General features: G+C 35.4%; 6 protein-coding genes across 8 annotated transcripts; 5 read left to right on the top strand and 1 right to left on the bottom strand.

Annotated features, from left to right (window-relative positions):
• The first annotated feature begins 12856 nt into the window (after positions 1–12856).
• Positions 12857–17807, top strand: LOC110750526 (cyclin-A1-4-like). Of its 3 annotated transcripts, XM_021950864.2 has the most exons (12): positions 12857–12998; positions 13112–13346; positions 14279–14708; positions 14925–15061; positions 15517–15609; positions 15786–15919; positions 16034–16109; positions 16201–16277; positions 16368–16401; positions 16692–16841; positions 16931–17065; positions 17507–17807. In XM_021950864.2, exons 2-12 carry the CDS (start codon positions 13140–13142, stop codon positions 17576–17578), a joined length of 1545 nt encoding a protein of 514 aa, XP_021806556.1. In that variant the 5' UTR covers positions 12857–12998; positions 13112–13139; the 3' UTR covers positions 17579–17807. The 3 variants fall into 3 exon arrangements, 2 of the variants coding, with proteins under 2 accessions (XP_021806556.1, XP_021806555.1); XR_002525756.2 differs by lacking the exon at positions 12857–12998 and having other exon boundaries at positions 13025–13346; positions 16692–16810; XM_021950863.2 differs by lacking the exon at positions 12857–12998 and having other exon boundaries at positions 13027–13346.
• An 804-nt stretch (positions 17808–18611) lies between these two features.
• On the top strand, positions 18612–22248 carry LOC110750524 (cyclin-A1-1-like). The gene is made up of 11 exons (XM_021950860.2): positions 18612–18991; positions 19559–19937; positions 20047–20183; positions 20382–20474; positions 20586–20719; positions 20846–20921; positions 21020–21096; positions 21181–21214; positions 21520–21669; positions 21778–21912; positions 22021–22248. The coding sequence occupies exons 1-11, from the start codon at positions 18770–18772 to the stop codon at positions 22078–22080; spliced, it is 1497 nt and encodes a 498-aa protein (XP_021806552.1). The 5' UTR covers positions 18612–18769; the 3' UTR covers positions 22081–22248.
• Positions 22249–23418: 1170 nt separating this feature from the next.
• LOC110750555 (putative leucine-rich repeat receptor-like serine/threonine-protein kinase At2g19230) lies at positions 23419–29168 on the top strand. The gene is made up of 11 exons (XM_021950891.2): positions 23419–24341; positions 24461–24930; positions 25138–25264; positions 25702–25773; positions 25844–25924; positions 26012–26163; positions 26439–26644; positions 26761–26890; positions 27026–27088; positions 27171–27360; positions 27482–29168. Coding segments are annotated over exons 1-11 (1962 nt in total). The 5' UTR covers positions 23419–23871; the 3' UTR covers positions 27483–29168.
• LOC110750554 (DPP6 N-terminal domain-like protein) lies at positions 28033–30474 on the bottom strand. The gene has a single exon (XM_021950890.2). It carries the CDS (start codon positions 30310–30312, stop codon positions 28216–28218), a length of 2097 nt encoding a protein of 698 aa, XP_021806582.2. The 5' UTR covers positions 30313–30474; the 3' UTR covers positions 28033–28215.
• A 752-nt stretch (positions 30475–31226) lies between these two features.
• LOC110750535 (chloroplast processing peptidase-like) lies at positions 31227–34239 on the top strand. The gene is made up of 6 exons (XM_088244841.1): positions 31227–31713; positions 32960–33022; positions 33126–33194; positions 33348–33434; positions 33695–33762; positions 33884–34239. Exons 1-6 carry the CDS (start codon positions 31486–31488, stop codon positions 33948–33950), a joined length of 582 nt encoding a protein of 193 aa, XP_088100967.1. The 5' UTR covers positions 31227–31485; the 3' UTR covers positions 33951–34239.
• A 14213-nt stretch (positions 34240–48452) lies between these two features.
• Positions 48453–50870, top strand: LOC110750587 (amino acid permease 3). Its single transcript, XM_021950934.2, has 5 exons — positions 48453–48892; positions 49019–49252; positions 49359–49452; positions 49563–49777; positions 49907–50870. Exons 1-5 carry the CDS (start codon positions 48775–48777, stop codon positions 50698–50700), a joined length of 1455 nt encoding a protein of 484 aa, XP_021806626.1. The 5' UTR covers positions 48453–48774; the 3' UTR covers positions 50701–50870.
• The last annotated feature ends 16128 nt before the right edge of the window (positions 50871–66998 follow it).

Here is a 66998-nt window from a genome sequence, read left to right as displayed (position 1 = left end):
TAAGCAGCATAATATGTATTTCTCTTTTTTAATTACTTTGAAGTTAATTAAAATATTTAATACTAATTATTCACAACGTAAATAATAACTAAAACATAATTACTAATTTAACTAATTAAATCAGCCAAATATATTATTTAATTACTAAAAATAAAACTTTGAAAAATTAATTAACCTAAACATCCTAAGTTTATATTTATTTTTGTATAAAAAGACCTCTCCCGACGAATTTCGTCGGCACAAGTCTATTACACCTCTCCCGACAAAATTTTGTTGGCAAAGGTTCTTTTGTCGGGAGAAACCTAATCCGACGAATATTTGCCGGCATAGACCTATTCCGACGAAATTTTGTCGGGAGAAGTGTTTATGTTATTTTTTTTAAAATAAAATAAAATTAGTTTCTTCACTTTTGTTTTTTCGCCAACTTCTTTAATTTAATTAATATCTTATCCTTTTTAATTTAAATTCTTCTGTGCAAAAAAAAAAAAATATTACTTATTTTCGTTTGGGTGTCTTAATTAAACTTCCCCAAAGCCCAAGAGCGGCTATAGTCTTTTATGTATAAGTATATATGTATGTACGTATTTTTCAATAATACATTCGTATTCTATACACATCTACCATTTTTTAAAAATCAAATGTACAATAGTTGTATTGTACATGTACATACACATTTCTAACGCTTAATACCCATATTTTTTTACAAAATTTTCAGTAATTCACACAAAGTTCACGTATTATACAAATAATTCTCACATATTATCGAATACGAATAATATATGTTCTAAAATATTACATAGTGGCTTATTAATATCTACTTTGGATATGTTGAAACTAGCAAATTAATATCTATAAAGTACAAACTAATGAAAATTGGAGGGTCCTTTTGTTTTTTTTAAAACAATTTATATATTAAATAGTATAGATACACCTTTTACAATCGTATAGCCGTGCAGCTATACAACGATTTTTTTTTTTCAAAAATAGTATAGTGAGACGTGACGTCTGATCGCTGGAGGGTCTTCCTTTTTTATAAAAAAAAATATTTAGTACAGCCGCGCGGCTATACGCTGCGTTTTTAATTTTTTTTAAAACGAAGACCAGTCTTGACACGTGGCGCCCAATGACTGGGGTCCTCTTATTTTATATGTAAAAATAGTACAGCCGCACGGCATACTCAGTTTTTTTTTACAAGTATAGCCGCACGGCCATACTATTTTAAAAACCCTTTAAGTAGCATAATATGTATTTCTCTTTTTTAATTACTTTGAAGTTAATTAAAATATTTAATTCTAATTATTCACTACGTAAATAATAACTAATTTAACTAATTAAATCAGTCAAATATATTATTTAATTACTAAAAATAAAATTTTACAAAATTAATTAACCTAAACATCCTAAGTTTACATATATATATATATATATATATATATATATATATATATATATATATTTTTTTTTAAAAAACCTCTCCCGACGAAATTTCGTCGGCAAAGGTTCTTTTGTCTTTAGGATTAGAAACCTAATCCGACGAATTTTGCCGACATAGACCTATGCCGACGAAATTTCGTCGGGAGAAGTGTTTATGTTATTTTTTCTTTAAAAAATATAAAATTAGTTTCTTCACTTTTGTTTTTTCGCCTACTTCTTTAATTTAATTAATATCTTATCCTTTTTAATTTAAATTCTTCTGTGCAAAAAAAAAAAAAAAAAATTACTTATTTTCGTTTGGGTGTCTTAATTAAACTTCCCCAAAGCCCAAGAGCGGCTATAGTCTTTTGTGTATATGTATATATACGTACGTATTTTTCAATAATACATCCGTATTCTATACATGTCTACTGTTTTTAAAAAATCAAATGTACAATAGTCGTATTGTACATGTACATACGCATTTCTAATGCTTAATACCCATATTTTTTTCACAAAATTTTCAGTAATTCACACAAAGTTCACATATTATACAAATAATTCTCACATATTACCGAATACGAATAATATATGTTATAAAATATTATATAGTGGCTTATTAATATCTACTTTGGATATGTTGAAACTAGCAAATTAATATCTATAAAGTACAAACTAATGAAACTTGGAGGGTCTTCTTTTCTTTTTTTAATTTATATATTAAATAGTATAGATACACGTTTTAGAATAGTCTAGCCATGCGGCTATACTACGAAATTTTTTTTTTTTTCCAAAAATAGTACAGTGAGACGTGGCGTCTGATCGCTGAAGAGTCCACCTTTGTTTTTAAAAAAAATTTAGTACCGGCGACCGGCTATACTCTGCGTTTTTAATTTTTTTCAAAACGTAGGGTTGTCTTGACACGTGGCGCCTAATGATTGGGGCCCTCTTATTTTATACGTAGAAATAGTACAGCCGCACGGCTATACTCAGTTTGTCCTTAATTTTTAAAACGTATTTCTCTTTTTTAATTACTTTGAAGTTAATTAAAATATTTATTCCAATTATTCACTACGTAAATAATAACTAATTTAACTAATTAAATCAGTCAAATATATTATTTCATTACTAAAAATAAAATTTTAAAAAACTAATTAACCTAAACATCCTAAGTTTTTATATATATATTTTTAAAAAGAGCTCTCCCGACAAAATTTCGTCGGCAAAGCTTCTTTTGTCAGGAGAAACCTAATCCGACGAATATTTGCCGGCATAGACCTATGCCGACGAAATTACGTCGGGAGAAGTGTTTATGTTATTTTTTCTATAAAAAACAAATCAAATTAATTTCTTCACTTTTGTTTTTTCGCCAACTTCTTTAATTTAATTAATATCTTATCCTTTTAAATTTAAATTCTTCTGTGAAAAAATAAAAAAAATAAAATACTTATTTTCGTTTAGGTGTCTTAATTAAACTTCGCCAAAGCCCAAGAGCGGCTATAGTCTTTTATGTATATGTATATATACGTACGTATTTTTAAATAATACATTCGTATTCTATACACGTCTACTGTTTTTTAAAAATCAAATGTACAATAGTCGTATTGTACATGTACATACGCATTTCTAATGCTTAATACCCATATTTTTTCACAAAATTTTCAGTAATTCACACAAAGTTCACGTATTATACAAATAATTCTCAAATATTATCGAATACGAATAATATATGTTATAAAATATTATGTAGTGGCTTATTAATATCTACTTTGGATATGTTGAAACTAGCAAATTAATATCTATAAAGTACAAACTAATGAAACTTGGAGGGTCCTCTTTTCTTTTTTTAATTTATATATTAAATAGTATTGATAGTCCTTTTAGACATAACTACTAATTTTCACAATTAAAAACAAAAATAAAAACAAAACATCTCTCCCGACGAAATTTCGTCGGGACAAGTCTATGCCGACAAAAATTTGTCGGATTAGACATCTCCCGACGAAAGTTACTTATGCCGACGAAATTTAGTCGGGAGAGATGTTTAAAAAAAAAATGAATATAAACTTAGTACGTTTAGGTTAATTAATCTTTAAGAAATGTATTTTTAGTAATTAAATAATACCATGACTTATCAAATTAGTTAAATTAGTAATTCAATTTTAATTATTATTTCTTTCGTAAGTAATTAGTATCAAATACTGTCATTAACTTCGTGAATTATATTACTTAATAAATAGTAATTCAATTTTTCTATATTTTTTTTCCATTAATATTCACTAAGTAAATAATAACTCAAAACATAACTACTAATCCAAGTAATTAAAAAAGAGAGATCCATATTGTGCTACTTAAAAGGGCTAAACTTTAAAATACTATAATTTTGAGTACGGCCGCACGGCTATACTATTTTGAGTACGGCCGCACGGCTATACTATAATACGTGAAATTTAGTCGGGAGAGATGTTTTGTTTTTATTTTTATTTTTAATTGTGAAAATATAAAATTAGTTTCTTTACTTTTGTTTTTTGGCCAACTTCTTTAGTTTAATATATGTCATTAAGTAATATCTTAGCCTTTTTCATTTCGGTATGTATTATTTGATTTTTTTTTTTTTTTTTAATAGTATCGCCGTGCGGCTATACTAATTTTGACACGTGGCGCCTAATCCCAAGGAGGGTCATCCTTACATTTATACATGCTTGGTTTTTTATTTTCTTTTTTCTTAAAATAGTATAGCCGCCCGGCCATACTCTGTGTTATTGGTGTTTCTTCCAAAATCGTATAGCCGTGCGGCTGTACTCAAAATTATAGTATTTTAAAGTTTAGCCCTTTTAAGTAGCACAATATGGATCTCTCTTTTTTAATTACTTGGATTAGTAGTTATGTTTTGAGCTATTATTTACTTAGTGAATATTAATGGAAAAAAAATATAGAAAAATTGAATTACTATTTATTAAGTAATATAATTCACGAAGTTAATGACAGTATTTGATACTAATTACTTACGAAAGAAATAATAATTAAAATTTAATTACTAATTTAACTAATTTGATCAGTCATGGTATTATTTAATTACTAAAAATACATTTCTTAAAGATTAATTAACCTAAACGTACTAAGTCTATATTCATTTTTTTTTAAAACATCTCTCCCGACTAAATTTCGTCGGCATAAGTAACTTTCGTCGGGAGATGTCTAATCCGACAAATTTTTGTCGGCATAGACTTGTCCCGACGAAATTTCGTCGGGAGAGATGTTTTGTTTTTATTTTTGTTTTTAATTGTGAAAATATAAAATTAGTTTCTTTACTTTTGTTTTTTGGCCAACTTCTTTAGTTTAATATATGTCATTAAGTAATATCTTAGCCTTTTTCATTTCGGTATGTATTATTTGATTTTTTTTTCTTCTTAAAAATAGTATAGCCGTGCGGCTATACTAATTTTGACACGTGGCGCCTAATCCCAAGGAGGGTCATCCTTACATTTACACATGCTTGGTTTTTTATTTTCTTTTTTGTTAAAATAGTATAGCCGCCCGGCCATACTCTTTGTTATTGGTGTTTCTTCCAAAATAGTATAGCCGGCCGGCTGTACTCAAAATTATAGTATTTTAAAGTTTAGCCCTTTTAAGTAGCACAATATGGATCTCTCTTTTTTAATTACTTGGATTAGTAGTTATGTTTTGAGCTATTATTTACTTAGTGAATATTAATGGAAAAAAAATATAGAAAAATTGAATTACTATTTATTAAGTAATATAATTCACGAAGTTAATGACAGTATTTGATACTAATTACTTACGAAAGAAATAATAATTAAAATTTAATTACTAATTTAACTAATTTGATCAGTCATGGTATTATTTAATTACTAAAAATACATTTCTTAAAGATTAATTAACCTAAACGTACTAAGTTTATATTCATTTTTTTTTAAAACATCTCTCCCGACTAAATTTCGTCGGCATAAGTAACTTTCGTCGGGAGATGTCTAATCCGACAAATTTTTGTCGGCATAGACTTGTCCCGACGAAATTTCGTCGGGAGAGATGTTTTGTTTTTATTTTTGTTTTTAATTGTGAAAATATAAAATTAGTTTCTTTACTTTTGTTTTTTGGCCAACTTCTTTAGTTTAATATATGTCATTAAGTAATATCTTAGCCTTTTTCATTTCGGTATGTATTATTTGATTTTTTTTTTTTCTTAAAAATAGTACAGCCGTGCGGCTATACTAATTTTGACACGTGGCGCCTAATCCCAAGGAGGGTCACCCTTACATTTATACATGCTTGGTTTTTTATTTTCTTTTTTGTTAAAATAGTATAGCCGCCCGGCCATACTCTTTGTTATTGGTGTTTCTTCCAAAATAGTATAGCCGTGCGGCTGTACTCAAAATTATAGTATTTTAAAGTTTAGCCCTTTTAAGTAGCACAATATGGATCTCTCTTTTTTAATTACTTGGATTAGTAGTTATGTTTTGAGCTATTATTTACTTAGTGAATATTAATGGAAAAAAATATAGAAAAATTGAATTACTATTTATTAAGTAATATAATTCACGAAGTTAATGACAGTATTTGATACTAATTACTTACGAAAGAAATAATAATTAAAATTGAATTACTAATTTAACTAATTTGATCAGTCATGGTATTATTTAATTACTAAAAATACATTTCTTAAAGATTAATTAACCTAAACGTACTAAGTTTATATTCATTTTTTTTTTAAACATCTCTCCCGACTAAATTTCGTCGGCATAAGTAACTTTCGTCGGGAGATGTCTAATCCGACAAATGTTTGTCGGCATAGACTTGTCCCGACGAAATTTCGTCGGGAGAGATGTTTTGTTTTTATTTTTGTTTTTAATTGTGAAAATATAAAATTAGTTTCTTTACTTTTGTTTTTTGGCCAACTTCTTTAGTTTAATATATGTCATTAAGTAATATCTTAGCCTTTTTCATTTCGGTATGTATTATTTGATTTTTTTTTTTCTTAAAAACAGTATAGCCGTGCGGCTATACTAATTTTGACACGTGGCGCCTAATCCCAAGGAGGGTCATCCTTACATTTATACATGCTTGGTTTTTTATTTTCTTTTTTGTTAAAATAGAATAGCCGCCCGGCCATACTCTGTGTTATTGGTGTTTCTTCCAAAATAGTATAGCCGTGCGGCTGTACTCAAAATTATAGTATTTTAAAGTTTAGCCCTTTTAAGTAGCACAATATGGATCTCTCTTTTTTAATTACTTGGATTAGTAGTTATGTTTTGAGCTATTATTTACTTAGTGAATATTAATGGAAAAAATATATAGAAAAATTGAATTACTATTTATTAAGTAATATAATTCACGAAGTTAATGACAGTATTTGATACTAATTACTTACGAAAGAAATAATAATTAAAATTGAATTACTAATTTAACTAATTTGATCAGTCATGGTATTATTTAATTACTAAAAATACATTTCTTAAAGATTAATTAACCTAAACGTACTAAGTCTATATTCATTTTTTTTTAAAACATCTCTCCCGACTAAATTTCGTCGGCATAAGTAACTTTCGTCGGGAGATGTCTAATCCGACAAATTTTTGTCGGCATAGACTTGTCCCGACGAAATTTCGTCGGGAGAGATGTTTTGTTTTTATTTTTGTTTTTAATTGTGAAAATATAAAATTAGTTTCTTTACTTTTGTTTTTTGGCCAACTTCTTTAGTTTAATATATGTCATTAAGTAATATCTTAGCCTTTTTCATTTCGGTATGTATTATTTGATTTTTTTTTCTTCTTAAAAATAGTATAGCCGTGCGGCTATACTAATTTTGACACGTGGCGCCTAATCCCAAGGAGGGTCATCCTTACATTTATACATGCTTGGTTTTTTATTTTCTTTTTTGTTAAAATAGTATAGCCGCCCGGCCATACTCTTTGTTATTGGTGTTTCTTCCAAAATAGTATAGCCGGCCGGCTGTACTCAAAATTATAGTATTTTAAAGTTTAGCCCTTTTAAGTAGCACAATATGGATCTCTCTTTTTTAATTACTTGGATTAGTAGTTATGTTTTGAGCTATTATTTACTTAGTGAATATTAATGGAAAAAAAATATAGAAAAATTGAATTACTATTTATTAAGTAATATAATTCACGAAGTTAATGACAGTATTTGATACTAATTACTTACGAAAGAAATAATAATTAAAATTGAATTACTAATTTAACTAATTTGATCAGTCATGGTATTATTTAATTACTAAAAATACATTTCTTAAAGATTAATTAACCTAAACGTACTAAGTTTATATTCATTTTTTTTTTAAAACATCTCTCCCGACTAAATTTCGTCGGCATAAGTAACTTTCGTCGGGAGATGTCTAATCCGACAAATTTTTGTCGGCATAGACTTGTCCCGACGAAATTTCGTCGGGAGAGATGTTTTGTTTTTATTTTTGTTTTTAATTGTGAAAATATAAAATTAGTTTCTTTACTTTTGTTTTTTGGCCAACTTCTTTAGTTTAATATATGTCATTAAGTAATATCTTAGCCTTTTTCATTTCGGTATGTATTATTTGAATTTTTTTTTTTCTTAAAAATAGTACAGCCGTGCGGCTATACTAATTTTGACACGTGGCGCCTAATCCCAAGGAGGGTCACCCTTACATTTATACATGCTTGGTTTTTTATTTTCTTTTTTGTTAAAATAGTATAGCCGCCCGGCCATACTCTTTGTTATTGGTGTTTCTTCCAAAATAGTATAGCCGTGCGGCTGTACTCAAAATTATAGTATTTTAAAGTTTAGCCCTTTTAAGTAGCACAATATGGATCTCTCTTTTTTAATTACTTGGATTAGTAGTTATGTTTTGAGCTATTATTTACTTAGTGAATATTAATGGAAAAAAATATAGAAAAATTGAATTACTATTTATTAAGTAATATAATTCACGAAGTTAATGACAGTATTTGATACTAATTACTTACGAAAGAAATAATAATTAAAATTGAATTACTAATTTAACTAATTTGATCAGTCATGGTATTATTTAATTACTAAAAATACATTTCTTAAAGATTAATTAACCTAAACGTACTAAGTTTATATTCATTTTTTTTTAAAACATCTCTCCCGACTAAATTTCGTCGGCATAAGTAACTTTCGTCGGGAGATGTCTAATCCGACAAATTTTTGTCGGCATAGACTTGTCCCGACGAAATTTCGTCGGGAGAGATGTTTTGTTTTTATTTTTGTTTTTAATTGTGAAAATATAAAATTAGTTTCTTTACTTTTGTTTTTTGGCCAACTTCTTTAGTTTAATATATGTCATTAAGTAATATCTTAGCCTTTTTCATTTCGGTATGTATTATTTGATTTTTTTTTTCTTCTTAAAAATAGTATAGCCGTGCGGCTATACTAATTTTGACACGTGGCGCCTAATCCCAAGGAGGGTCATCCTTACATTTATACATGCTTGGTTTTTTATTTTCTTTTTTGTTAAAATAGTATAGCCGCCCGGCCATACTCTGTGTTATTGGTGTTTCTTCCAAAATAGTATAGCCGGGCGGCTGTACTCAAAATTATAGTATTTTAAAGTATAGCCCTTTTAAGTAGCACAATATGGATCTCTCTTTTTTAATTACTTGGATTAGTAGTTATGTTTTGAGCTATTATTTACTTAGTGAATATTAATGGAAAAAAAATATAGAAAAATTGAATTACTATTTATTAAGTAATATAATTCACGAAGTTAATGACAGTATTTGATACTAATTACTTACGAAAGAAATAATAATTAAAATTGAATTACTAATTTAACTAATTTGATCAGTCATGGTATTATTTAATTACTAAAAATACATTTCTTAAAGATTGATTAACCTAAACGTACTAAGTTTATATTCATTTTTTTTAAAAACATCTCTCCCGACTAAATTTCGTCGGCATAAGTAACTTTCGTCGGGAGATGTCTAATCCGACAAATTTTTGTCGGCATAGACTTGTCCCGACGAAATTTCATCGGGAGAGATGTTTTGTTTTTATTTTTGTTTTTAATTGTGAAAATATAAAATTAGTTTCTTTACTTTTGTTTTTTGGCCAACTTCTTTAGTTTAATATATGTCATTAAGTAATATCTTAGCCTTTTTCATTTCGGTATGTATTATTTGATTTTTTTTCTTCTTAAAAATAGTATAGCGGTGCGGCTATACTAATTTTGACATGTGGCGCCTAATCCCAAGGAGGGTCATCCTTACATTTATACATGCTTGGTTTTTTATTTTCTTTTTTGTTAAAATAGTATAGCCGCCCGGCCATACTCTGTGTTATTGGTGTTTCTTCCAAAATAGTATAGCCGTGCGGCTGTACTCAAAATTATAGTATTTTAAAGTTTAGCCCTTTTAAGTAGCACAATATGGATCTCTCTTTTTTAATTACTTGGATTAGTAGTTATGTTTTGAGTTATTATTTACTTAGTGAATATTAATGGAAAAAAAAATATAGAAAAATTGAATTACTATTTATTAAGTAATATAATTCACGAAGTTAATGACAGTATTTGATACTAATTACTTACGAAAGAAATAATAATTAAAATTGAATTACTAATTTAACTAATTTGATAAGTCATGGTATTATTTAATTACTAAAAATACATTTCTTAAAGATTAATTAACCTAAACGTACTAAGTCTATATTCATTTTTTTTAAAAACATCTCTCCCGACTAAATTTCGTCGGCATAAGTAACTTTCGTCGGGAGATGTCTAATCCGACAAATTTTTGTCGGCATAGACTTGTCCCGACGAAATTTCGTCGGGAGAGATGTTTTGTTTTTATTTTTGTTTTTAATTGTGAAAATATAAAATTAGTTTCTTTACTTTTGTTTTTTGGCCAACTTCTTTAGTTTAATATATGTCATTAAGTAATATCTTAGCCTTTTTCATTTCGGTATGTATTATTTGATTTTTTTTTTCTTGAAAATAGTATAGCCGTGCGGCTATACTAATTTTGACACGTGGCGCCTGATCCCAAGGAGGGTCATCCTTACATTTATACATGCTTGGTTTTTTATTTTCTTTTTTGTTAAAATAGTATAGCCGCCCGGCCATACTCTGTGTTATTGGTGTTTCTTCCAAAATAGTATAGCCGTGCGGCTGTAATCAAAATTATAGTATTTTAAAGTTTAGCCCTTTTAGTTTAATATATGTCATTAAGTAATATCTTAGCCTTTTTCATTTCGGTATGTATTATTTTATTTTATTTTCTTAAAAATAGTATAGCCGTGGCGTCTGATCGCTGGAGGGTCCTCCTTTTTTAAAAAAGAAAAAATTTAGTTCAGCCACGTGGCTATACTCTGCGATTTTAATTTTTTTTAGGCTTTTTATCACAAATGATCCTTCACGTTTACGAAATTATCACGAATGGTCCTTGAGGTTTTTTTGTGACACTAATAGTCCTTAACGTTTGGGCTTTTTATCATAAATGGTCCCTGCCGTTATAAATTCTGTTAAGTGTAACGTGGAAAATAAATAGAGCCCACCTGTCCAATTACATTGTGATATGTGGATAAAAAATAATTAAATAATTTTTTTAATGAAAATTCCATATTTTTTTTTTCTGCAACTTTTCATCCCCCTTCCTTACTCTGTCTCTCTCCACCCTTTGCTCTCCATCTCCCTGTCTCCTTCTCCTTATGAACCATAAGAAAGTGGAATGCCTGTTGTCTTTAGCTAATCACCTGCTCCATGTAAGAACAAACCAGCTGTAATCAATTCTTTTTATAGCCTCCCTATTTGACCCTGTGCCTTGTATCTGATCCAGGTCCAAAATTCAAGTACTCTATGTACTCCACAGTTTCCACAGTTCTATAATAATCCCACTTTGACCACTCTTGTGGATTTATCATGTCCCCCAAGTAGCTCTTCATGACTATAGTCCTTGAATAGTTTCTCCAAGGCCTACCCAAAAAAGTTGTGAAATTTTGCCTATCGGTCTTGTTGAAATTTGGTGCAGCCACAATGGTACAGTTCTGCAACAAAATGCCAGTGTTTTGATTTGGGTCTGTTCTCCCTTGAGCAGTGATCATCAATTTATGAACGGGAATCGGTTTTCGAACAATTACTGTGCAGTTTTGGAAGACTGCAACTGCATTTCCGAAAATGAAATCAATTGTGCCTTCAATTATGCAGTTGCGATAGAATTGGCGGAGGGAATGAACATATTTGTTACTACCAGAGACTGAGGGAGAAATAGAATGGTTGGTGAAAAGAGGGAGGCGCGAAGGGGAAAGAAAAAAACAAAGTGAGAAGGAGAAGGAGACAGGGAGAAGAGATGGAGAGCAAAGGGTGGAGAGCAACTGTATATCTTATATTTTTTTCTTGCAGGTGGCAGTGGGAAAGAAAAAAACAGAGGGAGAAGGAGAGGACAGGGAGAAGAGATGGAGAGCAAAGGGTGGAGAGTGAGGGCAGAGGGGGAGAGAGACGGAGTAAGGAAGGGGATGAAAAATTGCAGAAAAAAAAGGAATTTTCATTAAAAAAATTATTTAATTATTTTTTTATCCATATGTCACAATGTAATTGGACAGGTGGGCTCTACTTATCATCCACGTCACACTTAACAGAATTTTTTAACGGCAGGGACTATTTGTGATAAAAAAACCCAAACGTTAGGGACTATTAGTGTCACAAAAAAACCTTAAGGACCATTCGTGATAATTTCGTAAACGTGAAGGACCATTTGTGATAAAAATCCTTTTTTTTTAAAACGAAGAGTTGTCTTGACACGTGGCGCCTAATGACTGGGGTCCTCTTATTTTACATGTAAAAATAGTACAGCCGCACGGCTATACTCAGTTTTTATTTTATTTTTTATATAAAGTACAATACTATTTTACAATATGTATTTCTCTTTTTTAATTACTTTGAAGTTAATTAAAATATTTAATTCTAATTATTCACTACGTAAATAATAACTAATTTAACTAATTAAATCAGTCAAATATATTATTTAATTACTAAAAATAAAATTAAAAAAAATTAATTAACCTAAACATCCTAAGTTTATATTTATTTATTTTTTAAAAGACCTCTTCCGACGAAATATCGTCGCCACAAGTCTATTAGACCTCTCCCGACAAAATTTCGTCGGCAAAAATTTGTCGGTAGAGCCATATTGAAGAAATTGAGCCTAAATTTGACATATATGACAAACCGCAACACTGAATTTGACATATATAGAAAACTTGGTATTTGTAACTTTTGGCCCATAAAAAGGAAAATTGGAACTCAATAAAAGTTAATTAGATCATATAACCCAAAAGCAAGTATGGAACTCTTTTTCCAAAATCTTTGACATAAGATCATGAAATTCCCCCTTTATATGATAAAAGGTTTGACTTTCCTTTTTGATTAAGGGTTGACCTATAAACCATTTTTCAATTAAATCACATACTTTGCATGCATTATTGGAGCCCAAAATCTATTACTGGGATTAACACTTCCAAACAACCATTTCCTCACAGCACAGACGGTTCAGATTTCTTCTACTACCGCCAACAATCAATCGGCGGTCACGATCTCTCTGCCTTTTAAATCCGTACAACTTCGCGCTTCCACTTAATCCTTCTTTCTCTCTCTCTCTCTGCAAAACCCACCTACGCTCTGTTTCTTCTTTTAGAAGTTAAACTACCTACCTTGGCTTTCTTGCAGAGCAATTCGCCTAGGGTTTGGCCTGAAAATGTCGACCGGAAACCGTCGTCCGCCCCCGTTATCATCCTCGTCGTCCTCGGCCAAGAGGCCCTCAGTTTCGAGTCAGCCGAACAAGAAGCCCATGGCGACCAGGGCCCAAGTGGCAAAAAAGCGCACAGCTCTCGCCGACGTCACGAACCAAAGAAATGGCTCTCAGAGTGGTCAACCGACCTTCATCGCTTCGTCGAAACCTCTGGTTCGTGTACTGTTCATCTTCGCTACGTTGATTAGTATATTCTATTTATGGATTTTGCTATTATTATAATAGTGATTGTTACTTTATTCTCCTTTCTTTTCTTTTGATTCTTGAAATGGGGATTTCTTGAACCATGGATTTTTCTATTTACGTAACCCAAACAATTGGGAAACTATAGGAATTCATTTACGCGAATTGGCTTGTTTTCGTTTTCTGCTTTTTCCTTTACGTAACCCAAACAATTGGGCTAAATTGAAGTAATTTTCAGTTTCACCATGCAATTAGGGGATATTCCATATTTTACTAAAATGGGTTTCGTTGATTTCTTTGATTTATGAGTCAGACAAGTTTCGAAAGAAAAGAAGATTCAGAATCTTACAATGAAACAAATCATGACAAGCTGCAGATCATGTTACTGAAGATGCTAATCTTTTTAATGATTAAGCTTCAATTTAACTGTATCTTTGTTCAATTTTTACAGCATAAGTCTCATACAGCACGTCAAGCTAATTTTCACTTTTTGCAAGTATATGTTTGGCATGGCCTTCATTATCTGGTCTTAGTGTTAATGGTTTCCTAATTACACATGGGCGTTTTATGTTATAACACTTCATAATTTATACATAATGTATAAATTATGAACTTTCACTTTTTACAACATTGAATGTTTTGTAGTAATAATGTTACTTAAGTAGTTGAATTAGTACATACAATGCAAGTGTATATTTTGCTAAGTAATAATTTAATGTGTGAAGTACAATTGACATGAAATGTTAGTGGAGTTGTTACATCAAATTGCCCTTCAATTTATGGCCATAGTAAAGCATTTTGATCTTTCAAATTGTATTAACATGGATAAGTCATTACCAGGCAGATAGGTGTACTGATGATAATATTTTGAGAAAATGAGTAACTGTGCTGTATACTTGAAGGTGCCATGTGCAACTAAAATTGCTAAGACAACGAAGGAATTGTCTACTTGCGCGAGTAATACTGACCTGTCAGGGAATGTCTTTCCTCCATCCTTGAGTGCAAAATCAAGCATCGTGGTTCCTTTCAGTGATACATCCTTTTCAGGAAGGAATCCGACTACTGAAATAGTTGCCACTAATCCTTCTCCAAGCAGCAGTGTTACTGTTCTTCCTGCTCCCAGTAGCATAGTTCATACATTCAGAAATAGGGATGGATCTCCAAGCAGATCAGTTAGTGGTTCAGTTTCTTTAGATGAGAACATGTCTACGTGTGAATCTTTGAAGAGTCCAGAATTTGAATATATTGACAATGAGGAAATTTCAGAAGTTAAATCGATTGAGAAGAAGACAACTAAAAGCCTCTGCATCTCAGACTATCCAGGAAAAGAAGGTTTCTTCTTTTACACACTATATCTTCCCCCTAGTTTCTCTCTAGTATTTGTTTCAGTTCAGTATCCTTCCTCATTTAATATGTCAAATGAGACTTGGTATACATCATAAACAGTTTGGTTGTCAGCCGTACTACATTGTTGAACCTTCTTGAATTTATCAAGCGAATCTTCTTTTCAGGCCTTTCCAAAATAATATTTTCCAATCTTGATTTCAGGAAACATCTGGAAGAAAGATACATTTGTCAATATGGAGACCACAGATAAAATTGTTGATATTGATAACAATCTTATGGACCCACAGTTTTGTGCAACCATTGCATCTGACATATACAAACACTTGCGTGACTCTGAGGTTTGAAATATTTCTTCCAATGAATGATCTTATAAATAAATATTGCTTTTAATTTTGTGAACTTCCTTTATATTACTGATAAACACATTTTACACATAGTTACCTTCTTATGATGTATTAAAGTCTTTCAAGCTTTTTCTAAACATTTGCTAGTATTTTTTGGGAGTTTAGAAATGACATGTATGCTACATTCTAGAAAATCTTTGAAGGTTGCAGCAGGACAACAGTCTTGTGAACTCTTTTACAAAATTTGATTGAACTCCATCTCTATATTAGATACAGATTCTTAAAATTTTATGCACAAATTTGTCTACTGCACAATAAATTTTCTGCAACTATCTTATCCAGTTATCTTATATCCGCCCTGTTCTAATTCAAGTGCTCATCACTATCTCATGTTCCCTTCCTTTTATCCACTTCTGTGTCATTTGATTTGTTCGATATTTCGGTTTCAGGCAAATAGAAGGCCCTCCATGGACTTTATGGAAAGGATCCAGAAAGACATTAATGCCAGCATGCGCGCAATTCTGATTGATTGGCTAGTTGAGGTAAGTTATGGTGGGCGATATTGCCAGGGTGGTTTTTTAATCCAATAAACTCCGCCAACCCACTATCTGGATTATGTTTACCGTTTGACAACCATTACATATCTTGAACAGTGGGTTTTCCTTGCATTATTAAAAAAAAACTCTCATCGATCTTGACTAGTAATTTCATTTTATAGGTTGCTGAAGAGTTCAGACTTGTACCAGATACACTCTTTCTGACCATCAACTATGTAGATCGTTATCTTTCAGGCAATGCACTGAATAGGAAACAATTGCAATTGCTGGGTGTTGCCTGCATGATGATTGCAGCGTAAGATTCTAATTTTCTTCATCTTTTCTTTGGGCATGTGGATGTGTTTGACTCTCTAAATATATAAAAGTATTTCAAGATGCAATTTAACTAAATGAATGACAATCTTTCCAGTAAATATGAGGAGATTATTGCTCCCGAAGTGGAACAGTTCTGTTACATTACGGACAATACATACGTCAAAGAGGAGGTAGGGAATTGACTTTTGATCTTAGCTGCAGTTCTATATGCTTGTTTCAGTTGATTTTGATTCGAAGTACTGAATAATACAATGGATGCAGGTTTTGCAAATGGAATCTTCTGTGCTGAATCACTTGAAGTTTCAAATGACAGCTCCAACGACTATGTGCTTTTTGAGGTGATGTCTAGCTTTGTTATTATCACTCAAACAGGCACGTTTATTTTTGTTTCTATGGATATTGATTCCTAGTTCATGACAATTTTTCAGGCGGTTTTGTTTTGTTGCTCAACAGACCAGTGAGGTATCTGTCTTGGACTAGCCTGCTTTTTTTGTTTAATTTCCTCCACTGATAACAGGTCTGAGCATGCTTTAACAAAAATAGAAGTGGCTTCCTAGTCTGAATTTGACTTGGATTTGGGCAGGATAATGGATTGTGTTGGCTGCTGTTTTCATTTAATGTTATACATCAGGATAATGGATTAGTGTTTCATACATCTTGTTTAACTAAATTCTGATAGTACTGAGACTTCTTGTCTTGTGGTGGTGCTAAAACTTGATATGGTGTGTTGTTGAACCTGCAACTTTTCCTAGGTTCCATCGCTGCAGCTCCAGTGCTTGGCCTTCTACATAGCAGAGTTGTCTCTTCTCGAATATAGCATGCTTTGTTATGCCCCGTCACTAATAGCTGCTTCTGCTGCTTTCTTGGCAAAGTATATACTTTCCCCTTCAAAGAAACCTTGGGTATGTTATGTGTTAGATATTTGACAGATTTTTATATTTCCATCCTGTCTAATAAACTTTGGAATATAATTTTTTATTTTCTGGTTCAGAATTCTACATTGAGACACTACACACTTTATCAAGCCGCTGATTTGTTTGATTGTGTCAAAGCACTGCATCGCCTATGTTGTAATGGTTGTAGTTCTGACTTGCCTGCGGTTAGGGAGAAGTACTGTCAACATAAGGTATGAAGAACCCCTTTCTCTCTCCTTTTTTTTTTATATTCTTCCGATGAAATAGAAATTGGAGCATATAGCACTTCCCCCTTTGCATTCTCTACCTTCGTTTAAATTAGATTTCTTTTATTGTCGCATTTCTACAAATCATGCAATCAGGAGATAGGGGAGGGAGAAATAGGAAAAAGGAAGTGCTTTGTTTAAACTGAATACTTGAGGTTACATGAAAATGATTTGAAGTAATGATAACTTATTAGAAGCATGGGGTTATTTTTTTTGGTAATTGCCTACTGCATTACCGTTATGGAGGTTTACTTCTTCACCGAGAATCAGTTATGGAATTTGTGAAACTTGAGTGAATTTATATCCATATTCCTTTCCACAAAAAATAAAAAAAATTCCATATTCAAATATCCCCGTCCAATCTAAGACATTTTCTTTCTGCTTTAGTACAAGTTCGTGGCCAAGAAGTACTGCCCTCCATCAATACCTACGGAGTTCTTCCAGGATTTAAACAACTAGAAGCTCACATAACTCACTGTTCCAATTTGAAGAGTCATTTCACAATGCCCTATTGCACTCTGTGTATGAATTTCAACACGACGCTGGCTTCTCACTGCACTGTTTCCTTGCTAGAAAACTTACCAGAAGTTAGAATCTTGTAAAACTTGTGCGATTGTCATTCTTGCTTAGATACTTTAGTGTACTTCAAAGATCAAAATACGTATAGAACCATTTCTCTTTTGTAGTCTACCTTCATTTTGTTCATATGCTTTTTTCTTAGACCGGAAAGATTGATGCCTACAGCTTTTCACTTAAATGAAGCCCGACTGTTGGTAAACCCTTGCAACATTGATTTCTTTGTTTCAGGCCAAGCCATGTATGTAATGATGAATGTGTATGTCAAACTAATATGATTGCTATGAACCATGCATCCATACTAGTGTCCTCATCTAATCGAGTGTCAGATTCCTGTTACAATAACTTAAATAAGTTGACTTTATCAATCGTATTAATTATTGAATGGATTGATCCAAACTTATAATTTCCTATCGGTTTCGAGTCCTGTTGTTTTCAAAATTATAAATTAATCATAAGGATTTTCAAAATAATGATCTTTATACTATTCCTTAAATAGATCTAATTTAAGACCATACAACAAAATGAATAAAATCGGACAAAAATAGGAATTACATGGCCGCGTCATGAAAAGAAACTATGACTGTATGTACCATAAACGAGAACGAGTATGATGCTCACGAGTTAGGTCATTTTTGTACGTTGCCGTAGAGTAAAGACAGACTCGCAGACCGTTTGAATTTGAATTCAAAAACCGCAAACAAAAACTTAAACTGACAGCCTGTGACGTACGACGCAAATAACGGACGAATCAGATTCATCCAAAAAAATAAAAGTCTAAGGTTCAAAAATCACGTGGTCCCCACCCTTGTCCGCTCCTAACGAATACCGAGCCCAACCAACGGTCCGGATCTTCTCTCAATTCAAATTATCCAATCTCCCCGCCTAAAAAGTATAATTAACCAATTATTAAATCACTCAACTCTCTCACACTTTCTCTGCTGAAAACCAGAGACAGTCACTTCAAAGTCTCTTTCTTTCACTCTCTCTCTCTCTCCAAGAACGACTCTTTTTCTTGGGTCTGAGCCAAGAAGGTTAAAACAGGACCAGAATTTGAATTGGGTTTGATCCGAAATGTCGACCCAGAACCGCCGTTCAGCATTTCCGTCGTCTCTGGCAAAACGACAGGCTTTGTCGTCTTCGTCTTCGTCTTCGTCGGCATCGGGGAATGTTGGGAAGGTTGTGGCAGCTGAGCCGCACTTGGCCAAGAAGCGAGCGCCTCTCAGTAACCTGACGAATCGAAACAGTGTGTCTAACAACGGTTTACGGAGTTCAGGGGGGTCATCATGCACTCTGGTAAGTGAAAATTGGTTTTGTATTTGTCGTGTTTGGTTTAAGAGAAAATGCTGGAAAGATCAGAAAGTTCGAATCTTTGCTTCTATTTGTTTGATTTCTATGCCTACTCTGTCTTTCAGTTGTGTTACTTTTGTTGGTTTTTTTGACTTCTGGGTAATTCAAATTTGGTGTGGTAAAATATATGTTTCCCTTTTCACCGATTTTCTGATCTTTTCTGAAAAAAAATGTTGGAAAATGCAAGAAAATGATATTAAAGTTTCTTTTAGTGTAATAAGAAATTAGAGGTAAACTGGGTTGACTAATTGTAGCATATAAAATGAGTTGGACATGAAACATTGATTGTATTATGACCCAATAGAAGAAACTATCTATTGGTCCATTGGTTTTCTAATCATCCTATTCTAAGTACTGGATGTCTGCTTGTCAATGATAGGAATCAGAAGTATTCATGTCTGCTGCTTTCTGTCCCAATTTGAATTTTTTACTGTCTTAGACACCTTGTGTATGCATATGAGGAGAACTTGTTCATAGTATCAGATTCTAATAAGCTGAATTTAATATCTGAAGGTACCCTGCACAAATAAGATTGCCAAAGTGAAAAAGGGACCTCCTGCTTGCACTGGTAACAAAGGCGTCTCAGCGAGTAGCCTACCTGCATCCTTCAATGTTAAACCAAGTGCAGTTGTTCATCCGAAGGTTACACCTGCCCCAAGAAGCGACGAAGCAGTCCCTAGCTCTTTTGCCTTACCTGGACCATGCAGCATGGATGTTTCTCCAAGTAAATCAGATGGAAACTCAGTTTCTATGGATGAGACAATGTCAAGTTGTGATTCTTTTAAGAGTCCGGAAGTGGAATACATAGACAACAATGATGTTCCAGCAATTGATTCTATTAACCGGAAGACATTCAGCAATCTCTACATTTCAGACCATGCGGAAACAACAGGTTGCATATTGTATCAATTTTTTACTTTCCCGTGGCCGTGCCACTTGAACTACAATAGATCTTTTTTTTTTATCATTTCCGAATATAGTTTTTGCTGATTTTCTTGCAGGGATTGCCTGCAAACGAGAAGTACTTGTGGAGTTGGAAGCAGAGGATAAAATTGCTGATTTGGATAACAGTTTAATGGATCCTCAGCTTTGTGCAACCATTGCCTGTGATATTTACAAGCACTTGCGTGCATCTGAGGTTTGACATCTCTTCCAAGTATATTCAAATTGAGATCTGTTCTATATATCTACACTTCCTAGTATATTCAAATTGAGAACAATGTGTTTTAAAAAACTACTTGATACAGGTCAAAATTCAGTTCTAGCTGACACTGTAAAACTATATTCATTTTGCTTTATCCTTGTTTGATATTTGCTCAATCACCATAAATTTCAGGTAAAGAAGAGGCCTTCCACAGATTTCATGGAGAAAACTCAGAAAGATATAAATCCCAGCATGAGGGCAATACTAATTGATTGGCTTGTGGAGGTAAATGATGTTTCTGGATGGCCTGAGATGATTTCCATTGTATCGTTTCTGTAAATTTTCCAAGGGTTTGCTTGTAATCATGTGAAGGCTGAAATTCAATTCCAACTGCAGGTGGCTGAAGAATACAGGCTTGTACCTGATACATTATATTTGACTGTGAACTACATAGACCGATATCTTTCAGGGAATCCGATGAATAGACAACGATTACAGTTACTTGGTGTTGCCTGCATGATGATTGCTTCGTAAGCTTTTATGGCCCCCATCTCTAGAGTGTTAACTTACATATGATTTGTTTTATGTTATTCTCCCTTTCTGTTCTCTGGTTCACTGAGTGTATTATTGACAAGAAAAATGGTTTATATTTCCAGAAAATATGAGGAGATATGTGCACCCCAGGTGGAAGAGTTTTGTTACATTACTGATAACACATATTTCAAGGAAGAGGTTGGTTTTACCTTACTTTGGCTGAACTGTGGTAGATTTTTCCTCAAGTTACTTGTTTCCTTCTAAGCCGCATTAACTTAAACTTTTAAATGCTGCAGGTGTTGCAAATGGAATCTGATGTTTTGAATTACTTGAAGTTTGAAATGACAGCCCCCACAACTAAATGCTTTTTAAGGTGATGACTAGCTTATATTTATCAACTTTTGCTTTACACATATTGAACTGGTGTTAACCTATGATACATTGATCTGAACTGTAGGCGATTCGTGCGTGCTGCTCAAGGGGCCAATGAGGTATCTTTTTGGAACCTTTGAATGCCCAGTCCGTTGGTTTACTTATGTTCCTTGTTGTACACATGACTGATTAAATACTGCCCTGAACATAAATAAATAGAGGTTCTGACCAAATAAATTTGTGTATTAAGGAATCACTTTGAAACAGAAGATGTATAAAAAAAAAAAAAAACTTCCTCTGATGTTCATAATTATGTACTGATAGCGAATGGTGTCGTAATTAAACAGCCAGAAACAATTCAGTGTCACAATCTCCACCCTGAAAATAACTTTGTTCTTTGTGGTGATTTTGTTTTCTATACCAGGGTATATCAATGCATTTGGAGTGCTTAGCAAACTACCTTGCAGAATTATCTCTTCTAGAGTACAGCATGCTTTGTTATGCTCCATCACTTGTAGCTGCTTCTGCAATTTTCCTGGCCAACTTTATACTTCTTCCTTCAAAGAGACCATGGGTATGTGTCCTGCAAATCACAATCACACTTGTGATAACACTTCCTTGTTATACAGGCTTACTTACTCATCCATTCTTTTCCGTTTTTTTCTGTTGGTTTCGGAACCAGAATGCCACATTGCAGCATTACACGCTTTATCAGCCGTCGGATTTGCGTGACTGTGTCAAGGATCTCCATCGCCTTTGTAGTAACAGCCAGAGTTCTAGTTTACCTGCTATCAGGGAGAAATACAGTCAGCATAAGGTAAGAAAAATTTCACAAAGTTTTCTTTCCCACACATCATGCCAACTTTGTGCACAAAAGTATGAGTAGCCTAAAAGTGACATTTGTTTTTGTTGAATTCTGCCTCAGTATAAACATGTCGCGAAGAAGTACTGCCCGCCAACAATACCTTCAGAGTACCAAACTTAAGGGCACTAAACATTTACATTACTCTTCCAATGTTCTGTTGGATGAACTTCTGGTGACTTAACTTGTAGCAGCTTTTTTCCTACATTGTAAATTTTTTTTCCCTCCTTTATTTATTTATTTGGTTTTGTATCTTCAGCATGCCAATAGTTTTGTGCGCGTTGGGCCCTAGTGCTGACCGTAGTGTTTTAGTGAACAAAAGCTCATGTTCTTGCTATTGGAGTTTTATCCCACAATTAACTTCTTGATGGAGCCACACGAGAAAAAAAGACAAAAAGACAACAAAAAAAAAAGACAAAAAGAAAAAAGGAAATCCAAGAAGACTTAGATAAAAGTCCAACAATTGGACCCCAAACAAAAATAAAAAATTAAAGACTTACGTTGATTGAAAGTGAAAACTATTTTGGGGCTGATTTTAGGGTAGGGTTCATTCAAGAAAGGTTCATTAGGCGAGCCTCGTCTGAAATATAATTTACAAACTACATTACGTTGATTGGAAGTGAACATTTTTGTGACTGTTCCTTGTCCAGTCAAATCTTGGATTTAAAAGAAAAAGAGTTACGTAGCTTTCACCTGAGTAAGGATTATGTATCGTGTGCTTGTCTAGGTACGACAGAGTCACACTATGCACGGTAAATACATGGACCATTTCCATTTCCTTGTCTCTCCATGTAAGATTTTAAGTTGTTTTTCATGTCTATGATGATGTCATTGTTGTAAATCTACAACCAACTTTTTTAGGTGGAGTTACGGTCACACTGAAAAGTTTCTCCATAAATAGTTTTAAGTTAAGAGAGAAATTCATTGAAACTTTGGAACAAAGATTACAAACACCATTAATGATTGTCTTAACAAAAAAGAGACCAGGGGAGCCCTAAGAGTGGCGTCAATAAAACCTCGTCATAAAAACCCCAAAAGGGGAAATCCAGTCGAAGAAAAAGAGTGCCACACTCATTAGGTTATAAGTTATTTAAAAGCAAAACTATTGAGTATTGTAAAATTTGTAAATGCAAGTACATCACATGTGTAGTGAAAGAGGCTAAAAGAGAAGTTTTAAAAATTACTAGCCTAATGAAAAATTATGTGAGATGTACTGTTAATGGGATGGATTGAACAATTCTAACATATTGCTTTTCTCTATTAAGGATTAATTTAGCTTTTTTCAATTTTCTTTGTACCTCACAGGACTGAGTCCAAAGGTTTTTCATTTAGTTTAATTGATCAGAATTTCCCCTACAATAAAATAAAAAGTTTTGTTTTTTGTCAAAATAATAATAAAATAAAATAATAAAAAAGTTATTAGCAGTGAAAGATACAGCTGCTTACCTTGTAAGAAAAGAAATTTGAGAGCTGACCGAAAAAAGTAAACAAACGGGAAAAGCCAAATATTGCATTCAATTTCTAGTATAAAGACATTGACAAATCAAAATATATGTACAACTTTAACTCCAGTGAGAGTTATAGACTGGTTCAGTCCATATTCAGGTAAGAAAGTGGACATGGCTGCATTGGTTATGGTGTTTTGGGTGTGGCTGGCCTTCAACATTCCTCCTATCACCCCTTCTGGGAGGGGTCTTAGTCACCATGACCAAAAAAGAAAGCTTGCTTCTACTATTCCTGGTACACATGACTAAACTATTCACAAGCTTAAAGGATTGTTTTCCAGTAATTTATGCATCTTTGTTTGTATCTGTTTCATATTAACTGGTATTTTTAACACCCTTTGTACAACAATTTCAAGGTTTCATAAGTGTAGACTGTGGCGCAACTCTGCAGAACTATGATGACTCCAACATGTTTTACCAGACAGATACAGGGTTTATAAGTGCTGGAGTGAATTCACAGATATCCTCAGAGTTCATCAACTCAAGCCTTAACATGGAGCTGAGGACCTTGAGATATTTCCCAGAAGGAGAACAGAATTGCTACACCTTGAAGCCTGAGCAAGGCAGATCAAACAACTATCTCATCAGAGCTGTGTTCATGTATGGAAACTATGATGGCAAAAATCAAACTCCAGTGTTCCAATTGTATCTTGGGGTTAATTCATGGATAACGGTGAAAGACTCATATGTTGTACATGAGATCATATATGCTCCCTTGACAGATGCCATACAAGTGTGCCTTGTGAACAAAAACAATGGAACACCATATATTTCTGCACTGGAAGTTAGGCAATTGGACAACTCCCTCTACCAATCAGGTAATGGAGCACTGGCCTTGACTTCGCGAATCAACCTTGGTGGCTCGAATAAGATAATCAGGTGAGCTAGCTAGTTATAGCCCTGGAAACATTTATGTAATTTGGTATTCGAGTAAGCAATAGTGTGTTACAGTTTACTTGGTAACATGGTATAAGTAGAGGATCTTATTTCTTTATCAGGTACCCCGACGATATATATGATCGCAAATGGAATCATGACCAGAAAAATGAATGGATCCCAGTGACATTGGCACCCAACTTGACAATTGAGACCAGCAACAATGGCTACAAAGTACCAGACAAAGTGTTAGGAACTGCTGTCAAGTGTGTCAGTGGCCCCATATACGTCTCATGGCAATCCAAGTTCACAATTTCAAAATTTTATGTTTACTTTCATTTTGCTGAAATAGAAAAGCTTGAGGGTGGGAAACAAAGAACACTCAATATCCGTTTCAATGATTTTTATAACTTGGAAACTCTTACTCTGGACTATCTAAAGACACAAACTGTTGCCAGTTTTGCTCTTACTGGGGAGACAACATATAACTTCTCTATTTCTAGTGTGGACAGTGGCCTTCCTCCAATCCTTAACGCCTATGAAATTTACCAGCACAAAGACTTTTATCGCTTGCCAACAATCGAGAAAGACGGTACATTTAACAGTCAAGTTTTCTTATTTACTGTGCTGGTTACTTACTGCTTTTTGTTCTTGTTTGTTATATATGGTGAAGAAATGTCAGACTGCCATGATAGCTAATTTTTCAGCCTTATCCAACATAAGTGTTACCCTTAATTTCTCCATTTTGCATCCTCATGTCCATCTCTTGGTCTCCTTTGACTTTTGAACGAGATCACAGTGGATGCTATCATAAACATTATAAACACATACGGCATAATTGGAGAGTGGCAGGGCGATCCATGTTTTCCTTCTTCATGGAACATTTTGAATTGCAGCTCCATCAGTCCTCCAAATATCATTTCTTTGTGAGTGTTCTCCTTAAAATACCCAAAATATGTTAGAATATGTAATTTTTTTTATTTTTTTTGTTGCCTTTTCTAACTTGGGCAACTATATAAGCAGGAACCTTAGTTCAAGAGAATTGACAGGAAATATAGCTGTTTCATTCTCCAACCTCAGAATGATAGAATCTTTGCAAGTATAACACATTTTTTCTGTTTTTAAAATAGTGCAGGGCAATAAAAAAGCTTTGAGGCTTGAATAATGAATTGCCTCTGCCTAAACTACTATACAAATTAATTTAACAAAGTCTTATTTTCTTTCAGAATTATAAGTCTCCTCATACATATTTTTGTTTCTTTATACCAACCACTTGGGGTGCTCCTCAGTTTTCGGCATACTTATTTTAAGTTCTTTTACAAAAATGACTTATCCTATTTACAAATGTTGTCGTTTGTTTCAGGGATCTATCACACAATCAATTGACAGGTCCAATTCCAGAATTTCTAGCTCAACTGCCATACTTGAGAGTCCTGTAAGTTTTCAGCTGCAATATTGTGAGCCTTTTGGTTGAAGATTCTAATGACTTTTATGCCATCTTGCAGCAATTTAATGGGGAACCAGCTTGAAGAAGCAGTTCCCAAGGCTCTTATGGAAAAGCGCAATAGCGGAGGATTAACATTAAAGTATGCCTTCCTTAGAAATATTCAATGCAGTTATATCCTGACCTAACAATATGCTTTGAAAAGTTACTATTTTCTGCTTCATGCTAGTTTGGATGGAAATCCAGATCTTTGTTTGGCGGGTTCATGCAAAGGAAAAAACAGGAAGGTTGTTGCCATTGTTGCACCAACTGTATCTGTTGTGGTCTTCATAATACTATGTGCTCTAGCAATCTATTGGATCTGTGAAAAGAAAAGAAAAGGTATTTTCTTGATGCATTTCTCATGATGTCAACATTTATTTGAGATCCCGGTGCTTAAGATTTTCTTTTTCTTAAAGATTATGAGAAAGAATAGAACTGCAAAATGCATGTTTAGGTGAAAATTTGCTAATTTGTCTTTGCAATCTGCACTTTCTAAGGAATGAATCTTGCAGGCAAAAAGTTGCATCTTGGAAAATAGATTCTACATCCTCATGAAAATCTCAACCCTTCTCAATGAATTGTGTATGTTTCCTTTATGATGATCTTTATTGTAGGGACGAGAAGAGAATGGTCACTGAAAGCAAAGAATTGGAGATTTACATACTCTGAGATTGTGAATATCACCAATAACTTCAAATCTGTTATTGGAGAAGGTGGATTTGGAAGAGTCTACCACGGCAGCCTAAAACATGGAATTGAAGTTGCAGTCAAGGTGCTTTCTTCATCATCAAGACAAGGATCCGACGAATTTCAAAATGAGGTAGATACAAACTAGCCAAATTGTTGCATGCTAGAGAATCTTCAGATATAAACCATATGAAGTGCTTCTAAACAAAATTTCATGTTGTTATACTTGGTCACTAAATTCAATTGCAGGTGGAGCTCTTATTGGGAATTCATCACAAGAACTTGGTTTCTCTTTTTGGATACTGCAACGAAGGTGGAAAAATGGCACTCGTTTACGAATATATGGCCTGTGGAAATTTGCAACAGCATCTATTAGCAGGTGATTACATATTCTGCTATCAGGGTCATGCGGCTTATTCATCAACATAACCAGTGAACTGCCTCTGCATTATTGCATGATAGAACTTTTTAAACTCCGATTTGTCAATGAAAATATGTCACATCTTTGTAACAGATAGAAGCACAAACGTTTTAACCTGGAAAGAAAGACTTGAAATCGCAGTGGATGCAGCACGAGGTGGTTGATCTTAACTGATTTGTAAATCTTTTGTCTTTACATGCCCCAAAAGCAAGCAACTGATGGCAAACTACAAATGCAGTATTGGATTATCTGCATAATTGTTGCAAGCCACCAATAGTCCACAGAGATCTCAAGACTTCCAACATCTTACTAAGTGAAGACTTGCAAGCCAAGATAGGCGATTTTGGGCTCTGCAGAGTCTTCACAACTGAAAACGAGACTCATATATCAACCGATGCTAAGGGTACTCGCGGATACGTTGATCCTTAGTAAGTCTTGACAGATTTACCAACTAAATGAGCTAGAAACCCACTGTCTTTTTTATAGCTATCAATTTTATGGCTTTTGGGATTGTTTTTTACATCGAACTGCAATCAATTTTCTGTCCAGATATTACCATACTGGGAAGCTGAATAGGAAGAGTGATGTTTATAGCTTTGGGATTGTTCTGTTGGAGCTGATAACTGGCCTGCCTGCAATAATAAAAGGCCCTCCAGTGATAGAGTTATGTGATTGGGTGGGTCCCCATGTTCAAAGAAAGGGCATTGGAGATATAGTTGATCCAAGATTAGAAAGCTATGACATAAATTCTGCCTGGAGAGCCATAGAAGTGGCAATGGCTTGCATACCATCAATAGCAATCCAGAGGCCAGACATCAGCTATGTCTATGATGAGTTGAAGGCATGTTTGAAAATGGAGATGGCTTCTGAGAAACCTCAGATAATGGAAGGCTACCAGTCCTGGTCAATCAGTTCAATTCATACCACTCCTTTGGACCCCAAAGTTGAAATGCACCATACTTACTAGTGACAATTTATTGTTATGGTGCGAGTGGGCGACTGCTCCTAACATAACTCTATATTGTATATACCTCTACCTTTACGGCACATGTGTATATACACACATACCTTCTACTTTTATTGTCACGAATCATGAGATCTTTAATGGATCAGAAAATATATGCCTTACTTTAACAATCACCACGAGCATAAACTAATGATGATTAGTGAGAAATACATAGAGTTTGTGGCTTTACATATATAAGTTTTTACTTTTTACATGGAAAAGTTACCGTGGTATATCCAGGATATATATGCACATCTAGTACAGAAAACCAAAACATCTACACACCACATTGAGGCTTGTTTAAGACCCAAGATGCAGCAGCCCCAACACCATAACTTGGTCCCATCTTACTGAGCCACTGCAAGTCCTCAAACTCACAGCCAGGCCTCTCAATTGGCCACTGAACATCAGTGGGCTTAATGAAATGAGGGATCCACACAGGGGTCCCATCCTCATAAGAATTTTGTGTCAACCTCCTAAGATCAGAGCCGTCCAAGTTAATTGTGAAGATCTCACCGTAAGGCTGATAGTGATGTGGGTTTGAGATGGGCTCAGCTGATATAGCCCCATAGTCCGAAGTAAAAACTAGGCTTTTCCCATCCGGGCTGAACCAAGGGTGGTTGGTGCGACCGCCTGATCCACTTTGGATCACTTTCCTCAACCCGGTTCCATTCGGGTGGATCACATACAACTCAAAGCTCCCGCTACCTGGGTTGTCTCGGTCCGATGCAAATGCAATCCATTCCCCATCAGGAGACCAATTACACATTGTGTCCGTCCACATACCCTCCGTCAGTCGGTGGAGCCCACTACTTTCCCCATCCTCGGCGTCCATGATATACAAGTTCTTATGACCCGACAGACCCGAGCGAAACACGATTCGTTTTCCGTCCGGAGAGGGTGAAGGAAAAGCATTATTTTTCCCATTAGTGGTCAACTTCTTAAAGCTCGCTGGGTCAACGTCATCAACGGTGATGGAGATGATATCAACCTCAGAACTCTCGGGTGCAAAATCAGGTCCAGCCCCAGTGTATAAGACGCCTTTACGCACCGGGTCCCACGCTGTTGAGAAGGCAGCTCCAGGGTACACATGGCGCCGGTTCGAACCGTCCAGGTTCACAACATAAACACCCGGGAAGTTCACGTAAGCGATAAGATCACCGGCGGGTGAAAACGAAGGGAACGAACCGTCAATTCTCAAGATCGAGAGGTTAGGGATTGGACTGTCGATGTTCTGAAGAAAAAGCTTGGGGCTTTCTTCTCCGTTTCCGTTCACTCTGCACTTGTGATACCCGACCCGACTCGAATCGGGCGATATGAACGGGTTGAAGTGGTGGGTTTGGGGCGAGACGAGCCTGGTCAGCTCCTTGAACTCGTTCCTCACCAAGTCGAAGAGCTCCACGTGGCGAAAGCTCGAGGTGGGTCTTCTGGTGGCCACGGCGATGAACTCCCGGTTCCCCGGTGATGTGGCGGGTGTGAACGCGTGGAGACCCGGCGGCGTGACTCGCTGAACCACCACCGACTCAGTCGAACTCGGTCCCTCTCTCCGCAAAATAGCCCTGTAAATACTCCACCACTGATCCTCGCCTCTTCTGTGGAAGTAAATGGTTGACTCGTCGACCCAACTCGGCCACCCACCGTGTTCGACCACCTTGACTCTCTGAGTCCCGTCCCTAGTCAGAAAGACGTAGATGTCTGTACTGAGCTCCTCCACCTCCCCGTCCCAGCCTTTCGGTCCGTACGAAGCCACCGCCGTCCAAACCCCAGACGGAGACACCGCGGGGCTGAAGTCAGCGATGCCGTGTGGGGTCAATCTCTGAGTCACGCCCGAGTTGATGTGAGTCGAGTACACCGCGGCCGAACTCGTCCTCGGCACGCCCGAGTCCTCGTGAGTCGAGACGTAAACCAAGTAATCTCCGGCCAAGCTCGGCCGGTCCTTCATAGAAAGACGATTCTGGCCCTGCTCCAAGCTCAATAGCGGGACCTGAACCCGGTCCGAGACTTCGAGAGCGGACCTTCTTCCGCCGCTCGTCGTCGGCGAAGTGAGATAAACGGCGTCGTAGTATATGTTGGAAAAGCCGTTTCTTTCGGTGACATAGATGAGCTGGAGTGATGGGTCGGGTCGGGTATGGGATTGGATTCGGGTTAGGTTGGGGAAGTGGCCGTTGAAATTGACGGATTTTGCATCTGTGATTCGGGTCTCGGTGGCTGCGGAAGGTAGGCCCCCCTGAATCGGGAGAGTGAAGATGTCGAAGTAGTAATCTAATCTGCCGAGCGTTCTGAAGACGATGCTGGAGGCGTCATGGTCAGCCGCTGCACAGAATCGCAGCGCCAGAAAATGGAGGAGAAAACAGAAAACCGATACGCGTTTCATGGTTTTTGCTTTGATTGTTTCTCTGGTTCAGTGTCTGACTCAGTGAGTGAGTGAGTGAGAGAGTCTTCTTGTTGTTTCTGTGGATTGTCGTCCGAGTTCTTCCTACTGAGGGGTTGGAGATAACGTGATTGTGGAGAGAGGAGTGGATCACAGCACGTGGCAATCTAGGAGACGTTGGATATGGAAGTTATTTTCTTGGGTGGGCCCACTTTTTGGTTGGCGCCTTGTACAAGAGTTATAATGTTGTCTGTTTGTTTGGATTTCCTTATCAACAGAAAACCCACAATTCGACCAAAATAAATAAATAAAGAAAACCACAACCTTATAGTTTGACACCTAGTCATATATTGCAAATACACAACACAATTGTTCACCATGGGGTTTTTTTTTTTTGGGTGGATAATTGGTCACCGTGGTTATACATAACAAATAAGAAATTATCACATTAATTAGTAAGTGAAATTTCGTATCATAAGTTAATGCCTCGAGTATTATTGCTACTTACACATACTACTTGCTTTCTTTTAATTCTAACTATAGTATATATACCGTGATTGAGATTATCGATATAATTTGAAGAAAATGTAAAGCATCGGTATATATCATCGCCGATTTGAGAATGTGTAATTGGTACCACCGTATAGGGCTCCTGATTTTTTTTATTATTTATTTATAATTTTATTATTCAAAGTACTTGCATTGGTTACACATGAGACCCAGACGAAAGATTTGAGTTTTGAGTGACTAGGTTGTGGAGCCGAGTGATGACAATTGGTGGTTGGTCTACATGACATAGTGGAGGTTTCACATAGAAGAAAATTCAACAATAGTAACTGACATTCACTAAAATAGCTGTACCACAGCATCGAGAGAAACTTAGGCAGCAAGCTCATTCGGTCAAAGCTATATATATATCCCCATTTCCACTCATTTTCTCCTCCTTTCTCTGTTTCTCTGTTTCTCTGTGTCTTTTAACTTGAAGCGGAGACTCAGTCATGCCCATGGCGATTACATTCACAATCAATATATCTTCCCTTTCTGCTAAAACCCTTTGAAGCTTGAACCTCAAAAAACCCCGTGGCCCACACATTTCTAACCCTCATTTCTTCTCTTTCCTTTTGTCCTCCTTTGAATTTTGGTTTGTTTTGCTTCTTCTTGGAATCAATCTTGGAAATGAGCTTCTTGAGGCCCTCCGCTCTGTATCAGTGCTTCATTGCGTTCCCTTCGCTGAGGTGGATGCCATGCCAGAGCTGGGAGTTTCTGCGATGGCCGGGGCTTGATGGGCTCTTGAGACTCTTGGTGGTGGTGCTTTTGTGGACTATGTTTTCTGAGATTCGCTTCATTCCTTCCTCTTCTATGTACCCGACTCTTCGTGTTGGTGATCGCGTCATTGTCGAAAAGGTAAGAATTTCGGATTATTTTTTTGCCTTTTTATTTTCTTTTTCTGGAAAGTTTCTGTGCAAGAAGTTCACACATTTCCTCTATTTTAAGTGGTTCCCATTTCAAAGATTATGGTTTGGTTTGCTTTGTGTTCTTTGTCCAAAAGAAATGCATTTGCCTTTTTCTTTTAATGGATAATGCATTTACCTTTCTTTATATATATATATATATATATTTAAAACCTGTAGTCTTCTTGTTGAAGTCTTAGCCTGTTTCCAGGAAAGTAACATCTTGGTTGCAATGCATGTATCCCTAAGTGTTTACTGTTTCAAAGGGTGACCTTGTGATTCTATGTGAATCAGGATAAATTCCCACTACTATTGTTGTTTGACTAGCCACATTATTTATTCTTTTCCTTTAACAATATTGTAGTAGCTGACCAATGATTATTTCAGCTCAGGGACCGTATTGAAAGTTGATTTCTTTTTCTTTTTTCATAATTGAACAAATGGTACTCACACTGTTTTCTTGCATTTTATGGATGGAACTATTTTTTGTTACCGTCAATGTGTCGGGGATAGGAGCAACTTTTGGGTTCAGTGTATTGCCTTTTGATGGAATTGGAGCTTTTATGTTGCATAGAATTATGCTCTTACTCTTTTTTTTTAATATCTTTATCGTGATTGATCGATCTCCGACATTGTTTCTGGTTTTCTTCTTTCTTAATTTTACTTTTCGTAAGTACTTGTTAAGCTGTTATAATCAAGCAGCAAAAAGTATACGTTGAATGATATCGATAAGAATTGCCTGCTTATGTAATTGGAGCTTTTATCTTACAAAAGTTAGAAAACCAGTAGGATGAAGAGTGGAAATCCAACAAAATTTCATCTGATATACAGACAAATCATGAATTTCCTTAGCTAGTTCTCTGAAAACCCACCATTTTGAACTTGTGACTTTCCACTCTGTATAGTTACCCCAAATGCTGCAATGATGAATTCACTGGGGCATGACTTAGTTCATACCAGTACCACTTGAAGCTATAATTAATTTTCAATCTTAAAAAAGCTCTGCAATCCAGTTGGTTAAATATTTATGTTTAGAGTAATGAGAAACTCTGTTCTGCCCTTTTTCATTCAATAATAGTCTTTGTTTCTAGCTTATGATTGTTATTAGCACTCGCATTAACACTGTGGTTACTTCAAGCTATCGTTTGTTTCCACTTCTAGTTTTGATTAACACTGTGGTTACTTGATAACATTTTCAGGCCTCATATTATATTCGAAGTCCTGCTATGCATGATATTGTAACATTCTCGGATCCAACACAGGTTTGTTCATAACTTCACATGGTATAATACTACCTAGGCCAAGTCTCTAGGAACAATGGTTTAAGTTTTGCTCAAGCCTTACTTTCTCTGTTTTTTTCTGTAGCAAACTGGAGACTCGGAACAGATTGTTTTCATAAAGAGGATTGTTGCGAAAGGGGGAGACTTGGTTGAGGTATATTGAGTATGCAATTAGGCTGTTTTCAGAAGATGGTAGACTTCTTCATATTTATTTACATCTTCTTACATGTTATTCAACTCGTAGGAACCAATTGGAATAACCATGCATCAGGTTCATTGATGTCAACTTTCTTCCAACTCCTTGCAGGTTAGTAATGGATGGCTCTATGTCAATGGAATTGCGCAGAAGGAAGATTTTATCGCAGAACCACCCACATATGTATCAAATTTAACAGTGAGCGCCATCTCTACGACTATTTTGTCTTTTGATTTACTGCTCCTTTTATGTGCAATTTTTCAGCAGAACTGTTCATGAACAAAATTATGTGTAGGAACTGCTTATGCAAAAGAACAATCAAATATTGATTTATGTAACCTGTGCTCCTTTTCATCATTTATAATTTGGATATTTATGTTAATTGTTAGTTTCTCTTGAGGCTGCAATTTGAAATGGTTGCTTAACACATCATTTAAAAACTTCTGTGGGATTTGCAGTATGTGCCTGAAGGCCATGTATATGTGCTAGGTGACAACCGCAACAACAGCTTTGACTCCCATGTTTGGTTAGTATTACTATTCTCAGTATAATCCAATTTCTATAATATCCCGTCATTATTTTCTTCATTTTCCCATTTTTCCTCTTCTCATCATTTTGCAAATCTTTTCCTTGTCTTCTATGAGCAGGGGACCCCTTCCCATCAAGAACATCATTGGAAGATATGTAACATGTTGTCATAGACCTCGCAGTTGATCGGTTGCTGTTTGAAGATCGGGTAGAGGTACTTGAAATTTTAGCACAGATGACATGAGGTGGCTTGCACACAATCGAATTTCCGATTCTGATCTGCGCTTGCCTTCAATCAAAACAATTTGATGTTGCTCTCTGAATCTATTCGTTTGTTCGTAGTACTAGTACAATGTCTGTAACTTACTGGTAGATAATTGACAGAAATTACTGAACTTCTTGTGAGTGCTTTAGCATAGACAATTCTGTATTGTGCTTGCTTCTGTTTAAGTTATGCTTCATATTTGCACTATAATAGATTCTAATTCTAACTCTAACCCACCAATTTGAATTAGAATTAGGCAGGTTTAAGATTTTTTTTTGGCTACACAGTTAGATTTAGAACCAGACAGGTGCTAACTTCTCTTTGACCTACCAATCAGTTTCACCATAACAGTGCTAACTTCCTTTACCTAGTTGGATGGAATTTCTATGTTCTGATAAAAGCCTTTAAAGTGTTTTTGTAGTGGTGTATCAAATCCAACAATTATGTGCCAAAGCTTTTCTCCAACTTTTGGAAGGTAAGTTTTGCAACGTGGCTGGATCCTCCTATTGAACAAAAAGTAGGAAAGAATCCAATCAGATCTGAACTCACCACCAGCAAAAAAGCTTTTAAAGTTGGGCTTTGCATAAGTTTCCAAGTACACAAGCCCACCATGAATAAAGAAATATCTTAGGAAAACTGTGGACAAGGACAGCGCAATAACCCTTCTGTTTTCTATGTTTGGAATCGGACAACAATGGCAGAATGCATTGAGCCTTAATTAGCCTTCTATCTTTTTTGATCGAGAAAGAATTAACTTCAATGTACAAATAGTACCAAACATGATGCGAAAAGTGATCTCGTTAAAACTTTGTCATAAAAAACATTCAGAAGATAAAAATTCAGTTAAAGAAAAAGAGTACCATAACATCCAGACACAAATGAAACTTGTAATTAAATGGGAAGAGAACAGTTTTGGAATCTTATGACTTGTCTATGGCATTTTCTTTAGGCCCAACTTTTTGTTTTGAATTTTAATTAGCTCCGTTCGTCGTTTTACTTCGACTCTAAATCTAGTCAAAATGGCACACTCTCCACAGTCATAAAATACAAAATACGTGCATGAAACACGTGCATGGTGGTCCACGTCAGTCCACGCATTACTTGAAACTCTAATTCTGATCAATATTTCTCCACTCCACCCCCAAGTCTCCTCCGCCACTACCAGACCGATTCGCCGCGTGAGTTATAGATAAGGCAGTCTTCTAAATAGTCAACCACAGACAAGGGTTCGTGGTGTCACACAGTCAATTCACTGTACTAAAAACGACTTTCACAACCAACCACTCTTCTTGCTAGCTCGATAAACTTTGAGATAAAATTTTCAGTCGTGAAACGTTAACATCATCTGACCTATCCTTTTTGTGGTGCTACGGAATTTATGGCAAGTTATAATTTGAGTGAATTTCATTTCACGTGATTTTAAACGCTAATATTCAATTTGAACATCATACTCAAAATTAATTGACAACGAATGAAGAAGTTCAAAAAAAAAAATTAAACGTTTTCATTTTACTATGTGATACACTCTTAAAAGCCTAACATTATGCACGAGTGGGTTAAGTCAGGGCAGTGAACCTGCCCTTTTACATCCAAGTCTCTATTTATGAAAATTAAATTAATTTAGAATAATTTATACTATTATTGGTACATCCAATGATTTTTCATGCTGCTTCCTCATCCTAAATTTTCATGTTTCCTTCTTTCAATTATTATTATCACTATGATAACAATAAATAATGCGATTGATGAGACAGAGGAAGAAAATGCGCAATCATATATATACATTGGTCATGGACTGCCAAAGTTGACCGCCGTTCGTTATTTCTTTCTTTCTAAATATATATTGGTCCCTCGTATTACCCTCCAATGAGGCAGCCCAATAAGCTGTATTCATTTTTCATTTATTTTCTATCCGAATATCCCAAAATAATACAAAAACAATTTGTTTCTGGGATCAGTTTTCTTTTGCTAAGAATTTTCAACATCAATTGGATTAATTAATTCGCTTTTCTTCATTTAATAATGGTTTCAATTTTGATTTAGTCATTATCATCTTCTTTTTTTCTTCTTAAAATCAAAAGCCACTACCAATTTTGATTTGTCAAGATATATATGCGGAAACTTGTAACGATAATGCACCTAGGTAATATACCTAATTCTCACTTCTTCTACACTAAAGTATCTGCCCTTTTGACTTGTTGTGCAATCAAATCTATATTATACTCAATAAGTGCGATTCCAATTCAAAGAAATGGGTTCCTTTTCTTATCAAACCTATGCAAAAAATTATATATAATTCGGATGTCCGCACATTATTATCATGGGGATATTATTGTAAATAGAGAGAAAAATAGGAAGGATAGTAAAAATACATGATGTCCACAAGATAATAACTTCCGGAAATGATAATAACGTCTAGACTCTAAAAGTCCACATAGGAGAATATATATATATATATATATATATATATATATATATATATATTTCTGCATGGTATGCCACAACTAAACCTGCAGACTGGTTCTATATTGTCTGCCCTAAATCAAGATTTAATTAAGTAGCTTTTGGTTCTAAACTTCAATAGGTTTTGAATTTTATGGGTGTGTCTTTTCCTGAGAAGTTAGAACATGGATTTTTTTTTTGGTTCGAAGTTAAAACATTGGTTGCATTAAAACCAACATATCTTGAGTTACTATAGTTTACTTTATAGTTACTTATATTATATATAGATAGAGAGCTTTTATTATAGGATCTCTCAAATAAACTTATTTGAAGGACACTCCACATTGTATTTCACTAATCCAAACCGTCTATTTGATATATATTTATTCAAAGATCATCTCTACAAAAAAAATCACTTGAATCTAATATCATTTGACCTCTCAATTAAATTATTGAAATTTTAGTACTTTCTTGAAGCACCGTATTTATTGATTTTGTAGAATACAATTAGATGCCTCAACAGTTTCTAATTTGTCTAAAAAATTTGTAGGATACCCTAAATGGCGTCCCTCAATAGAAGATGATTGTATATATATATATATATATATATATATATATATATATATATATATATATATATATATATATATATATAATTATCGTGCTGTGGACATCCAAACGTTATTATGCTGTAGACATCCGAACGTTATTATCGTGCAGACGCCATGTATTTTGTACTACACCTCTCTGCTTTCCTGCATATTTACAATTGCATCTACACGATAATAACGTGTGGACATTCAAATAAGAGAATAACTATATATAAATTTGGGGTACTGTGCAAATCATAATTATTAGATTAAAACAATAATAATTTGAATAAATGTATCATTAGAAAGATAATAATAAATCCATTAATAATGCTTAAATCTAATGGTTCAAAATTTGTGTAAAAAACACAGTTTCATGGATCCGCCCTCATATACATAAATCTAAAAAATATATATATATATATATATCATATTTATCCTATGTTATAAATTTATTTCTAGAGTTAAAGTATAACTTGACGTGACACAAAGGAACTTACTTTTTTCAAATTCAACATATTTCTAGACACTGGTTTCTTAATTTCTTCGGTTTCAAGTGAAATAATAGAGCACAATGGTCAATGGGCACTTGTTTGTCGGTACAATTTGTAGCTAGCATTACTCTCTTTTTTTCGTTTAATCAAAGCTAACCTTTTTATTTGTAAAAAAAAACTTTTTGACCCATTGAACACTAATATAGTTTAATATAGTCTCAAGTAGATTTTACTAGGGTCCATCCCCATATATATATACATGATTCTAATATTCCACGTTGAACGGAATTGTTAGGAAAAAAAAACGTGGGGGTTTTTCAGAAGGAAAATATTATGATATTTTGTATAAGATATACTTACTTTAAAAAAAAAAATGGAAAGGAAATCTTGGCATATGCGATAATACTAAGTACAAGAAAAACTAACATGGTCTCATGTTAGAGCATATTATTTATGCGACAGATTGAACGGTCTCATATGCTTTCACGTTAATTTTAAAATCTGAAAGTTGGTCAATAGTGAACGAAAATAAACTAGTTTCTTCTGTACTTCTTCTTCTGATTATGTTAATTAACTTCACTCAGTAAACCAAATCATACAATGCATGCACTACATGAAAATCCGCAGCTTATGTATATCCACATATCAGATCAATGAATGGTTTCCTTATAATAATCATCTTTTCAAGCAATTTGTTAAAAAAGAAAGACTAAAAAATCACTCATGCAACTTGCAGAATGATCATAAACACAAAGTGCTTAATGCACGCCCAGACATATAACAAATACAAGAAAATCAAAGAAGATAACGTAATATCTCCTTCTTCTCTTGTCAGTTTTAGATAATGCATAAGTACATATAAAAATTGCAAGAACCTTAATTAAATTGATGCTCGTGTTCGAATGTAGCTGATTATTTTTTAATCAAAAGGAGGATTTGTGTGTCGGCACCTTAAGGAATATGTTAATCTGAGACGGAGGCACACAAATTTATTTGGGGACTTGGAGATTTAATTTGGATCACATTAGGACGAACAGAATATTAGTACCTCATAGATTTGGGTTAGATAAATTGATTTAGGCAAATTACACAAGCTCGATCTCCCCATACAATAGAGTAATTTAGATTATCATCTTGTTAAAAACAAATTCGCCTAACTCACTAAATGTAACCAGATTATTAAGAATTTTCAGTCATTACTTTAATATACACCTTAATATTAAACCTAAATATCCTAAATAGGCCTAATGTGGCCCTCAAAATATGCAAAATTCATCTCTAGTCATGGGCTAAAAAATAATTTGACCAAATTTGGAGGGCCACATTTAGCCATTTATCCCTCCTCCTAGGGCACTTGTAACCCAGTTATAGCCTAGGCCAAATATATATATATATATATATATTTTCTTTTAACTTTTAAATGTATTCAAATTTTAAATATATATCAGAACTATTTGAAACGTTAACTCTCTTTTTTTTTTTTCCAAAATTTCCGTTTGGCTTTTTAAATTTTTTTTTAAAAAAAACTTCAAAAATATCTCTATAAATACTTCAAAGTTTCACACTAATTTCATTCCACATTTCTTACAAATTCTATCACATTCTCTACTTATTCACAACTTTCCACACTCTTTTTTGATTTTGTTAAATATTCCATACTCATTTCATTCAAACATTTCCTACAAATTTATTCTCTTTACTTCTTTTGTTATTCACGTTGTTGGAAAAATGTCTATAAATAGTAATTTTAATAAAATATAGAGGGCCCTAAAATATAGCTCTGCATGGCTGGATGGAAAAATTTAGCGCTGTACTATTCTTTACCAAATTAACATTTTGGAGGGCTAAAATGATAGCCCTAGACTACATTTAGTCCTATAACTAGAGCCCTAAAACAATGTCGTAATTTTTCATAACACAAATACAATATTACTCAAAAAAGAAAATATCTGTACAAAATCCAATTTCATATCTACTAAGCTAGTTGTTTGTCTTATGACCAAAAAAAGCTAGTTGTTTGTCCAATAATTTGATTATAGTTATATCCGAAGCAGTGGCCCATTCGAGGCTTAAAAAGTCTTTGCAACTTGCCAGAAGATATATTTCCTTGGAGATTTGGACACAAAATTTTCTAGAGAGAAACCACCTAATCCTTGTAATTTAAATTATTTAATCATCATTGTCGTCTAAAGCTTCTCCAAAGGTTTTGAAGGCTAACAATTTAAAATTAGTTGTTGTTAATCATCTATTAGTCCACGTACCCAAACTTTAAGATGAAGAAGGTTCAAATGTTATAATGGTTTATTCTTATGCACGTGGCCTTGGAAAGCAAAGCTTAAAGGAATAAACTTTAATTTAATTAGATTAAAGAAACTACCATTTTGTACAAAAAGGGAAAAAAAAAAAAAGAGAGAGAGAAGAAAATACATTTTTTACAGCGAAGATTGAGTTCAATCCCACCTGACATTAAAATCATACCATTTCATTGGTATTTGGTAGGTACTTCAAAAGCGCTTTAGTTGAGAGTGAAGCAAGCACTTATATCAACAGTGCTTTTGCAGATAAAGAAGGTTTTTATTCTCTACCTTCCAAACAGAAATTCTAAAAATATTCAAACATTTCAGCAATTCAGCTGTCCCTAGAAGACCTTTGACTGATGTCAGTTTTTTTTTGGATTAAGAAAATCTCACATCTTTAATTAAAATAAAATAAAAATCCATAAAACTGCTGCTTAGAACCTTTTCCACAAACAATTCTGTGCCCTATTTTCAAGAAATCTTCTGTACATCATGATGCAGAATCAAACTCAAAGCCAAGTTCACACTGTGACTTTTTGAGCTAGCTCCCCTACTTTTACATATTTTTCATTTAAATTTGCATATAGTTTAAGATTGTGACTGAATTTTTGTGAATAATTTAATTTTGCACATGCCAGGCTTTAATATTCTCTCTCTCTAGTTATTCTCTTATTCGGATATTTCCACATTATTACCGTGTGGATGTCACAGTAAAGAAGGAGAAAAGTAATGAGGGATAAGTGATTCATAACGTTTAGTTGTTTGTACAGGAGAATTTCTCTCTATATATTGGTCATGTATATGTTGCTATCATCAAGTGGAAAAGTTGGGATAGGTATCAACCCAAATTTGCACATTAAGTGCTATTATTTGGACTTAAACAAAGGGAAATTCATAAATATATTAATGTCTACATATATTCCCAATCTTAATCAGGTTCCGTAACCATTTTAATATTTTAGACTAGCAGTAGTCATCATCGGTCATCAGCAATCAAGCAAACAAAATTTCAGATAATTTGGCAAATGAAGCACTGACATGACATCAAATCATTATCTCCAGCTCAATATGTTCTCTGTTGGCTAGCTCCTGCAGACCACAGATTGTTTGGATATATTCAAAAACTCAAAAATTTACAGACTGAATAGTCGATCAAGATATTTGATTGAACTAAAGATTCCAAACTGTGCAACCATGTTGAATCTATCTTACACAAGAAAAACCTCATTTTGAAGTTGGCTTCCTGTAGACTTCCTCCTAGCTGTCTTTTATTTGCAATCAATTTAACCTTTTTCCTAGTGGGGTGGTCAAATCTTGTGCTTCACTGGTTCTTCATTTCAGTACCCTCCCAGCATTATATATTCTCGCTTATAAGTTACCTATATCAATATCAACCAGTTAATTACTTGAGATATATTCTATTTTGGGAATCTTGAAGATATATATAAAGGAAAATACTTGTCGTCTTCTCTAGAAGTAGGAATTCCTATTTTCTTGTTAATCACGGTTTGACATGTCTGTAGAGATTGTTCTTTTCGTGTTTTTCATGAATTATTTTTGCATATATGTCAAACTGTGATTTGCAGGAAGTAAAAATGCATCCTTCAATGTCCATATATAAAGCATGCATAAGGTGACGAGCACCACCTAAGCCTCTGTGTAAACTGCATGGCCCTAAGCTCTTATGTATCAAAAGGTGAATTATATATAGTTAAATTTGGATTACAATAGAATTACTATAGAATTAGGAAACCCGAACACTAGATTACGTGTTTTTTTTTTGGTCATAAACTAGATTACGTGTTATTACACCTTTTCTTATCTCTAAATTATTAAGCTAAGACGAACGTAGGGCAGAATTAGCAGGCCCACGCGTAGGTAAGGCCAACCAGTGCCTAACACTATGTCTCGATATTTTGATACCACCATCACAAAAAAGAAGCAAGTTGACATAGATAATATCTAACGAGCTATAAATGGCTATATACCTTGCTGTTCATGAGAATTAATTATGAAAAAACCATATTCCCTTCCATTAAAAGGATGGATTCTACAAAGACCCACTAGTGTAGTGGTTTGGAGTAATTGCTCCCTCATGCAAGTTAAACACAATATTTTTCAGTAGGAATACTAATTTACAGTAACCGAAGATCACCGACAAAATATATAGGGGACTGATTTTCCCACTCCCTTTTTATCCACTTATACTCTATTTTTCTAAACAAAAAGGAGTGTAGGTGGATAAAAGGGGAGTGAGAAAATCATTTACCAATATATATTATTTGATTATTAATTAACTTTCTGTTACCGTAAATTGGTACCGACTACGAAAATCTTCCTATTGGTTTAGTCAACATTTTGTTCATTATAGTTTTCACTTTTACCACAATTGTAGTATAATTAACTACATACAAAACTCGGGTTAACTCAGGACGGTGGCTTAGTCTGAAAAACACGGTACTTTTTTGGTTTGGTGAGTGATTGGCCAGTACCAGATACTTATCTACAGTAACTGAAAAGCACTCATAAATAATGATTATCAACTAATTGTTTCCCTTTTTTGGGGTTACTTATTGTTTTTGGATTCCTAGTCCAATTCCTACTTAGTTAAGGTTTCTATTTTGATTATATTTTCTTAACCATGTAACCCTAGGACTTATGCACTATAAATAAGGCCTTTAGGGAGCCATAAGTGTGGTAACGAGCCTAATTACGACTTCCAAACACCAATACCAAATAATCCTTTACCATTTTGTTTAGTCAACATTTGGTTCATCATATTTTTCACTTTTAACCACAATTTCAGTAACTAACTAATATACAAAACTTGGGCTAACTTAGGCCGGTGGCTTTTACTGACAGTACTGGGTCTAAATTTTTCGTGTTGAAACGGAGAGCAGTGAGAAAGTGGTCTCCGGTGTTAGAAGTTGTCATATGTTGAATTTGTCTATGTTAATTATGTTGTCTAGTAGTCAATTAATGTGGCTAGTAATAGTCAATTAATGTTTGGCACCTACTATGTTTGGCACCTACAATATTTGGGGGGCTTGACTAGTTTGGTTGCCTAATTAGTTTGGTTGCCTAACTTGGTTGGTTGCCTAACTTGGTTGGTTGCCTAACTTGGGGGGCTTGACTAATGTCTTAGGAACTTGTATATATATGTGTTGATTGTAAGTAATGAACATAAGTGAAAATCAGAAAATATTCAACAACTCTCATTCTCTCTACTCTTTCCACTTTCTTCTCTCAATATTCTCTATGTTTTGACATGGTATCAGAGCAGCGATCTTGCTGACTCTAGTCTTGAATTGTTGTTTCCATCATGGGAGAAGATGATTTTTCCCATGTTGAAAGTAGCACCACCGATCCTACTACTTTCACCGAATTTGCTGCTCAAATGGCTGAGTTGATAAAGATACAAGCATCAACATCGAATACGACCCCGACCCCGACCCCGACTATTACCTACGAAACCTCTCCTGCACAAATTGGCATTAAGTTGGATGGCTCCAACTATGCCTTATGGTCTCAAGTTATTGAGATGTATGTTGCTGGCAAGGATAAGCTGGGATATCTCACTGGTGAACTCCCAGCACCTTCTCAGACGGACTCGACATTCAACCGATGGCGAACAGAAAATGCAATCGTGAAAGGGTGGCTAATCAACTCCATGGAGCCAAGGTTAATTGGCAACTTCATTAGATTCTCGACGGCCAAAGGAGTTTGGGACGCAATAGCCACAACTTACTTTGATGGCTCTGACACCTCCCAGGTGTATGATCTTAAAAGACGAATCTCCCGTATGCGACAAGGGGGAGGTTCGATTGAAGCTTACTACAATGATCTCCAAGGCTTATGGCGAGAAATCGATTTTCGCCGTCCAAATGAGATGAAGTGCGAGTTGGATATCAAAAAATACTATGATATCATCCAAGAAGATCGAGTTTATATTTTCTTGGATGGTTTGGATGATCGACTAGACAAAGCCCGAAGTGATGTGCTCCAAATGAGTCCATTTCCTACAGTAGAGCAAGCTTATGCTCATGTTCGACGAGAAGATATCCGACAAACTGTGATGTTAGGAGCTCCAACACCAACCGGAGTAGGATTGGTAACAAAAGGAACATACCGACCCTCTCGCCCAATTCCAACTGCTCATCTCCAGCTACAGACAGCTGCCAATAAGACTACTCCACCTTCTCGACCCAAGGCTCCCACAGATGGGAGTGGTTGCACTCACTGCGGGAATCCAAAGCACACTCGAGAAACTTGTTTTAAACTACATGGTTATCCAGATTGGTGGGATGGTCTCAAGGCTCGTAAACTTGCTGCTGGAGGAACGGGTCGTGCTGCCCTTGTCACCTCGGATCCTCTGGTAACGTTAATTCCTCATGAAGAGTCTACCTCAACATCAGAAAAGGACTCTTCATCTTTCAGTAACTCAGGTAACTGTGGATATGTATTTCATACATCATATACAAGTGACTCCACAGGTTGGATTATTGATTCAGGAGCCACAGATCATATGACGTTTGATCCAACCGATTTTCTAAGCACAACCACACCACAACGAACAAGTATTGCCAACGCAAATGGTGTTACCTCTCCTGTGATTGGTGCTGGAACCATTGGACTCTCTCCATCCCTTACTCTTCAAAATACTTTGCTTGTCCCATCGTTGTCTAATAAATTGATATCTGTTGGCCAAGCTACTGAGCAACTAAATTGTTGTGTACTCATGTATCCCGATTTTTGTTTATTTCAGGATATTCTCACCAAGGAGATCATTGGTCGTGGTACTAAGAGAGGGGGGTTGTACTATGTGGATGATTTCAGTATGGGAAGGGCACATAGTGTGAAGCACTCATCGACTTGGAAGGATCGACAACTTTGGTTATGGCACCGGCGTTTGGGGCATCCGTCTTTTGGCTATATGAGACATCTATTTCCAGATTTGTTTTCGAATTCCTGTACCACTGATTTCCAATGTGATACTTGTATCTTAGCCAAGAGTCACAGAGTCTCTTATCCATCAAGTACAAATAAAAGTGTTGCTCCATTTGCTTTGATACATTCTGATGTTTGGGGTCCTTCACCTATCTCTACAACTTCTGGCTTCCGGTGGTTTATCACCTTTGTAGATGATTGTACCCGCATGACTTGGCTCTTCATGATGAAAAATAAAACTGATGTGTTCCCTATATTCCAGTCATTTCACAAGCAAATTGAAACTCAATTCTCTACCAAGATTCAAGTCCTTCGTTCTGACAATGGGGGTGAATATATCAACCATGATTTTCAGACTTACTTCCAGATACATGGCATCATCCATGAGACCACTTGTCCTCAAACTCCCCAACAGAATGGTGTTGCGGAACGAAAAAACCGACACCTCCTTGAAACAGCACGAGCTCTTTTGATTGGCGCTCATGTTCCTCGCCACCATTGGGATGATGCTATAGTCACCGCAGTGTACCTCATCAATCGAATGCCTTCCAAAGTTTTAGACTTCCGGACTCCATTACAAGCACTTGCCCAACATGGGCCCTTGCCCTCCGTTCAGATGCTTCCGCCCCGAGTTTTTGGTTGTGTAGCATTCGTCCACCTCCATAAGAATCAACGTGGCAAACTTGATCCATGTGCTCTCAGATGTGTGTTTGTAGGCTATGCTGCCCATCAGAAGGGATACCGATGCTATCACCCCTCCAGTCGTCGTACATATGTCACTTTGGATGTCACTTTTATGGAATCGGAAATGTTTTTTCATGATCCGATGTCCAACTCTTCGCCTCACAGAGACATACAAAGAGAACCACTGGGCAAGGAGGCCCTGGAAATTCAAGAACTTGAAGATTGGAGCAAAACGGATCCCAAAAGTCCAGAAGAAAATGTAACCTGCCCAAAAGCGACCGGTCGCCAGGAGCCTAGCGACCGGTCGCATAGAAGTTCTGAAGGTGAAATTCGAACCTGTACAAAAACGACCGGTCGCCAGGAGCCCAGCGACCGGTCGCTTCCAAGCGCTGAAACTGAGTTTCGAATCTGTCCAGAAACGACCGGTCGCCAGGAGCCCAGCGACCGGTCGCTTCCAAGCGCTGAAGCTGAAATTCGAATCTGTACAAAAACGACCGGTCGCCAGGAGCCCAGCGACCGGTCGCTCCACAGCAGAGAGCACAATATTTTTTCCTACTTCGCCGACGATAATGATGAAGACCCCCCTCACATCTCAGTACCAGCTGATCAATCTCCTGAGAATACTCCTGAGGTACGTGATTCTACTACATCTACTGTTTTAGTTGATGAAACTGTTAGTTATAAATTACCTGATAGACAGAATCGTGGAAAACCGCCAATTCGGTATTCACCGGATAATGGCAAGGTATCAAAGTATCCAATTGCAAACTATGTTTCTGCGGAAAAATTATCTGCACCCCTCCAAGGCTTTGTACACCAGTTATCCGCAATTCATATTCCAACCAAAGTGAGTGAGGCATTGAAGGATCCAAAATGGGTTCAAGCAATGAGGGAGGAGATGCATGCTCTGGAGAAAAATCACACATGGACACTGGAGAATTTACCTCAAGGAAAACGGACTGTCGGATGCAGATGGGTTTACACTTTGAAATACAATGCTGATGGGTCAATTGAACGATACAAAGCACGACTTGTGGCAAAGGGATACACGCAGACATATGGTATTGACTATGAAGAAACATTTGCCCCAGTTGCAAAACTTAACACCGTTCGTGTGCTATTGTCCATTGCAGCAAATCTCGATTGGCCTCTCCACCAATTTGATGTGAAGAATGCCTTTCTCCATGGAGAACTCACAGAAGAAGTCTACATGGATATCCCACCAGGATACGTTACATCTACTCCTGCTAATGTGGTGTGCAGATTGCGAAAGGCATTATATGGATTGAAACAGTCTCCCCGAGCATGGTTTGGGCGTTTTACCGTGGCAATGAAGACTTATGGTTTTAAGCAGAGTAATTCTGACCATACTCTGTTCTTAAAACACAAGGGAGGAAAGGTAACTGCTCTCATCATTTATGTTGATGATATGATTATTACTGGGAATGATAAGCAGGAAATTTCTCAACTACAAAAATGTTTGGCAAAGGAGTTTGAAATGAAAAATCTTGGTGGACTCAAGTACTTCTTGGGCATTGAAGTTGCTCGATCAAAGCAAGGCATATTCCTCTCACAAAGGAAGTATGTTCTAGATTTATTGGCAGAAACTGGAATGTTAGATTGCAAACCTGTGGACACTCCAATTGTTCAGAATCACCGCCTTGGGGAATATCCCAATCAAGTACCCACTAACAAAGAAAGATATCAAAGATTGGTGGGACGACTGATCTACCTATCCCATACCCGACCCGACATCGCGTATGCTGTAAGTGTTGCTAGTCAGTTTATGCATTGTCCAAGTGAAGATCATATGGATGCGGTTCTTCGGATTCTTAAATATTTGAAGTCCGCACCAGGAAAAGGACTTATGTTCTCTAAGAATGGTCATCTGAATATCAGTGGCTATACAGATGCAGATTGGGCAGGGAATGTCACTGATAGACGATCAACATCAGGGTATTTCACATTTGTGGGAGGTAACTTGGTTACTTGGAGGAGCAAGAAACAGAATGTTGTTGCTTTGTCTAGTGCAGAAGCGGAATTCAGAGGAATGACCAAAGGAATTTGCGAACTTCTTTGGTTGAGAAAATTGCTTACAGAGATTGGATATGCACCTACATTAGGAATGCATCTACAGTGTGATAACAAGGCTGCAATATCCATTGCACACAATCCAGTTCAACATGATCGCACCAAACATGTTGAAGTGGATCGACACTTCATTAAAGAGAAAGTTGAAAATAAAGAAATTCAGCTTCCGTTTGTCAAGTCCGAAGACCAGCTGGCAGATATTTTGACAAAAGCAGTTTCTAGCAGAGTATTCCACAACTCACTGATCAAGTTGGGCATCGGTGATATCTATGCACCAACTTGAGGGGGAATGTTAGAAGTTGTCATATGTTGAATTTGTCTATGTTAATTATGTTGTCTAGTAGTCAATTAATGTGGCTAGTAATAGTCAATTAATGTTTGGCACCTACTATGTTTGGCACCTACAATATTTGGGGGGCTTGACTAGTTTGGTTGCCTAATTAGTTTGGTTGCCTAACTTGGTTGGTTGCCTAACTTGGTTGGTTGCCTAACTTGGGGGGCTTGACTAATGTCTTAGGAACTTGTATATATATGTGTTGATTGTAAGTAATGAACATAAGTGAAAATCAGAAAATATTCAACAACTCTCATTCTCTCTACTCTTTCCACTTTCTTCTCTCAATATTCTCTATGTTTTGACATCCGGTGGGTCAGTTTGGGTAACTAAATATCAAAGGTTGGGAGAGATTTTCGAAAAACTTTGGAGAGTCAAGTTGGAGTTTTGGATTGGGGTCTGTTTGGTCACAGGGACAAAGCTTGCTCTTGTCGTTGACGTACGCGCTCTTTTGGGGCCTCTTTTAAACCACATGCCAATAACTTTGCTGCCTCAGAGCCCTATATAAACCCCCCACTGCCATACCCTTTCACCACACCAATCAATTCCATTTTCTGGTTTCTCAGTTTTCTTTTCTCATACATTTCCAACTCTCTGAGCATCTCTTTCAGTCTTTTGAAGCCAACCCATCTTTCTAGAACCAGAAAAATCATTTGGGTTTCTGTGATTTTTGGGCTGTGTGTGAAAAATCTCAGTGCCAGGACCTGCAGCAGCAGAGAGATTTGAACAAGCTCACAACTTGGCTTAAACCCATTAAAGAACAAGACCCATCTTTTTCTCTTTCTCACAGATCTTTGCATATATAAATTTTGGGCTCATCTATTTTTCTATATTATACAAAAAGGCTCGTGCTTTTGGTCAGTTTCATGGCTAAAATGGGTGATAACCAGCTTACCCACCACCAAGTTTTTGATGTCGCTGTCGATGTGCCTCCAGAGGGAGGCTCCAAGTGCTTTGATGACGACGGCCGTCTCAAACGAACTGGTAAAATTTTTCAATTCTCTAACACATTTTACATGTTCAACCATTTTTGTCAAAAAAAGCAAACACCTTAGAAATGCTATGAGTTTTTACTCATTTGTTCTGTTTCGTGGTTTTTTTATTTACCAGGAACCGTTTGGACTGCAAGTGCCCACATAATTACTGCGGTAATTGGGTCTGGAGTTTTGTCCTTGGCTTGGGCCACAGCTCAGCTTGGGTGGGTTGCTGGTCCCTCCGTGATGCTTCTGTTCTCTTTTGTCACTTACTACACTTCAACTCTTCTCGCTGCCTGCTATCGTACTGGTGACCCTGTCACTGGAAAGAGAAACTATACTTACACAGATGCCGTCCGATCCAATCTTGGTAAATTTTCTGCTAATATTTTTCACTTTTTGACATCCATGTGAAAAAAGTTTGAGTCTTTTTCAAAAGTTCTTATGTTAATTTGATTTTGAATTTTTTTTTTCAGGTGGGTTCAAAGTGAAAATTTGTGGGTTTGTTCAGTACTTGAATCTCTTTGGAGTTGCCATTGGCTACACTATAGCATCATCTATAAGCATGGTGTAAGTATGAGTGTTTTAAAACTTGATTCAGAACTTTGTGTTTATGTTTGATTATATGTAATTTTGGCTAATGGTTTTTGTTGTTGTTGATGTTGATTGTGATTAAACAGGGCAATAAAGAGGTCTAACTGCTTCTACAAAAATGGTGACACAGCACCATGCCATGTAAACAGCAACCCTTATATGATTGCTTTCGGCATAACAGAAATCATCTTCTCTCAAATTCCAAACTTTGATCAGCTATGGTGGCTCTCCATTGTTGCTGCAGTCATGTCATTCACTTACTCCTCAATTGGACTTGGCCTTGGAATTGCCAAAGTTGTAGGTAAGAACTAATAGCTCCATAATATTTACTGTTATATTGATAAATTGGTGATCTTCAATCGTAGTTTTTATGATTAAATTGGTTCTAGTAAATCTGACTTATGATTGTCTTTTTGTGATCAATTTTCAGAAACTGGAACTATCAGGGGAAGCATGACTGGGATAAGCATTGGAAATGTGACAGAAACACAAAAGATTTGGAGGAGCTTCCAAGCACTTGGGGACATAGCTTTTGCATACTCTTACTCTCTCATCCTCATTGAAATTCAGGACACAGTTAAATCCCCACCATCTGAAGCCAAGACAATGAAGAAGGCCACTATAGTCAGTGTGGCTACCACAACCCTTTTCTACATGCTCTGTGGCTGCATGGGCTATGCTGCTTTTGGAGACTCATCTCCCGGAAACCTCCTCACTGGTTTCGGTTTCTTCAACCCCTATTGGCTCATTGACATTGCCAATGCAGCCATTGTCATCCACCTTGTTGGCGCTTACCAAGTCTTTGTCCAGCCCCTCTATGCATTTGTTGAGAAAACAGCAGCAGAAAAGTACCCCCATAGCCATTTCATCACAAAAGACATCAAATTCAGAATCCCCGGCTTTGGTCTCTTCAATCTCAACCTCTTCAGATTGGTGTGGAGGACATGTTTTGTGATTTTAACCACTGTGATTTCCATGATCTTGCCATTCTTCAATGATGTGGTTGGGCTTCTTGGGGCTCTGGGATTTTGGCCACTCACAGTTTACTTCCCTGTGGAGATGTATATTGCAACAAAGAGGATCCCCAAGTGGAGCACAAGATGGATTTCCCTCCAGATCCTAAGTGGTGCTTGCCTTATAATCACCACAGCAGCTGCTGCTGGTTCAATTGCTGGTGTGATTAGTGATCTCAAGATCTACAAGCCATTCAAGACCAGCTACTGATTTAGCAAATAAATGTAACACTAGATGTTGTCATAATTACTAGAGTTTCCTAATTTTCAACAAGGAAACGAGAATTGGTCAGTTTTGATTTCAATTCTTGTTTATGTTCATAACAAGCTTAAACGGGCATGATTAATGTTATATATGCACTACAATTATCACTTGTCAAAGTTACCAATTTTTACGTCAGGCTATGAATTTAAATCTCATAAATGACAGTTATAAATCAAGTTGCTCATAATTAATGAAGAAAGATACTGAATTAGTTTAAACCAGAAAAGGCATGGGACACAATGTGACACATGGTAGTCAATTTGGCTTATGAGTCATATGAGTCCATGACATGAAATTAACTGAGAGCTCTGCTCCAGGTGAGTCCAGTCCTAGTCTAGACGACACTGCTCCCATGAACTACGAATAAATATTGGAGGCTGTATTCTAAATAGTCAACCACACATACCCATACAACCTCATTTAATAAATCTAAAAAAACATTCCATTGAATGAGAAACTCATAGACGCATCTTCAATACTTGGTACAATCATGCACGAGTGGGCGTGACGATATGATATAGTTAATTGTATGTATCAACGATTGAGAGTCGTTCACTTTACTTGGATGACTACCCCTAACAAAAATCCTTAGGTGTAGCTAAAACGACACCACAACCAACCATTGCTTCACTCAAGATTCCATGTTTCTTTCAGTTCAATTATTGCTGCTACAAATAAAGGGTATGTGAGAGTTGTGAGGCTCTGAAGAGTTTGGCTGTAACCGATGAGATGTGGAACATGGACTTCCTCAGTGGACTGGCGTATCGTTTATTTTGCCCTCAAGTCCTCTGTGGGTCGTACTATCTTACATCATGGTGGACTGTTTTATTACCATCCAATGAGGACCAAGACCAATAGCCACTTTATTTTTTTTTGTCATCCTCGCTTTTCATTTTTCATTTCTTTCGGGTTTGCCTAGGATCATATTCATATTCCCTAGAGGCTAGAGAGGTATGTTAACGTCGGTCATTTACGAGAGATTTTTAACCATTGATGTATTTAGAGATCATTAACTAGGAGTCGGTCATTTACGAGAGATTTTTAACCGTTGATGTATTTAAAGATCATTGATTAGGATTCGCCCACGATTAAGAAGTACTATGCTACACTCCAAAACCCTGAACCAAATTAATTTTCTATAACAAAAAAACCATTTCATTATTCAATAATTTCAATTTTTATATTGTTCCTTAGATAAAGCACCCAAAAAAATAATTAAAAAAATATCGTCACTCTCCAATCTTTGTCAACATATGCGGAAACTTGTAAAAAAACTAGCATAGTACCTAATTCTAACTTCTTCTGCATTGAAATATTCCCTTCAATTTGACCTCTCGCATGTGCAAATCAAACTCTACAATCGTAAGAATAATGAATTGCAATTTAATTCCATTTCCTACCAAACATCGAGAAAAACCATGCTATATTTTAGACGCAACAAAGAAAAGAGTCTAAGACCCCTAAATCCGACGGCTGAGATTTTATCTTATTCTTGTCACACAAATTCAAAGATTAAATTAAAAGTGGCTATAGGTCCTCAACTTCAACAGCTTCTTGTGTTCTGTGCATGAAAGAAACGTCACTAATGCCTTGGCGTGATAAAATTCCTCATCAATTATTGTTTATTGTTGATGGTCTTCTTCTTCCAGATAATAAAATATTGGTTGCTTTGAAACCTGAATATAATTTGATCTTATATTTATTTTGTAACTAGCTATACAATTATTACAAATTTAGAGTCAACATGTATGCTTACCAGAGGCTGGTCCCGTATGTCTTCAGTTTTAACTGAAATAATTGAGCACTATGGACAAATAAACAAACAAATAGAACTGGAATACAATCATGTGATATAATCAGTCTACATGACCGATAAAATTAAAAATAAAACCCATCAAATTGTGATGGTAGAGAAGAATATGACTCCTTATGTGTAAGATGCCAAACATGTTTTTTTTAAAAATATATCACTCATGCAAGGCAAAGCAGGCTATATATATATATTGAGCACATGTGCATGATCAGTTTAGCACTTGAGTTCATATACACCATAGCAGCACTACATGTGCAGATAAAATCATTGATGGTGGTGCTTGCTAAGAGATTATAAATATGAGAAAATGGAAGACAACTTATCTATCCCTTTTTGGGGTTTTAGATAAGGCATAGCATATAGAAATGCATATATGACCCATAACTTCATGTTTTGAGCCAATTAGCTGTTTTTTCATTAAAGGGAAGATATGTGTCTGCACTTTTTAAGGGGCCCAATTCAAGTATGTTCTAGAGTATATAATTATCGCAAATCATAACCATAAAAAATTATATTCGGATTATTTTAGAAGATTTAATTTGGATTTTTTTTGGGTCGAAAATGAGTTTTCAAACAAAATGTAAATATAAAAAACAAATGTTACCTATCCCATGACCCATATTAGAAGCCCACAAGTGGGCAGCCCAAGCCTTAGCTTAATGAGGGGTTCAATTGAACAGTTCAATAATAACTCTGCACTGAATTGAACGGTTATTAAGGACCCCCTCATAATAACCCTTCATTCTATCCTCCATGTATAAAAGGAGTCATTCTCCCTCTCTCATGCTCATCCACATTCTCAATTTTACTCTCTCACTTTTGGCTCTCAAATCTCTAATGTAAATTGTATTTCTCTTTTCTTTGGAATAGGGGAAATAATGTGGGATTTGAACAAAAGTCAAAATTTATAAATTGACATTCACCAACCCAAAACCAATGACCCTAGCTCAACTTGGAAGAATCGCGATTTATTATGCGTGTTCTTTGTGTAATTGTGTGATTTTACGGTTTCACCCCTTATTGATGAATTTTTGGCATGGTCACTCACTTTCAAGTTTTTTTCTTGCATTAAAAATATGATAGTCCACTTCTTTGAAATTAGGAAAATAATTAATGGCTCAAATTCTTTTTTTCAAACTTTGTGACATTCTATGTGACACAACATCATTGCATTGAAAAACCACGTACATCAAAGGATAATGTTAGGATAAAATTCAACGAGACAATATCATGGTAATTGAGAACCGTAGTATTTTTGTGTGTAAATTCTCATATTTGAGTCTAAATAATAGTTTGGAGAATACACTTTAGAAGAAAAACTACGTACCTTTTTGTAGAAGTAGCTTATATGAAGAATGAGTGTTGAGTTTTCTGGGTATCAAAGACATGGAAATTATTCCATTTCCATTGGTGGGTGCTTTTCTAATAAGCGCTTTGAGAGAGAGTGAATTAACAAACAAGCACTTAAATATTCCAACAGTGCTTTTGGGGATAAAGGAAGGAGGGTCATATATTGTGTACCTTGCTAGAAAAATTATACATATATTCAAACATGTCAGCTGTTCCTCCTAGAAGACCTTTTGACTGACTCATATGTACATATCTGTTCGATCGATTTTCTACATATACAACCGATCATATCTTTAAACTTAAATTCTGCAACTTTTAATTATATCAGAATAATAGAATATACTTTATGAACCAAGGATAAGACGAGGACTTGTGAGTGGATTGGTAGGACAATTCATTTACACATGTCATTTCCCAACAACGATCATGAAATGACATTGTGAAGTGAGCGCAAACAACTAGTTAACATCGTATTAACTTACTAATCTGTTAGAGCTTGAGTGCACCTTATATACATGTATATAAAGTTTTGATGCATATACATTTATATTGAAGCTCAAGTTAGGATAGAATTCTATTGATTAGGATGTTCTGACTTCTCAAAATGGTGTAAATTGATTGAATGAAGATATATTCCCAATGGCGCACCAATTGGTACATGTTGATTTTATCTAAAACAAGGAACCCCATTTGGAATTTGGCTTCAAGTAGTTGTTATTTTCAGTCCCTAACACCTTTTTTCAATGAAAAGTCTTTTTCTTTTAGTGGGGGTGGTCACGGCTTCAACCTCACTGGTTCTTAATTCACTATAATTAACCTGCATCTTCTGATCTCTAAAAAGTGGTCCTCCCAGCATTATGATCGATAAAATTACATCAATGATCAAAATCAACCACTTATCATATAGTTTTCCAGATTAGAATATATTATCGGAATATCTATTCCTTCTATATATAGGTACATTTTACAGAGACTTGATTAGCGGAATATGTTCTTGCACTAGTAAATAGTGAAAAATAAAAGTTGCCACTGCTTGTATCAATAGTTACTGTTTAAACAGTAAAAACTGCACAGTAAATGTTAAACCCTAAGAATGCGACGTTGTTGGCTAATAAATCGATGTTTATAGAAGGGTTATTTACTCAAGTGGTCCTTAAACTTATGCCAAAATTGCATTTTGATTCATTAACTAAATAATTCGTTCAAATGGTCCACCACATATTAATTGGCGAATTAGTCCTACCATTACACTCCGTCAATACTACCATAAATTTGAGAGTTAAAGTCGTCAATTTATACTAAAATATTAATAAATAAATTAAAATCTATATAAAATACTATAAAAATCAGAAAACTAAACTAAAAATTAAAATGCCCAATAGTTAAAAAAAATAAAAAAAAATAAAACCACCATAACCCTCCCCCCACCCCCAATCTTTCTTCCTTCCTTTTTTCAACAATCAAACAGAGCTAAATTCTCAAATTAAACAAAAGAAAAACCAAAAATTAAAATATTCGTTGAAACCCTTTTAACACCAACACCTTTGTGAGCAATTGGGTACTTGGAGAACATGGCAATGAAGGTAATGATGGAGACGAAGAAGAGAAAGAAGATGCAGAGGAGTAGATGCATTATGTTATAAAATTTATAGTTTTCCTCTTTCCGTCAAGCCAAATACAAAAACCTTTATATTATAAATAACATATAAACAAATTGGAAAGCTATTAAGGTATAATAAAATTGAAGAAAAACAAATTGATATGTAAGTAAAATCAAAATAAATTATAAGTAAGAATGTGAGTTTGGTACGGTGAAGCACATTAAAGACGCTGTCCTAAAGCCTTTGTAGCCTCCCTAAAGTTTTAACCCTAAAGTTGCATTTGAAAATGTACTTAGCTCTGAATTGTTGTCCATTTCAATCCAAATTCATTGTGGTAAAACATACCTAATTAACAAATTTGTTTAATGATAAAGACTCTAATTAAGTTCAGGGGTCCTGGACTCCAACAGTGTTATGAATTCCTTATATACTCTCTCTGTTTATGGGAATGAATTATGTAAGAACAATTGTCGGGTCGTTTTTTACCATTTTCATGAACTGGCTAAGGTGGTCTAATAAAAAGACAGACTAAATATTATTAAATTTTTAGGATATGAATTTCTACCACATATGGAAAGTTACTGGAATTCCAAATGAGGCAAAACAACAAATTAAAATGCTTATCTCTCTACTTTTTTCAGACAGATTCTTTGTTGAGGGTTTAGTCTCATTACCTAGAGGAAATTTTCAGAGAGAGAGAGAGAGAGAGAGAGAGAGATGGATGGCAAGTAAGGGATCTTAAGAAGGAGAAGCTTTTGTTAAACACAACCAGTCATTCCAATTTCAGCCATTGGCATTTTTTGGGACAATATACCAGTTGTAGCCTTAACAGTGCTGAGGTAAGTGCGATTTGCAAATGCCATGCCTTTATTTATGTGGCCATGACCTTTTATTTCTGTATTTTTCCTTTCTGGTCTTTTGTGTTTCTGCAACTCTTGACTCATGATGCAAGACTCTTTAATTTTTCTGAGTAGAAAATTTGTGTTGGTGGTGTTTGCTAACTTCATCCCATTAATAACATGTTTACTCATTTCAATGGGGAAGTTACTCCCTTAATTAATTTAATTTCTGTTTTTTCAAGTATTGGATTAAGTATTTAATATGGAACACATATAATTTCATCTTCTTATATGTTAGCAAATGTAAAAGAAGTCACAAATTAGAATAATTTCAATACCCATATGTTAGTAAACACATGAGAAATCAAGAATTGAAATAATTCTAATATATTAGCAACTCCTACTTTCCTTCTAATCATTATCTATGTATAAATTTTATTTTTATGTGTTTTTGATGAATTATTTTACACGTGTCAAACCTTAATTTGTAAAGAGAAATGTCTCCTTTCAGAAAAGGAGGCAAGCGGTTTCCTAATTCTATATGCACGCAAAATGTTAGTGTACCTCAAAACAATGGCTTTTACTGCTCTGGATCATCACCGTTTGGAACAAAAGGCAAATTGAGGAAATTTTGTTTTTGGTAAAAAAAAATTGAGGAAATTTTAGTGTTGAAAAAGAGAGCATTAAGAAAGTGGTCTGGTGGGTCAGTAAATTTCAAAGTTTGGGAGAGATCTTGAAGTCTTTGGGGGTGTGTCAGGGTCGTTTAAACCAAAGTAAGTTTTGTGCCTTTTTTTCTGGAACGGTTAAATGTTACCTCACTCCCATTGGGAATTTGGGATTGTGTATATGGAATGAAATTCACTTCTGATTTTTATTTTTATTTTTATTTTTTATTTTTTTGGTAACAAAGAGGGCTAAGCCCAAACAACAACTAAACATAAATCAACCTAGACCTTAAAAGGCCATCCCTGTCTTCTTGGAGGACACCAGTAATACCACCTGGAGGCAAAACAAAGCAATGAATACACAATTCCATCTCATGCCCCATCTTAGCCAGAGAGTCAGCAGCAAAGTTAACCTCCCTGAAAACATGAAAGATGCTGCAGTCCCAGGAACTCTTCCAATAGACTCTGCACATGTTTAGCAAAGTAAGGAGGGGGTGATATGGCTCCACCTTAGCATTCAAAAGGTGCAAAACAAGAGTAGAATCAGTTTCAACAATAAGCTTTGTCACTTGCAAACTCAGAGCTAGCTTTAGACCATGATACAACGCCCACAGTTCAGCCACCAAAATCTCCCCATGACCCAAATTAGCAGAAAAACCTGCTACCCACTCACCAACAGAATTGCGAATAAGGCCCCCCAGCAGCAATAGCGCCACTAGAACCAATTCTAGACCCATCAATATTCAGTTTCATGGTAGAAACAGGGGGAGGCTTCCACGCCAGCAAAGTGAGTTACAGTGTTTCTCTCTTTCTCTCTTTTTTCGAGGCACATCCGTTTTTTAAAATTAGACAATAATACAACTATTTGTATCGCATTTATCAGATGATCATGTCTCGTAAAATGAGACAAATTGAAACGAGTCTTATCTCTACATAAAATGTGATTAATAATGTGGTCAATAAATATAATCTAGTAAGCTTAGTCACATTAGTCAACAGTATATGTCACTCTTTGGGTGTATGTGTTGTATTGTTAAGAGGACACAAATTAATGTACAAACAACCAATTAAAAATACCCGCAAGTGCACGAATCTATTGAAGTATAGATTATGTAAGTACGAGATCGATCCCACGAAGAACTTGTCGGCTTCCTATAAGTTCTAATTTGAGTACGTAAAGAACACTAATTTTACACAACACACAAACACAGTACAAAATGGGAACTAAAAATGAAACAAGGAAGGTAAAAGAAAAGAACAAATCAAGAAAACTAAAGAAAAACACAAACAGCATTTTCTATCACCATTTTATCACCTGTGAACAGTGCCATAAACAATGCTGTGAACAGTGAAAATGAACAGTGACCGGTCGTTTTTGGACAGATTCATGTGCGACCAGTCTCCTGAACAGTAACGACCGGTCGGTTTTGGTCAGATTCGTTTATCTGTTTTTCCAGTTTCGACCTTTGTCCAGTGTTTTGCCTATAACTTTCCAACCGTTTATCCAAATTTCAAGTTCTTTATACGGTTGGATTCAGCACACAAAAACGAAGAACATAGCGCGGATCAAAATCCAATACCAAGTACAAAAACACACCACGTTTCAAACAATGTAAACACACAAACACAAGTTTTTGGGGGGGGGGGGGGGGGTTGGTTTGGTTCAAGTGACCTAATTCTATTGCATGAAAGTAAATGAACTCTAAATTTAACAAGAATGGCAGAGATGAGTTATCAAAATGTGAAAGTACCAAGTAACAAACACTAGGGTTTCGGAATCCACCCTAAACAATTCTACTCATGTTCATGGATACTCAAATGATGAACTCTAAACGTGTTGATGAAGATGTTCGCAATCAAGACCAGTACTAGTGGCTCAAGACGCATTGATTCTCTCTAATATACGTAAAGTGCAGTACTAGTGCTACAATGCTTGTGCCTTCCCTATAACCGAATCTAGGTGTGCTTAGTACTTTGATTCAATTACAAGAAAAACCTATTAAGCTCAAAGAGAATATGAACACCACAAGAACCCTAATAGCATGATGTTTACATTAGGTATTCAAGAAACCAATTCACATGGATGATTCTTACTTCATCCATTTATTGCTTAGGATAACATGAAGATACACATAATCCCAACAACCTCAAGAAGCATGCTTTCAAAGGTGATCAATCAAAGAAGAACATACATCAAGGATAGATTAATTTGGTGAAATGGAATTCATCAACAATATCTAGAAATTCATACACTCAAGCATCAAAACAATAAGGTTTTCATGTTTAGGGCTTCAACCTAAGCCCTAGCTATCGAGTTTAGTTGCTCATACTTATTTCAAATACAAACTCAAAACAAAACTAGAAAGAAGTTACAGATTTTGTGAACATGGGAGCTCAAGGTCTTCAAATGGTGGAAATCTCTTCCACTCTTTGCTTTGTTGCCCTTGTCTTCCTCCTTGAGCTCCCTAGCTCCAAGCTTCATCTCCAGCTCCAAAATCTCTGCAAAATGTGGAATGATAGGATGATAAAATTACCCACGTTCAAAAGTCTTTCCAATTTCAGATTGCACTCCCATGTGCCTTTTGCCCATCAATTTCAGCTCAAAGATATAATATAAAACTCATGCTTTAGTTAAAGCCTTTGCCCTTGTCCCCTTTGCCATGATGAAGCCTTGTCTTCACAAAGATGCCAATTGCTTCAGAAAATATCTCATTTACTAAGGTAATTTCTTGTTACCAAGTGTTATGGTAACAAGAAGAATCAAGATGACACAATGGAGGTAAAAGCTGGCCAATTTCGGATTTTCAGAGCTGTGGTAACATGTAGGATCAGTTGGATAGGCTATACTTGTCCAATGGAGCTCAAATTTGGATATGCTGTAGTCAACATCCATTGGAACAAGTTTCATGAAGATCTTCACCTCATCCGAGCACCAGAGCATGCTGATCCAAGGCCAAGAAGTTGACCTACGAAAATGAACAAAATCAGAATTTATAACCAATAATGCACTTTTAGCTCATTTTCATTCTAACCAAGGTAAAATCTAAGAAAACACAAAAAGGAAGTAAAAAGCTATAAAATGCCAAGAACTAACTCAAAATAATAGGTGAATAACATGAAAAATCATGTGTAAAAATGAACCGAACAGTATGTCAATCTCGGAATGAGTTCCAGCGGTGACAGCAGTTACAGATAAGGCTCAGATTCATTAAAGAACAAGACCCATCTGTTTCTAATCCCTTATTTTCATAGATTTTGCATATATACTGAACAAACTTTGAGATCACAATAGAAGAAGAGTAAGGAAATGTTTGACTTGTATTTTACATGAAAAGGCTGAATAGTCGATCAAGATATTTGATTGAACTACAGATTCCAAACTGTGCAACGATGTTGAATCTATCTTACACAAGAAAAACCTCATTTTGAAGTTGGCTTCCTGTAGACTTCCTCCTAGCTGTCTTTTATTTGCAATCAATTTAACCTTTTCCCTAGTGGGGTGGTCAAATCTTGTGCTTCACTGGTTCTTCATTTCAGTACCCTCCCAGCATTATATATTCTCGCTTATAAGTTACCTATATCAATATCAACCAGTTAATTACTAGAGATATATTCTACTCACTACTACAAAAAAGGCAAAAGACGACGGGAATTCACCGTCGTGAATTTGGTTTTCAAACCATCGTAAAATCGATCGACGTCTTTTGCAAAGTAAAACCACGATGCGAAATCACCGTCGTTGTTATAACAAACAACGTCATTAACAAAAAAACAACCGACGTCTGTATACTGAAAAATGAACCAAAAAATTGTCCTGGAGAAGAATAGACGACCTATTTTATACAACCTCCGTCGTGTAAAAGAATACAATACGTCTTTAAATAAATAAAATATGACATTATTAAATCATACGACGTCTAATATATTTATATAACCGTCGTGCAATAGTAATGCCACTTCGTTTTTTCCATTAATATTGACATGGAAATAGCGGTTAAGGTAAATCACCGTCGTTGTTGTAACAAACAACGTCAATTACAAAACAACACCGACGTCTGTACACTGAAAAATGAACCAAAAAATTGTCCTGGAGAAGAATAGACGACCTATTTTATACAACATACGTCGTGTAAAATAATACAATACGTCTTTAAATAAATAAAATATGACGTTATTAAATCATACGACGTCCAATATATTTATATAACCGTCGTGCAACAGTAATGCCACTTCGTTTTTTCCATTAATATTGACGTGGAAATAGCGGTTAGGGTAAATCACCGTCGTTGTTGTAACAAATAACGTCATTTACAAAAAAAACCGACGTCTGTACACTGAAAAATGAACCAAAAAATTGTCATGGAGAAGAATAGACGACCTATTTTATACAACATTCGTCGTGTAAAAGAAAACACTACGTCTTTAAATAAATAAAATATGACGTTATTAAATCATACGACGTCGAATATATTTATATAACCGTCGTGAAATAGTATTGTTACTTCAGTTTTTCTATTAATATTGACGTGGAAATAGCGGTTAAGGTAAATCACCGTCGTTGTTGTAATAAACAACGTCATTTACAAAAACAACCGACGTCTGTATACTGAAAAATGAACCAAAAAATTTTCATTTAGAAGAATAGACGACCTATTTTATACAAAAACAGTCGTGTGTATGTATATACTACGTCTTTAAATAAATAAAATACGACGTTATTAATATTTACTACGTCTTATATATTTACATAACCGACGTGGAAAATATGTTAGGCTCATGACTTACGACATATTTATTTCTATAAACGACGTAGTATGTGATATACAACGTCGTGATCATGTAAAAGACATCCGTGTTTCTCTATTTATACGTCGTCTTTAGTAAAATAATAGTCGTCTAATCCATCCAAGACGTCGTCTTTTGTAACGTTTAGGTTCGATATCTGTCCTTTTAGACGTCGGTATTATTGTACTGAAGTCGTGTTATTTGTAATTACATATCGGCTCTTTATCCTTCTCCGACGTGATATCGTTGATAACTGTTTCACAATAACGTCGTCTTTTTTCACTTTTAGTTCGCTTTTAGACGTCGGTAAATTCAATGTCGTCGTTGAATGCTCCAAAACGTCGTTTTTTATTGACAATTTTATGACAACAAACGTCTGTTTTTCACAGTTTTATAAGGACCGTCGTTTTATAATAATGAACCAGTATTTTATGTACTGATTGTTTTGTGTCCAAAACCTGCATAATGAAAGTGAAGAAAACACATTACAATTTATTACAAAATTAATGTCATACAATAGTGCTATTTAGGGCATAAATAATTTCATAAATTACAAGAGCATCATTCAATCCATATATCTTCACACCCATCTCGAATATTTTGACTCCCAAACTCACCCACTAGTTCATCAAATGTGTCAACATTTGGCATCCCTCTAGTAAATGGCTCACACTCAATTCTCACATCACCTAAGACATCATCACCAATAACATCATCATTATATTCTCTATTAGGCGCTGATAACACTACCGACCAACCATGATGCATCGGGTCGTCAACAAAAAATACTTGTTTGACTTGAGAAGCCAAAACAAATTGGTCATTCCTATGTCCAATTTTACTCAAATCTACAAGGGTAAATCCAAGTTCGTCGACTACAAGGCCGGAAGTACTATCTATCCAATCACACCTAAAGACTGGGATTGTAAACTTTTGGTAGTCAAGGTCCCAAATTTCTTGAATGACACCATAAAAACCCATATTTGAGAGAATTGGGTTTTTATCCTTGGCACTAGCAACTTGCATGGTATGTGCAAGTAAATAAACTCCACTATTTTGAACTGTCCGCACATCATCTTGTGCCTTGATGTTAAATTTAACACCTTTAATAAGATAGCTCCTATATAATGGCACTGCCATGTTTGGACCAGCTGCTAGCCACCTTAAATTTTCTGATACCCCATGATTGCCTCCCTCATCAAGTTCACTTTGAACCTGCAAATTAATCATATCTTAATTCAATCTAACATAGAAAGAAGAAAATTAAAAGTCCAATATGTTATTGAATAACATATACCTTGAAGTGTAGCCATTGAATGAAAGTGCTATTGTGCTTATCTTGCAGCCACTTTGTTCTCTTTCTAAATTTTGGATAAGCGGCCTTGATGTGGATCATATGTTCTCCCTACATGACACGAAAAATTCAAGCATTACGGTCCCAAACATATAAGATAAACATAAGGAATAATTTAAAATGGAAACTTAAGGAATAAAACTCATACTCGATATAAGGTAGAACTTCCTCCGTATTCTCCAAGACATATAGATGTGCTTGGTTCAACAGGTCCCGATCAACTAAGCTCACTGTGCAACCTGATAATGGCTTTGAAACTCCTATCTTCTGACTTGATGGCACTCCAATTGTACTAATATCAGATAAATGTTCAGTGCAATATTCTACAGCTTCTTCAGCTATATAACGCTCCGCAATGCAACCTTCGGGATGAGTACGGTTCTGAACATACCCCTTTAGAACTTTCATATATCTTTCGAACGGATACATCCATCTAAAATAAACTGGCCCACATAGACGAACTTCTCTGACAAGATGTACTACTAGATGAACCATGATATCGAAGAATGAAGGTGGAAAGTATTTTTCAAGCAAACACAAAGTAACTACTACATCTTCTTCCAACTTATCTAGCTTGGAAACATCAACCATCTTTGCACATATAGCATTGAAGAAGAAGCACAAACGAGTTATTGCATACCTTGTAGGCTTCTCCAAAACAGAACGAATTGCCACAGGGAGCAATTGTTGCATTAAGGTATGACAATCATGTGATTTAAGGCCAAGAAGTCTTGAATCTTGTAAAGATACAAGATTTTTTATATTTGAAGAATAACCTTCAGGGACCTTCATACCATAGAAAGAAGGCTTAATTACAGTAATGCCCCCTGAAACTTTGGTCAAATCTCACTTTACCCCCCAAACTTAAAATGGCCCACTTTCATCCCTTGACCGAGGTTTGGTAACCCACTTTGCCCCCTGCTGTCAACTCCATCCAAAACTCTGTTAACTTTGATGACATGGCAGTGGTATTTTTTAAAATTATTTTAATTTTTAATTATTAAAATTATTTAATTATATTTTTAATTATTAAAATTATTTAATTATATTTTTATTTATATACAAAATTACAAAAAACACCCCTGCCATGTCATCAAATTTAACAGAGTTTGAATTGAGTTGACGGCAGGGGGCAAAGTGAATTACCAAACCTCGGTCAAGGGATGAAAGTGGGTCATTTTAACTTTGGGGGGGTAAAGTGAGATTTGACCCAAGTTTCAGGGGGCACTACAGTAAATAAGCCTAGAAAGAATTGCAAACCGCTCTCTTCTCTGCTCTTGACAAATTCCAAGGCCCTGGAGGCAAACGAGTACTTCTTTCTCCATACTCGGGTTGCAAATCAGTTTTGACCCCCATGTTCAATAAATCTAACCGAGCAGCAATCCCATCTTTATTTTTTTCAGGGATCTCCAGCAATGTACCAATGATACTATCACAAACATTCTTCTCAATGTGCATAACATCGAGGACATGCCTCACTGGAAGGTATTTCCAATACTCAAGATCAAAGAATTTTGACTTCTTCTTCCAACAAACTCTGTCACCATCATTTTCACCTCCATCTCCCCCTTTTTTCGATCCCCATATGTAATTAATATCTTCAACCATATGCAGCACTTCTTCTCCCCTTAATGGCTCCAAAGGCGTGCCATATTTAGGTTTCCGATTAAAAGCTGCACGTTGCCTTCTATATGGATGATTAATTGGTAACCATTTTCTATGCCCAATGTAACAAATTTTGTGGCCATTTTTCAACCTGGACAAGCTTTATATCCTTTAACAACACAACCAGATAAGTTTCCATAGGCGGGAAAATCATTAATGGTCCACAGTAATGCAGCTCTGAGTGTAAAATATTCTCCTATGTGTGCATCATACACTCCTCTAATCCCATCCCACAAAGATTTTAAATCATCAATCAAAGGCTCCAAGTAGACGTCTAGGTGCTTGCCTTATAATCACCATAGCAGCTGCTGCTGGTTCAATTGCTGGTGTGATTAGTGATCTCAAGATCTACAAGCCATTCAAGACCAGTTACGTCTGATTTAGCAAATAAATGTAACACTAGATGTTGTCATAATTACTTAGAGTTTCCTAATTTTCAACAAGGAAACGAGAATTGGTCAGTTTTGATTTCAATTCTTGTTTATGTTCATAACAAGCTTAAACGGGCATGATTAATGTTATATATGCACTACAATTATCACTTGTCAAAGTTACCAATTTTTGGCCCGAACGTGAGGCTATGAATTCAAATCTCATAAACGACAGTTATAAATCAAGTTGCTCATAATTAATGACAAAAGATACTGAATTAGTTTAAACCAGAAAAGGCATGGGACACAATGTGACACATGGTAGTCAATTTGGCTCATGAGTCATATGAGTCTATGACATGAAATTAAATGAGAGCTCTGCTCCAGGTGAGTCCAGTCCTAGTCTAGACGACACTGCTCCCATGAGCTATGAATAAATATTGGAGGCAGTATTCTAAATAGTCAACCACACATACCCATAAAACCTCATTTAGTAAATATAAAAACACATTCCATTGAATGAGAAACTCATAGACGCATCTTCAATACTTGGTACAATCATACACGGATGGGCGTGATGATATGATATAGTTAATTGTATGTATCAACGGTTGATAGTCGTTCACTTTACTTGGACGACTACTCCTAACAAAAATCCTTAGGTGATGACATGGTGTAACTAAAACGACACCACAACCAACCATTGCTTCACTCAAGATTCCATGTTTCTTTCAGTTCAATCATTGCTGCTACAACTAAAGGGTGTGTGAGAGTTGTGAGGCTCTGAAGAGTTTGGCTGTAACCGATGAGATGTGGAAAACAAATGAGCGATCATGGACTGCCTCAGTTGACTGGCGTATCGTTTATTTTTCCCTCAAGTCCTCTGTGGGTCATACTATCTTACATCATCATCCAATGAGGACCAAGGCCAATAGCCATTTTATGTTTTTTGTCATCCTCGCTTTTCATTTTTCATTTCTTACGGTTTTGCCTAGGATCATATTCATATTCCCTAGACCCTGAACCCGATGAATTTTCTATAATAAAAAAACCATTTCATTATTCAATAATTTCAATTTTGATCTTGTTCCTTAGATAAAGCACCCAAAAAAATAATAAAAAAATATCATCACTCTCCAATCTTTGTCAACATATGCGGAAACTTGTAAAAAACAAGTAGGCACTAGTACCTAATTCTAACTTTTTCTACATTGAAATATTCCCTTCAATTTGACCTCTTGCATGTGCAAATCAAACTCTACAGTCGTAAGAATAATGAATTGCAAGTTTAATTCCATTTCCTACCAAACATAGAGAAAAACCATGGTATATTTTAGACGCAAGAAAGAAAAGAGTCCAAGACCCCTAAATCCGACGGCTGAGATTTTATCTTATTCTTGCCACACAAATTCAAGATTAAATTAAAAGTGGCTATAGGTCCTCAACTTCAACAGGTTGTTGTGTTCTGTGCATGAAAGAAACGTCACTAATGCCTTGGCGTGATAAAATTCCTCATCAATTATTGTTTATTGTTGATCGTCTTCTTCTTCCAGATAATAAAATATTGGTTGCTTTGAAACCTGAATATAATTTGATCTTATATTTATTTTGTAACTAGCTATACAAATATTACAAATTTAGAGTCAACATGTATACTTCCAAGAGGCTGGTCCCGTATGTCTTCAGTTTTAACTGAAATAATTGAGCACTATTGGACAAATAAACAAACAAATAGAATTGAAATACAATCATGTGATATAATCAGTCTACGTGACGATAAAATTAAAATTAAAAATAAATA

The sequence above is a fragment of the Prunus avium genome, chromosome 1 (genome assembly GCF_965620075.1).
Source record: "Prunus avium chromosome 1, drPruAviu1.hap1.1, whole genome shotgun sequence".
Taxonomy (NCBI): domain Eukaryota; kingdom Viridiplantae; phylum Streptophyta; class Magnoliopsida; order Rosales; family Rosaceae; genus Prunus; species Prunus avium.
This window is presented reverse-complemented; position numbering and strand designations above follow the sequence as displayed.

Coding starts and splice junctions, on each gene's coding strand:
- LOC110750554 (XM_021950890.2), bottom strand. CDS start 30,312: ATGAAACGCGTATCGGTTTTCTGTTTTCTCCTCCATTTTCTGGCGCTG.
- LOC110750555 (XM_021950891.2), top strand. CDS start 23,872: ATGTTTTACCAGACAGATACAGGGTTTATAAGTGCTGGAGTGAATTCA. Junction 25,774..25,843: donor CTGCCATACTTGAGAGTCCT/GTAAGTTTTCAG, acceptor GCCATCTTGCAG/CAATTTAATGGGGAACCAGC. Junction 26,891..27,025: donor GCAACAGCATCTATTAGCAG/GTGATTACATAT, acceptor TCTTTGTAACAG/ATAGAAGCACAAACGTTTTA.
- LOC110750535 (XM_088244841.1), top strand. CDS start 31,486: ATGAGCTTCTTGAGGCCCTCCGCTCTGTATCAGTGCTTCATTGCGTTC. Junction 33,195..33,347: donor AAGGGGGAGACTTGGTTGAG/GTATATTGAGTA, acceptor AACTCCTTGCAG/GTTAGTAATGGATGGCTCTA. Junction 33,763..33,883: donor AGCTTTGACTCCCATGTTTG/GTTAGTATTACT, acceptor TTCTATGAGCAG/GGGACCCCTTCCCATCAAGA.
- LOC110750524 (XM_021950860.2), top strand. CDS start 18,770: ATGTCGACCCAGAACCGCCGTTCAGCATTTCCGTCGTCTCTGGCAAAA. Junction 20,184..20,381: donor AGCACTTGCGTGCATCTGAG/GTTTGACATCTC, acceptor CATAAATTTCAG/GTAAAGAAGAGGCCTTCCAC. Junction 21,097..21,180: donor ACAACTAAATGCTTTTTAAG/GTGATGACTAGC, acceptor TCTGAACTGTAG/GCGATTCGTGCGTGCTGCTC.
- LOC110750587 (XM_021950934.2), top strand. CDS start 48,775: ATGGCTAAAATGGGTGATAACCAGCTTACCCACCACCAAGTTTTTGAT. Junction 48,893..49,018: donor CGGCCGTCTCAAACGAACTG/GTAAAATTTTTC, acceptor TTTATTTACCAG/GAACCGTTTGGACTGCAAGT. Junction 49,778..49,906: donor TGGAATTGCCAAAGTTGTAG/GTAAGAACTAAT, acceptor ATCAATTTTCAG/AAACTGGAACTATCAGGGGA.
- LOC110750526 (XM_021950864.2), top strand. CDS start 13,140: ATGTCGACCGGAAACCGTCGTCCGCCCCCGTTATCATCCTCGTCGTCC. Junction 13,347..14,278: donor TCGCTTCGTCGAAACCTCTG/GTTCGTGTACTG, acceptor GTATACTTGAAG/GTGCCATGTGCAACTAAAAT. Junction 16,278..16,367: donor ACGACTATGTGCTTTTTGAG/GTGATGTCTAGC, acceptor ACAATTTTTCAG/GCGGTTTTGTTTTGTTGCTC.